Source organism: Convolutriloba macropyga, chromosome 1, assembly GCF_964194025.1.
Source record: "Convolutriloba macropyga chromosome 1, txConMacr16.3, whole genome shotgun sequence".
NCBI lineage: Eukaryota > Metazoa > Xenacoelomorpha > Acoela > Convolutidae > Convolutriloba > Convolutriloba macropyga.
The window spans coordinates 34,754,693-34,826,781 of record NC_134468.1 but is presented as its reverse complement, the minus strand read 5'-3'; the positions used below and the strand labels follow the sequence as shown (position 1 = coordinate 34,826,781).

The 72,089-nt window shown below is 35.5% G+C and overlaps 3 protein-coding genes across 5 annotated transcripts in view; all 3 read right to left on the bottom strand.

Annotated features, from left to right (window-relative positions):
• Positions 1-6,681, bottom strand: part of LOC142338194 (uncharacterized) — a 10,846-nt gene extending 4,165 nt beyond the window's left edge. Inside the window, exons 1-2 of the mRNA XM_075387838.1 lie at positions 5,851-6,681; positions 4,305-4,478 (exon numbers count right to left, since the gene is read on the bottom strand). Of these exons, the coding sequence (XP_075243953.1) occupies positions 4,305-4,478; positions 5,851-5,964 (288 nt within the window). The 5' untranslated portion in view covers positions 5,965-6,681. The remainder of the gene's footprint in view (positions 1-4,304; positions 4,479-5,850) is intronic.
• Positions 6,682-37,393: 30,712 nt separating this feature from the next.
• On the bottom strand, positions 37,394-66,587 carry LOC142338176 (inositol-tetrakisphosphate 1-kinase-like). Of its 3 annotated transcripts, none has more exons than XM_075387814.1 (2): positions 43,030-43,382; positions 37,394-38,614 (listed from the first exon to the last, which is right to left on the bottom strand). In XM_075387814.1, exons 1-2 carry the CDS (start codon positions 43,043-43,045, stop codon positions 37,584-37,586), a joined length of 1,047 nt encoding a protein of 348 aa, XP_075243929.1. In that variant the 5' UTR covers positions 43,046-43,382; the 3' UTR covers positions 37,394-37,583. The 3 variants fall into 3 exon arrangements, with proteins under 3 accessions (XP_075243929.1, XP_075243934.1, XP_075243942.1); XM_075387819.1 differs by lacking the exon at positions 43,030-43,382 and adding an exon at positions 65,794-66,587 and having other exon boundaries at positions 37,395-38,614; XM_075387827.1 differs by lacking the exon at positions 43,030-43,382 and adding an exon at positions 65,387-65,672 and having other exon boundaries at positions 37,395-38,614.
• Positions 56,225-58,307, bottom strand: LOC142339456 (uncharacterized). The gene is made up of 2 exons (XM_075389534.1): positions 56,534-58,307; positions 56,225-56,472 (listed from the first exon to the last, which is right to left on the bottom strand). The coding sequence occupies exons 1-2, from the start codon at positions 58,305-58,307 to the stop codon at positions 56,225-56,227; spliced, it is 2,022 nt and encodes a 673-aa protein (XP_075245649.1).
• Positions 66,588-72,089: the final 5,502 nt, after the last annotated feature.

Genomic DNA, 72,089 nt, shown 5'->3' with positions numbered 1-72,089 from the left:
TGTGCGTAGCGCGGAATGTTCCAACATACGTCTCAATTTTAAGAAATTTTTCTGAGAGCAAAAGCCATATTGACGATCAATTTTGCAAACCCAAAAGTACAAATTTTTTGAGGAACCATCATTACAACTTTCTTTAACATGATAACTGAAAAATCCCAACCCTCGGTTTGACATAATTTTAATCGACATTTTATTACATGCACCATCAGTTTTTTTCGATATATAAAGTAGATCCTCGGAAATTAAAATTTCAGCAAGAGCGATCAGTCGCAACAAAACTATCTTAAACACAGACAATAATTTGCAAAATAAAGGTGAAGCAATCACTTTACAAGAAAATGACCGAATAATTAATCATTTAATTTTTATCTCATTGAAAATATGCCCAAGATGAGAAATCTAAATAGTAAGGCAAGATGCAGTCTTATTTTTTGTGAAAAATGAAACCGATCAAGCAATCACCAGGAATTAGTAGTTTATGGCAAATTTTCGCTTTTTGGTAAGATCTCCCTTTAAAGTTTTCAAATTAATTTATCCTATATTCGAACGATTTCTAATTTTGTACAATTTAAATACATCAACCAGAAAAAATCCTGTTCAATATTTTTGTAGCAAAAAAAAGAATTAGTATGAATTTAAAGTTTTTAAATTTCTGGCATTGAAGATTTTTGTATGCTAGTGACCTCATGCAGGCGTATTCTGTATTTCGAGGATGCAATTAAATTTGAGAGTAAACCGGAGAAATCGACGTTTTAAACTACACCATAGGTTGAAAAAACGTTTATAGTGTTGGCAAAGAAACACTCTTCTTCGTCTTTCCTGAAATGACTACTTTTTCCTTTCCGCAATCCTACTAATTCCCCATTTAAGATAGTTTCAAATAATCATAGTTGTAGAAAACCCTTAATTAACTGGTGGACTTAGTTTTCGTCTTTATGTAGCAGCAATTTAGAAAAAATTTTCCAACTCAATGAAAAACTTTACCTGTTCATTTTGTTTGAAGTGAAAACAAATAAAGGCTTCTCAAAAGATACCATCAAATTGAAGTGCTACTTTAAAAGAAACTATTTGAGCAGCGCAATCAAAGTCAATTTAAGTCTGAAAAAAGTCTGAGGTTGAAAAAGCAAACTTTTTTTTAATTTTTCAGAAGCTTTACCTTCTGAATGCTCTTGAAAGTCCCTTAAATTACCAATTTTGTTATTCTATGCCATATTAACACATAAAATGATGGAAGTTTCCAAAACAGAAAAATTTGCAATACATACAATTAATTTGCGCAAAAATTGACAATAAAAAGATGAATACCTACTTTTCCAAAAAAATTCTCCTGCTAAGATTTTCTCAATTTTTGTTTAAAGTGACAACATAGCAATGGCCTCTTCCAGCTTTTCATAGTTTTCGTCGACTCAAACGAAAGGTCAGCTTGAAACCAACCGATTGCTAAAATTGAAAGTCAGCTGAAGCATCGGGATCAATCAACAGAAATCAGAACTGAAAATCCCTGCTTTCTCACCACGCTGGTTTCTGTTGTTGTCGCTTCAAACTCACGACTTTGGTCATAAAGCGAACTTTCATTGGAATCGCTTTTCAAATAAAATATGGGATCTGGGTTTGAGGTTTAGCGTAATTGCCCAAAATTAGGGAACTTATATATAAAAACTTTCCGATATTTCTCTCAGGAAGAAGAGAAAAAGCTCGCGAAGAGCAACAAAAATTGTTGTTTATTCATTTTTCTCTTTTGAATACTTATTTTAAGGAGAACTTCAACGTTGTTTTGTTTTCAAATAAAACTTTGGAATCGAATATAAAAATACAAAAATATGTAGTGTTACGACAAAATTACAATCAATTATTAATATAATTGAATAATATTGTCCTCAACGCGCAACCCTTCCCCACCCCAACAAGTCTTTTGTTTTACTTGTTTTTCCTTCGAACCTCCCCTTTTTCCGACCTAGATTAAAATTAGCACTTTTTACAACCAAGGGCAACAAAATGGTGTACTTCTTTTTCCTCTACGATGCAAAAACAAAAGGTGAAAATCTCACAGAAGAAAAAAAAAAGCCGCCCTCGCATATATTTTCCCCCATTTTGAAACAAAATGTTGGAACAATTATGTTCAACAATGAAGAATGAATGTTTCCTGAAATCTACTATATGGAGACTTCTTTAGTTGAAAAAATTCAAGCTAACAAATGTTTTCCTGATATCACAATTTCCTGATATCACAACCCAACACATTTGAAGTAGCAAATAACATTTCTGAAGAGCCGAACAGCTTTTGAAGACACTAAAATACCAGGAAGTAGCGTAGCTATAAAAACTTTGTTAGATCTTTAGCCTCAAAAACAGATAAAAATAAGATGAAAATTTTTAATTGTTTGAATTTTTGCTCTAGGTTCCGATGCGAGTAATTGATTTCGTCTTATGTACTATTAAGCAGCTATCAAAAAACCCATTAAAAAATTATATCATCTAATGACCTCAACTTCTTCAGTAAACATACGCCAAAATCAAATCGAGAGGGGAATATCATTTTGAGACTAAGCATATTTGAACAGAAAGCCAGTCATGTGAATGAGCAAAAAAATCACTCCAGTGTAAGTGTAAAAATGACGTCTCACGTGCAATACAGTCGAAAAAACAAATGGACAAAAACTGATTTGAAATGAGCTTGCATTCATGTGGTCGGAACAAAAACCTCGACAAAATAAAACCAAGCAGACCAATAAAAGCTTCTCTCAGCTATTAATTAAAAATAAAAATTCAAAATCTTTTAGCCAAACTATTTTATCGCAAATTTTATGCCCAATTTTTCGTCACTCAAATGTGAAAAGTTTACTAACCAAAAGTTTAAACGTATTTGACGCCTGAAAAGTTTGAGAAAAATGAGAATTTAAACCTCAATTTTTTCTCGAGGAATCAAAAATTTGAACATAACCGACTAAACGTCAGAAGAATTGCTCTCGAACGACTAGTGGAGAGCTCTAATCAATTGCAGCCGGCTTCAGTCGGGTGGGCGGGGGGAGCCCAAATGGGACTAAGAAGTTCAATAGTGGGCTTCAAATAACCACATTAGAGGTTAACATTTACAACTACTAAGATTCAAAGTGAAAATTGGCACCAGTTTCAGCGCACTTTTCATTTGACTTTCAGTATTAAATTGCCACCAATTGAGTTCAGCTGCTTGAAATTGTGATTGAGAGAGAATTTTAGATCACGCGAAACACAAAAATTCTAAGGCGTAAAAGTCACTCGAAAAGTCAAAACAGTCGAGCGAAAAAAGACAGAAAATTGCAGAAAAAAGACACACACGTTTACAATAATTGCTTCTCTACGAGAGCAATTAAAAATGTCTATACAACTAGCCAATAACTTTTTCACGACCTTTTAAATGATATCACTCCTCTAAGTCTCCGCAAAAATCTCAATCTATCAAAATGTGGTTTTAAAAAGCCTGGCTAGCTTTAAATTCGTAATTCCCAAATAAAGCAGGAGAGTTCAAATTGAGGGTGGAATGGAAAATGAGAGTTTCAAAACAACTAATCTGTTGAGGAACAAAATTTTAAACAAACTGCATCAAACATCAATCTAAAACTAAATTTTTAAAAGATATAAATATGAACAGGAAAATACTAAAAAATGCAAAGTCATTAGGGTATTATCAATTGGAGATCAAACATGCATCTGAACACGCACAATGTTTTTAAGAAAAAAAATTGATAAATATCAACTAACAATTGTCAAAGAGGCTATGAACCACAATTTACTTTAAAATGAAAACAATTTTCCACTTGAAAAAATAGACCTATAATTATACCGCACTAGGCCAAACGGCGCAGAAACCTGACTGAAGACAATGAACGTCCTGAATTATTCAAAATTTAATATGCAGCTCGATTGAAATTTTCAAAAATTGAATGTTTCAAAATTTCAAAAACGCAACTTGAACCTGAAGCCCGGTGTATTTCTTTAAATAGATAAAATTCTGTCATCTCTAACTGTCTACAGCCAGGCATTATTTTCTAGGGTTCAGCACTGGTTATCAGAGGTTAAATGTGTTAAAATTGGCTCAGAGCTGACAAGTCTGGTTGTAACTCCAGGTAGCATCCTTAATTAGATGTGAGCTTTGTGTTACGTCCAAAACTTTTTGAAGAAGGATTTGTAGGTCCATTTTCGTCAGATCAAATTTGGCGGCTAAGCTCTTAACACATCAAATCAAGCTACTTTTAAAAACATGAACTAATCGAGAAACAGGTTTTTCAGCTTGAGACAGGAACCGGTTACAGATGTAAGATCGTTACCTGGAATATAGTACAACAGGGACAGCAATATGAAGCGCAGCAGTCAAACAGGATATTGCCATCTACTCCCTTGGCCTCCCTCATCATCTTCCTCCAACACGGCAACACCACGTAGTTCAGGAGCGGGATGGAACTCAGAATAAGACATCGGTACCCATCTCCCTCTGACAACACCTAAAACAAATTTTTTATCAAATTCTGCCAACGCCTAAAACGATTAGTTTCTTTTATTGTGTTCTATGAAATGAAAACCACAGCTGAGTTTAGATTAGAGGACTCGCACCTTCTATCTCTAGGCCTGCTATCGTTGCTCCAAAGCTCAGCTGAAGTAGCATTAACTTCAAGCTAATCTAATACAGAGCCACACCTTACTTTGTATGAATGCTGCATCAAAATGAGGCGGAGAAGAATATCAACAAACTCCGCCTACACGTTTGTTTTCCGATGTGGCGTCTAACAAGAAGTTAAATGGCAGAAACCAATTCAAAGTAACATTAGGAAAATTAGCATTTTCAGGGAAGATACGTGCGGGGTAGGGGAAATAAGGGAGGGGCATAACTTGTAAGGAAGTATCCAAACCACCGAAATTTGACCGTGTGTTTAGGCTTACACAGCAGAGTGGAGTGGTGGGGGGGGGGGGGTGGGGGGGTACGGGGGTGCACAATCAGAGGTGAATCGCATATGCTTAGACACCAGTAAGGTTCTAAGAGATTCGCTTTGCAACTTAATGCCATCGGGCTTTATCTGTTTATCCCCCCTTTCTCTTTACGAAAAACCACTAAAATTAGGTAGTCCACTAAAAATTTCGGGAATCTAAGGGTCTGAAAAAAGTCTCCGAGAAAAGCACGCTAAGAAGCGCAGCATGAAGTGTTTCTTCTGCGTTTGATCACCAGCAGCTAATTAAAGCAAGATTTTCGAGCTTACAGTGACATGTTGAAAGTTACGTCAATTTCTCGATCATTGAATGCTATAATGCGTTGAAGTAAGCCCACTTGAATGCAAAATCATACAATGTCTTTTAGTATCAGAAGAAAAAGACGCTTGTCTTAAATTATTCCAAGAGGACGTAGATAGAAATAGGAGAAGTTAGCATCATTGCCGAAGGGATCATCATCTTGAAAAATAATGTGTAGCTTGTCATCAAGACGGTTACCGTGAAAAATTGTTTTGGGACAGACATCTATTTATTCAAGACGGACATTTATCCTGCAATAACCTAAACCACCGTCAAAAGTTTATATAATTTACCCCTAGTTTTACCTAGTAATGCAATGCAATGCAGCCTGTGTATTTCAAACGCGCACGACATTGTTGTTCTTTTTTAATCTGTTAAAAGTTAAATGAAAGATGAAGTCGAAATGTATTATACATTTTAAATTTCAAGTGGAGTGATCCATTTTACAGTGCAGAAGACTTGTTCTAGTCACGAGTTAGTTCGTGAAATACAACAAGAAATAGCAACGTAAATTTTGAAGATTTTTTGGATCTATTGTTTCAGAGAGGGGGCGGATTAGATTCGATTTTTCATGATGTCGTGTTAAGTAACCTTGTCGGCTGCAATTCCGAAGGGAGCGAATGGGAAGCAGTAAGAGAGTAGACACAGTTTCCAGTCGCTCACACAGTCCTTGGGGTTCAACAGTCCGTAAGAGAATCCACCCATTTTATCTAGTTGTATTCTGTTATAACACGCGAGAGTTAGTACTAAAAAGGAATAAGCTAAGTATGTTCAAGTAACTGAACACGTACAAATGTGATAAGTAGCAGTAATGCGTATCAAATTACAGTACAAAAATGTACAAAAAGGAATGAATATAAAAGGCGGAGTTTTGTTGAATTAAAATGTACAAATAAGGCTAATTGGAAATTTGAAAAGGAAGGTAAGTGTTTGCTGTGAATTAATTGGTGGATTTATTGCACTAGGCTTGATAAAAATGGAAGCTGCAAATTGCGTGTTGAATATTTTCAGGATCCTGGAAGAAATCAACTAATTGCGTTTTGACAATTGAGATTTGGTGATTTTGAGATTTAATTGGTGTGCAGTAATTGAATCGCGTCAATTTTAAATATTTTTGTGAATATGGTTGTTCCGCAGTTGAGTAATAATTGAGCTAGCGCCGTAAGGTCAATCAAATACAGGTAAATGAGTAGTCGCTGTTGTTGATATTGTTAGATTACAGAACAATAGGACTGGCAGTAGTTGCTGTGAACGGGCGGCAGTTGGTTGGTAGTTAGATAGAGAGATATATAGATTGTAGCAAATATCAGCTGATAGAGATAGATAGATAGACAGAGTATACGAATATTAGAATTGTGTGAGTGAGGTTAGCCGCTACAAAAGCAGTTAGCAAGAAACTATCTGAAAAGAAGTCAACATTTTAAACATCACCCCCCATATCACATATGAAAATATGAGAGCAAGTTAGAAAGTCAATTAAATCAATGAAGGTGCGCACGTGACCAGACCATCGACCCCGTGAAGATTGCCACTAGTCAATTTTGTTCAGCTGTTTATTTAAAATAACAGCAGAAAAGAGTCACTGAACTGTGAACAAGTATCACCAATGCAGTGATGCAAAAGGACGGGCGGAAAGCATAGTGTGAGGCTCGGGCAGAAAAACAAATTCCCAATACCACAAAAACAGCACAGGACAAAAAGATGGTCGTTATTTAATTGCATTCCAGCATTGACCTACGACCTTTTCGCCTACCTAAACATTTTGAATTATTGAATACATGTTGAAAAAATCTCCAATTATCATCAACTCAGTCAAAAGAACCACTCTATCGAGGGAACTGCGTATCACAAAAGTGCCTACCGTATTCCAGGATGTTGCCAACGAGATCGAACTTAAGGTCTGTTTGAGCGTTGGTTGCTCGTTGCAATGTCGAAAAAAATTTCACGCAAAATGTCAATTATATCCAAAAATTGAAACTGTCTCCGTCCGCTAAACATATAATCCAAAAGAATTCCTTAATTAACTAAGAATTATTTGAACAGCTAATTTTTCGTTGTTTTTTATAGTTAAATGTAAGTTTGATAGGTTTCTCTGTAGAAAATGTCTCCAACATGCTGGCGCCCGTTTCAAATTTTAAGCAACCCTTTCTATCTTGATACCTACATTTTATTTCAGCAATTATAAAAACGGCTGAAAGCTACGACATTGCTAAAATAATTCCTATTAGAACAATTGAATTTATATAATAGATATTATGGATATTGATTAATTATCGATGCCCGGAGACTTAGTACGGCAGACTCGTACTACTGACAGAAGTCGATAAGGAGTCTTTAAAATAAAGATGCTCCAGTGAGCACACAGCCGTGTAACCTATGCCCAAATTTTCCGTATCATTAGATGCACCCTGATTCAAAAACCTGTAAAATTGAATTCAACAACCACCTTTTTGCAATTTTTGTTAATTTGTTGTTTAAAATGCTCTATGACTCCACAGGGCAGCATAGCAAAAACCTTAGAAAACTTAAAAAGACAAACGTTTTTTAAGACAGCGACTGATTACAATCCGAATTATTTTTGGACTATAAAAACAATGATTAGACATTACCAGCCTTGCTAGCCGTCCATTAGGAACACGTGATTGTTCCGAATATCAAGGATGTCTATCAAAAGTCAATATACAAAATGTCAATATATCAAAAATAAATGATACATTTTGGATCACTATTGAGTTATATTAGCAAAAAAACCGGCAAAATTTTAATTCAAAAACACTCAATGGAAGCGCGGGTAAAATTAGCCTTCTTTGGAGTTAACAAAGATTGTGTCAGCAGTTTTTAGGTGTGCTAATCCGGCAAATTTAAGTGGTTATTTCGTGCCATTTTTGATTAAAAAGCTAAATTTCGAAAAAATTTAATCAAAAAATTGGATCAAATAGTTCGTCAACACTCAGAGGTAAAATCTTCAGAGGTAAAACGAACAACGAATTGTAACATATTCACCAAAAATGAGAAAAAATGCGTAAAAATACGGATATGAACAAATACAATATTTTTTATTATATATTCTACACTGGACGGGTTTTCTAATGATACCACCCACAACCCTCTACAATTAATATATCGATAAATTGACTGAACAAAAAACCCATTTGAGGATATAGTTCTTCCCCCACTAAAGTAGGTCAGAACAAAAAAAATACATGATGATCGGAACCATTGAGTCCAAAAAGTGAAAGCAATTTCTGCATTTTTATTGTTTGACAAATTGTCAAATGTTATTGTACAAAGACATTTGACATGTAAATTAAAAGCAAAGATTAGCACTGAAATGAAAGCTAGTAGTCGTTAAAATTTCAGACATTTTATCTACAGCACCTGCATTTTATGTTATCACTCTTCAAAATTAGAAGTTTTTATATTAAAAGATTACAGAACACTGCTGAAGATATTGTATTACAATCTAGAATTCTAACTCACTCCACGTTTCACTTGATAAGAAACGCAACATAAAAATGAAAGGTGAGCGGTAACTTGGCGACTGCTGGCTAGCCATATTTAAGATCAATTAAAACGTTGTAAAAGCATAGAAGTATTTTCCCGTCATTTTCAAGAACGAAAGTTGAGAGAAACATTAGAGAAAGCTTTTTGAACTAATTCAAACTTCCTTTTGCAGTATATTTCTTGTTTATCCATTTTTTTCTGTTGTAAAATGATCACTTCAAATAATGCTTCACTGATGATTTTCCCTGCATAACGACGCTATCTTACGTTAATTTACATACACAGTGTAGCTCCTACGCAGCACTTTAAAAGAGACATTTTTGCAACACAGCAACCAGCTTGTTAATATAAAACAATCTGACTCTCAAGCACTGTGTTGGTTTTCGAATAAACGTTTAAAATAATCAAATACTGAACAAAATGATCTTTTCTGATTTTGCCTACCCCCCCCCCCCACACATGTTATAGCATATTGCTTGCATTTCATACACTTACATATACAATTATGCACGAACCGAACGACACTTACAATTCACCGATGCAGCGAAGTTTTGAAATTAACACATTTAGAGTAATTCAAACTTGCTTATGATGTACGCAGACAAATAATAATGCGTATTTTTACTTTTTTTGCGCTTATCTTTCATAGGATTGGCTTTAAGGCAGTTATTTTTTGACAACCGGTAACAAAAAACCATCAAACCGTGTACCGGTGTCGCCAATTTATTATGATTAAAATAAGGGATCCCTATGGACCAAAAATTACATATTTGGAAGGTGAAAACAGACTGGTAGTATACGACTGGGGGGGGGGTTCAAAACATTTAAGATCGGAACACAATTAGGTACTTTGCGGAGTAAAGTAGACGCCCTTATCTAACAATACTAATCAGAAGATTCTCATTAGTGCTAATTTATGCGAAGAAGAGCAGATAGCAAAAACATAAACGCAAAATTTTTTTAGAAAATTTTTTTCATTTTAATCCATCTATGTAGCGCTTTATGTAAATAAAAACAAATAGGGCTAATAATTGAATTGCTGTAAAAACAAAATTCAATGAAAAAAGATTGAAAAAATAGCTCAACTGGATGGATAGCCGAACGCATCCAGAAAATGCGGGCAAGGAAACCTTGAATAACCTTAACTTCAAGCTGCTAAAACATCTAGATGAAAGATTTCGGTGAAGTTATTTTACCGTAGAAATTCAAAAATTCATTTTTTGTGTTGATAGTGACGAGCACAAAAATAAACGCATTAACATGCTTCAAGTAAAAAATTTCTGTGGCAAATAATATTTTACAGAGGGAATGATATTGTCCTTACTCGAGTGAATGATGACACTTTCCTCAAATTGAGAAGATTTTAAAAGTCTTGAAAATCAATTTGACAGTTTTTAACTCGGGATTGTCAAGAAAGAGTATTTGAACTGTGCATAAACCAATTTCCGAAATCTGTTAGCTAAAACAATCTTTTTAAGAAAAAAATATTGCCCAGGATAAGAGAAAATGATAGAAGATAACAAAAGTATATTTGGCATAAGAAAGCAAATGAGGATAACAATTTTTTTATAAAATCACAAAAATTGCATCTTCTGAAATTGTTTCCACTCGGAAATAAACAAATTGAATTCAATTTGATATTTCCTACTTTGATTTCATTACAGTTTCATGTTTTTTTTACATTTTATAATTTATTATTCATTTTATTTAGTATTAAATCTAACTATCAAATTTCAATTATGAATAAATTGCATTTTTACAGGGAAAAAATCATTTGTTCGTTATCAGCAACCCAATTTATAAAACAAACACTCCTACTGTCGGAATCAAAAACAACTGACAGTGAAGAAACTTTCAACTGTTCCTCTTCATGCTAATGTCAAAAAGATTAAAACTGACCAATGAATAATCATCAATAGTAACGTTTTAAATTATAAAATTCTTTACCTATAAAAATGTTTTAACAAATAAGTATTGCTCCCTGATTTTTGTGTTTAGGTAGTTACCGCATACTAACCTGAAAAGCTCGAATGTAACCTAAAATACTGATTCATCTTGATGTGAGTACGGTGACCATCCGCCATGCAACCCAACATAGATAAATAGTTCGGAAAAATATGCGATTTCGTCCACTGAAAACGAATAAAAAATACAGAGGAACAACAAATCTCAAATCTGTGGCTACCAAATTTTGAAATATCGGGTTTTTCAACTCTGAAATTGAATTGACTTATCTAGAGCAACTATAAAGCCTCAAGCAAATCATTTGTTTCAGAAACCTCCGTTATGGCGCATTTGTATTCCACAATAAAAAGAATAAGAAATCAAAAGATGTGAGAAAATTGAAAATTTTTGAACGTGACAAAAACATTTAGTTTTGACGTCATGCAGAATCAGTTGTTTCATAGGCCTTAGCAGCATCTTGAAAAATTCACATCATCTTGAATTTGAGTTGTTGTTTTAAAATGGCAAGATCATACACAAATTTCAGCTCTCCATTTTTCTCAATTCAATCAGTTATTCTAACTTATTTTGCGTGTCAAGCAATTTCTCTTCTACAGGTCAAGTTATAATTTTTTCTGAGGCGTTTTATTCCGATTGCGTGACGTTCTAAATGATTACAGATCCAAATTTACGCTGATCAGTTAATTAAGAAAAAAAGACATCTTTTAAATTTTTCAGCTCGAATTCAAGAAATTAACTATGAAATAATTGTCGCTTCAATAGCTTTCAATAGATACCCTCCTCAGATCTTTGTCCTGTAAATGCTCCAAGAGGTCAAAAATGACAGAAAAAGTCAGGCTAGGCTGGCTTAGAAGCTCCTTCCCTCAATACGTGAGTTCGTAATCAAAATAGAAATTAATTGAATGAAGATATCGAAAACATTTGCAAAATTCTAAACATACAACAGGGCATTTTGTTGAGAAAACTTTCCTAATATCTCCAACAGCTTAATAAATTTTTAGTTAAAAAGTTTCCAATTTTTCTGGTAGCTTAAAACAGACCAGTCTTTGTACGCGCATGCTCATGAAATCATTCAAGCAACAAAAAGGCGCCGATTATTAGACGCCCGAAGACTTGTGATTGGCAATTGTTGCTGGAAAAAAATCTAGATAGCTGACATCTTTGATGCCAATAAGTGAGTTTACAGCAGTAAATTAACCAAAAAAAACAACGAGAAAGTGGGTCCTTAAAAGCAAGATTGCTTTTAAACACTGGCACTAATTAAGCATTACTGCAAGCTTAGTCTATTTCAAACTAATCGTTAATATTAAGAACAAGGACTTTAAAAGATCACTGGAAGCTTTCAGCTTTTCAATAAGACAAAAATTACTATCAATGGACTGATCCGAGGCTCAATTACCAGAGGATTGCTAGAGCATCAATGACTTGAAAACGTTACAAAGTCAACACGGCAGACTTAGTCTGTCATTAAGTACTGAATACAGACATGCAGTGAAGTATGTTTACTCTGCGTAAAAAGATTGTCTCCGTAAGATAAGCTCTGTACCATATAATACCAGCAAAACAATATGAAGAATAGAATAAAATCAAAAATCCTTTATAAGATACACTCGGAAAAAGGGCGAATTTCAAGGGGAAAAAATACTGCCCAGGATACGAGAAAATGATAGAAGATAACAAAAGTATATTTGGCATAAGAAAGCAAATGAGGATAACAATTTTTTTATAAAATCACAAAAATTGCATCTTCTGAAATTGTTTCCACTCGGAAATAAACAAATTGAATTCAATTTGATATTTCCTACTTTGATTTCATTACAGTTTCATGTTTTTTTTACATTTTATAATTTATTATTCATTTTATTTAGTATTAAATCTAACTATCAAATTTCAATTATGAATAAATTGCATTTTTACAGGGAAAAAATCATTTGTTCGTTATCAGCAACCCAATTTATAAAACAAACACTCCTACTGTCGGAATCAAAAACAACTGACAGTGAAGAAACTTTCAACTGTTCCTCTTCATGCTAATGTCAAAAAGATTAAAACTGACCAATGAATAATCATCAATAGTAACGTTTTAAATTATAAAATTCTTTACCTATAAAAATGTTTTAACAAATAAGTATTGCTCCCTGATTTTTGTGTTTAGGTAGTTACCGCATACTAACCTGAAAAGCTCGAATGTAACCTAAAATACTGATTCATCTTGATGTGAGTACGGTGACCATCCGCCATGCAACCCAACATAGATAAATAGTTCGGAAAAATATGCGATTTCGTCCACTGAAAACGAATAAAAAATACAGAGGAACAACAAATCTCAAATCTGTGGCTACCAAATTTTGAAATATCGGGTTTTTCAACTCTGAAATTGAATTGACTTATCTAGAGCAACTATAAAGCCTCAAGCAAATCATTTGTTTCAGAAACCTCCGTTATGGCGCATTTGTATTCCACAATAAAAAGAATAAGAAATCAAAATATGTGAGAAAATTGAAATTAAAATTTTTGAACGTGACAAAAACATTTAGTTTTGACGTCATCCAGAATCAGTTGTTTCATAGGCCTTAGCATCATCTTGAAAACTTCACATCATCTTGAATTTAAGTTGTTGTTTTAAAATGGCAAGATCATACACAAATTTCAGCTCTCCATTTTTCTCAAGTCAATCAGTTATTCTAACTTATTCTGCGTGTCAAGCCATTTCTCTTCTACAGGTCAAGTTATAAATTTTTCTGAGGCGTTTTATTCCGATTGCGTGACGTTCTAAATGATTACAGATCCAAATTTACGCTGATCAGTTAATTTAGAAAAAAAGACATCTTTTAAATTTTTCAGCTCGAATTCAAGAAATTAACTATGAAATAATTGTCGCTTCAATGGCTTTCAATAGATACCCTCCTCGGATCTTTGTCCTGTATATGCTCCAAGAGGTCAAAAATGACAGAAAAAGAGTCAAAGAGTCAGGCTAGCCTGGCTTAGAAGCTCCTTCCCTCAATACGTGAGTTCGTAATCAAAATAGAAATTAATTGAATGAAGATATCGAAAACATTGGCAAAATTCTAAACATACAACAGGGCATTTTGTTGATAAAACTTTCCTAATATCTCCAACAGCTTAATAAATTTTTAGTTAAAAAGTTGCCAATTTTTCTGGTAGCTTAAAACAGACCAGTCTTTGTACGCGCATGCTCATGAAATCATTCAAATAACAAAAAGGCGCCGATTAATAGACGCCAGAATATTCGTGATTGACAATTGCTGCTGGAAACAAAACTAGATAGTTGACATCTTTTGATGCCAATACGTGAGTCTACACCAGTAAATTAGCAAACAACAACGAGAAAGTTGGTCCTTAAAAGCAAGATCGCTTTTAAATGCTTTTAAATACTGGTACCACTTAAGCATTACTGCATGCTTATTCTATTTCAAACTAATCGTTAATATTAAGAACAAGGACTTTAAAAGATCACTGGAAGCTTTCAGCTTTTCAATAAAGACAAAAATTACTATCAATGGACTGATCCGAGGCTCAATTCCCAGAGGATTGCTAGAGCATGAAAGACTTGAAAACGGTACAAAGTAAACACGGCAGACTTAGTCTGTCATTAAGTACTGAATACAGACATGCAGTGAAGTATGTTTACTCCGCGTAAGAGGATTGTCAATGTAAGATAAGCTCTGTACCATATAATACCAGCAAAACAATATGAAGAATAGAATAAAATCAAAAATCCTTTAAAAGATACACTCGGAAGAAGGGCGAATTTCAAGGCAAAAAATGTCACAGTAACAGAGCACGATTCAAGGCAGCTCAAATATGGCCAGAAAACCAACCTACGCTGAAATTATGGTAAAATGAAGCCTTTTAAAATCACATTTTAATATAAACCATTTCTTGAATGGAAAGTAAACAAATAGTTCTGTAAACAACTCATGTATATACTGTCGAACAAGAAAATCAGTTTACGCTAGCGGCATAAGATATTAATGGCGACCGTTTCTGTATCGGAATTTGTGTCCTGGAACCCCCAAGCTACACACAGAGGTGGGAGGAATCCACATAATATACAGCATACAAGCTTAATTGAATTGGATTGAGGGGACAGCAAAACAGAGAATGGATGGGGAATAGAGAACTGGTAATAATAGAGGGCCAAGGGAGCAGGGAGTAGCTTGTTGGAGTGGAAAGAGGGGTGGAAAGGAAAAAAGAGAAGAAATTGAAACTCTTCAGCCGGGGAAAACAAGGACGCGGCGGAGGCTGGCTTGCAATTGGAATACACGCGAATGAACATTAACAAACCAAATAACCAAATACTTGTAGATTCTTGTCACCACCCTTAAGCAACCATCCCACTTAGTTAAGTAGCAGTTGTCTTAAAAATCCTCCAAACGTCTTTTATTTTCACCGAAAAATTTGTACACCCTGTTAGAAAGCACAACGGAATCGGTAAGCGCATGAACAATACATACAGCATTGCTCAAAAATCATATTCGAAGATTTTCGATATTACTGTATGAATTAAAAACGGCATTAGCTCAGAGTGGATGCGCGTAACCATTAGTTAAATTCGATACAGAAGTACATCTGCATAACACTACACCTGCGCTTAACCTGGGAGATGGGTTATAGTGTAGTATAGTATAGTAATGAAAAGCAATGGAAGTAACAGCCACAGCAGAAGATATTATTCATTAATAATCAATTTTCCTTCCTCTATAGCGCAAGCAACCAACCTACTAACCAAAAAATGCCGATGATGAGAGGAGAGAGAAAAAGCAGAGAGCTTGGAAAGAAAAAATGGGAAAAAGATAGAAAATAGTAAAAATAGATAGAGCAGATTAAAATCCACCTCCACGTCTGCACACAGCTTAGCGAAATACGATGGTATGTGCAGAGAGCGTAGCAGATATACACTACACCGTGGAGAGATATAACACCGTGGCACAGTGCGGAGAGGGGAAAGGGAAAACAGACTGTAGTGACGTCAGCAGTGATTCTCTATAGATAGATAGCTAGATAGAAAGGAAGAGGGTTGATTGATACATGAGTGGTGAACTCATCTTTCGCCTTTTTATGTTGCAACAACGCATCATGCGTGCAAATATAACACCAATCAAAAGCATTTTGAATCCCAGACATTCTTTTATAAACGAGCCATTCACTAAAATGTGCTGCTTCAAAATATCTCTAGTAGGCGCTGACAATCAAAGGTCGCATTATATTATCATCACACTTCAGAAGCAAAAGCATTCGAGTAAACACAGGTCAAAAAAGTTCATATTAGGGTTAAATCAGTAGGTCAGGAAAAACCGCTCGGTGATCAAAAACTCATATCTAACGCATTCTCAATTCTCAAATCCTTCAAATCACAATTTTTTCGTGGTGATAAATGATGACAGATAATACTCAACATAGCGAATCTAATTGGTGAGATAAACTAATGTACATGATTTCAAAGTTAAAATGATTAATTAATGGCTGTTGTATAAATAAAACGATAATCAAAAATGAACGTGAAGATAAATTTTCATGACAATTTAACTATGGAGCAGCCTACCATCATAACACCAGTTGCAAAAATGCCCCATTGCAAACAAATAATATATTGAAACTAGTTCCACTTCAATTATGTCAACGCAACGTTCCATGCCCTACTGAAGGGATGTTAAAACATTCAGCACCACGGATATTCACACAGACCCTCTAGTTGTGGCTTCTGGGCCATTTTTATTGTCAACAATTTCTATACATCGTAAATGCTCCAAAAATAAAAACACTGCCGTATTATAACAAACAAGGGTTATGAATTTTGGTATCAATTATTTTGAAACCCGAACAAGTCATAAAAAAGCTCTTTCAACTTTTTTTCCAACAAATGTTCCAATACTTTCATGCAGATTACACAGACACGGCGGTGTCAGATAGAACTGATAGCTTGACAATACGGACTTCCAAAATATATATACTTGCACAGGGAATCAAGGGATTTGAGACTTTGATTTTGATCTTTTGGTTAAAAACGTTTTTGAGCAAAAACAACCTTTATACAGACAAACGATATTGCAGAAAAATTTGCCTCAGCTATAAATTTTGTCTTTCAGATTGCTTTTTTGAGAGCAATCCAAAACTTGAAAAACAATTAGCGGAAAGATGGGTTTCAGTTCGCCATGTATTAAGTGAAGTGCTCTCATTACGCTCTATTTGTAGCCATGAGAATTTTTTCCACAAATGTAGCAATACTGTACAAAGCAGCAAAATTGTTTCGCAAAATTACTCACTTCCCAAATTTATCGTTATCATTTAAATTGTTGCTAAAGAATAAAGCCAAGCAAAAATAAATTTAAAGAATGGATGAAACTAGCATGCAGAAATCAAAATAATTTCGAGTCACGTGATTAAAAAGCTGTCGAATTATGTACAACAAAAAAGTGAGAAAAATATAGCACGTCCTGAATTAATTCAGAGAATTGAGAACCTTTCATGCCTGACGACGTGGCTGATTTGCTTACAAGAGGAATTTGTCTTTTTCGTTGATGTAACCATCGAATTTTGAGATCTAGTGAAGAAGTCGAATAATGAATGAGCAGACTTAGCTGCTCCTAAACGCGCCATCCTCTTGAAAAAAAGTAACAATAGAGGGACAACGGGGTCATAAAATGAAGGCAAAAAGGCTATTTTAAATAGACTTTTGAAATTTAGTTCAGTCAACGCATTAAAAACACAACTAGCGTTTTGACATCTTTCAACAGAAGGAACTATGAAAAGCACAAAACACTATTCATGTAACTTCAGACGAGTTGGAGCAATGAAAATGAACATTCTCATTGCATTGTGAAAAAAAGCACCTATCAACATTTTCAACAAAAGATTGACCCCTGACTGGCAGTTAAATGTTTCACACTGTTTAAACAGGCAGGACAGTTGGTTGTAAATAGAAGCAACGTTGTGAAAGCATTACCTTGATAATCACAAACGAAACCCAACGAGAAATGAAACAACGGATGCAAATGTTTCTCCGTGCTCTGCATTCAGTGAAGTGTTTTCATCCTCTTTAAAGTACTGAGAATTTGTTTCAATTACGCAGTTTCAAGTGAGTAATATTACACTGATTTCTTTTGTTTATTTTAATTTTTTGATTGTGACTAAAACCTGCAGCCCGACAACGAAATTGTCCAATTGCCCGCCAATTTCTTGCTGAGCAGTCCCCATAAAAGCATAAAAAATAGAATGAACTAATGAAAAACAGCAAAAAGACATCAAACGAAGAAGATTAGTGTTGCAATGAAATTAGCGGAAAAAGGCGGAAATACAACTCAACGAATCTTTCAAAGCAATTGAAAATTAACAGTTTACAAAAAAACAACAACACTTCGTATCTTGTAGCTATGGTGGTATTAAACTCTTTGGAACAATACATAATTCATATCTGAGCAAAGTAAGCGCCCCACAAAAGTACACACTAAACGCTATTATAATAAATGCCAACATAACCACGGGGACTGGAAATGAGGGAAAAGAATAGCAAAGTGGGCTTCTGAAAAAATGGCATCAAATTTTCAGGACAAAGATAAAGGCTCGTTCAGCAGAACAAGCTAAAAAAAGTGCAGTAATAAAAGTGCAAAGACTCATTTATAAACTTCTGTGAGACAATGCCACAAATACGGAAATTGTTTCGAACAAAATTTTGCTAACGAATCTCTTGAACGAATGCGATAGAACAATGTCAAAGTCGATATAACCGTTAGGTATATTTGAGAAGATTGAATCAGATGACATACATTTAAAGTAAGCACTCGATACCTTCAAGCCAGAAGTTTAAAACTTGCTTGCTGAGAAGGGTATCGAAATAAAAAAAAACACAAGGTGACAAAATATTTTACTTTGATTTAATTCAAATTGTCATCAACGAAAAGATAAATCAGTTTCTTTTTTTAAAAAGAAGGAACAATAAAATGGAGAACAATAGAGCCGAATAAAAGTCAGAGTTCAAAAAATAATAAATACAAAATCGTCTAAGTAAAAAACTTCGGCTGTTAAATGAAACCTAAAATTATATAAAGCTTTGCCTCATTACAACGGAAGACAATGGTATATAGGGACAGAACTAAAAATCGAGTGATATTATACCAAGTACAAATGTATTAGAACAAAAACAGAATCCCATTAACTGATTACCGCAATTGCAATTAGGAATTTTTAAATATCATTCGTGATGAACTCAGCCGGTGAAAAGAGAAACAGTGATTATTAGTCATGATATTACACTTCAAAAATCTCGCGCAGAACTGTTTCGTCTCTATTCCAAAGAAGATTTTTACGTTCTAAAAGCAAATTACCATGGTAAGGCTATGAGCTGGTGAGGCCATGGTGCAAATTTGACTGTGAGCGCAGACCTTTAAAGACAACGCTGAAAAAAGATAAAAATTATCTGAATTATACAATTAGGAGCTTACTACTAGCAGACTGAGTTGACGCTGCTTGTATCAACTCATATCAGTACTTTTAACTGGTTGAACATCTAACATTTTAAATAAAATTAAAACTCAAAATTTAGTGTTCCGACACCACTTGTGGGGGGGGGGGATACTTTATTATCAAATGAGTTTTTTGTTCAGTCAATTGTGGCCGATCGATATATTCATCGTTGAGAAAGGTATCATTAAGAAGCACGTCCAGCATAGAATTCGAAACAAAAAAGATTTTTTTGCATTTCACTTTTTCGAGGACTTATCGAGGTTTTAAATTTTTTGCGAACACGGGATATTTGGCATGATTTTGTTGACTTTTAGCGTAATATTTGTTCAAATTAACACTTTCTCTATGAAAAAATTATTTCAAAATTACATTTCACGCTACAAATTGCATCAATTTGGTGTTTCTTAGAGACGAACGGAGACAAAAAAAGGCTAGTTCTGGTCTCACAGAGAAGTTTACTATCAAATATTTCGAATTCTATTTGAGAGCTCTTTTTTTAGAAAACTTTTCATATTTTTTGTTTATTTAAGTCACTTAGAGACTAGTCACCTTTCATATCGAGGTTACGTTAATTGCAAACTTTATTTACAGTCAGATGATGCCCCATAAACAAAATATTAGTTTTCAAGGAATCGCTCATAATTTTTGGCTACGACTCTTGAGTGTTCGTAATGTTTACTGAAATTTTGATTTTCTTTGAGATTTTACATAAATTTTGTAGTCGTATGGCGTTGACTCGTTTACTAAAAGTGCATCAGGCCTTCTAAGGAACATTAAGTGAACCTATCTAAAGCTTCGAGTGGACAGTTAATGGCTGTTAAGACTTTAAAAATAATTTTCCAAAAAAATTTTTTCTTGAACGTTAAACGATCTTAAACTTAATTTTGTGAATAGGACGTCAGTCTCAGTAAGGACAGGACCCCTTCCTTTCTACTGCAACAAAAATAAGTCGGATCAGCGGTTTTTATCTTCTTATTGGTTTTATGACTTGGATGCCACGAGTTTTCATATATATTTTTTTGTATTTTTGGACAATCTCTCAATTTTGGTTCCTTTTGAAATCTTATTACATTATTCCAAAAAACGAGAGTTCCCATTGGCTTAGAGATGACGTTAAATGAATCATGGATAAAGTTTTCAGAGAAAAGCTTATGGTTTAAATGGCTTCGACACTTTCTTCTCGCACTTCTCCACTAAACTTTTGGTTTTTGCCAGTATTTGTTATGTTTTAATAGTCATAAGACTCATTTCGATGTCCTATTGATGACTTATGAGCAACAAACAGCATTAACTTCCCATCGAGGCATAAGTTAGCGTATTTATTGACTTCCGTTGAAAGCCACTGAAATTAATGGCGTTGATACTACGGGTTTTCTCAAAAACTTCGTGGTTTTAATATTTTTGTTAATATTTCTTGATTTTGAAGTTTTATTGTTAAAGAAACAAGAATCCCATTGCTGTTAAAAGATTAAATGAAAAAAAAGTTTATTCAAAAATTAATTTTTTAATGGCTTCGACACTTCCTGTTTTTTTTTAATTCTTTATGTAGTCGTAAAATGCTGAGAGGTCTCATAAGCTTCTAAATGAGAAAAAAAATGAGTGATACTACTCAATTCTGCCAGATTATAGGAAATAGTCTTAAGTTTGATACAATTTTTTTTAACTTTTCAGTTTTTGTTGTTCTTTTCGTCAACTTGTAGCTTATTCTCATCATTGATAGGTCCCATCCAACTCCTTGTAATTCAAAAAAGTTTCTACTGATATTACCTGGTAACTGATGTATTGTTTGTTGGAAAATATGCGTTTTCATAAATGTGTTGTGAGTGGTCAATATTTGTTTTTTTCTTTTAGCACATTCGCGTAAAAACAGAGTCCAATTATTTTCAAATGAGGCCCACATGCTTTCAGTATAAATTTAGCTAAATCAGATAATTAAGAGTTGAAATATAAAAACAATATTCAGATATTAGCTGATGATTTTGATGGCTTCAATAATTTGTGTTTTCCCAAATTGCTTGTAATGGCTTCAATAATTTGTGTTTTACCAAATTGCTTGCCATTTACTAAAAAGTTTTCCCAACTCAAGTTTTCCCAAATTGCTTTTTAGTAATTATATCAAGAATTATTTTGTTGAAAGCTAATGATTTTTAAGATGTTTGAAATTACTTGGTTTGAAAAATGTTGATTGATTTTTGAATTTCGCCGGATTATTTCTTTCTGTCGACTTGTTACCTAGTCTCATTAAGGAAAAGTACCATCTGCTGTATAGTTAGAAAAAACTAAATTTGTGTATTTAAGGTGTTATGTGATTGCATTTGGACGTTGTTACTAGGTGCTTCTGAATTTAGATTTGAGTTTTTGCCGTTAAATTTTCGTTTTTGCTTATTTTGTGTGGTTTTTTTCTCGTAGTCTTATTAATGGCAGATCTCGTGAGCGCTGTAATGAGGTATGGCATTATGTAATTCGATTAGTCGTTTGGGTGTGTAAAAATTTATTTTAAACTCAAACATCTATTTTTGATTCTCTTCATTTGTTTGACAATTAAGTCAAAAATATGTAGATGAGCTTGGGTCGGAACATCATGTGCGAACGCACATTAACGAGACTCCTTGCTTCAGATTAGATAATCAAACTGAAAAAATTATTTTATCTGAGTTTGCAATTAACAACTGGTAATTTTTGTCGATTAGTAGCGTATTTTGCTTCTTGACTAAGCAAATGCTAAAATACAACAATTCAGCAATATTAGATTTTTAAAGCTCGATCAGAGTTATATTTCATAAATTTCTTAATTTCCCAAAAACATCGTGATTAACTGACTAATTATCACAGATCTCAAATGATTTCTTTCTGCTTGTTCCTCAAAATCTGGAAGAATTTGCAAACCAAACAGAAAATAGCTGAAAATTAAAAAAATTGTTTGATTGGACAAAAATGGGTTGAACATATGTCTCCAAAAACAAATCTTTATTTTTTCTTAACTGTAGGAAAGATAACGTAACTGTGGTTCTGCAATACAATCGAAAAAGTTGCTTGTTATCTGAAATGATCGAAGTAAGAACAATTCATTAAAATCGAGGCTAAATTGATATGAAATGGCGCCAAAATTTGCTTTCTTCCGCAAGTTATGATATATCTGAACTCTAGACACAGATAGCTTTAGGAGGGTAACGTATTGGTTGTCCTTTTATGCTATGCAAAAAGCCCTAAATTTTCTTAAATAATCTTAAAAGAACTAAGTTTAGAACAATTTGATCCAAATTTTGCACCAAATGTATGTGAAATGAACACAAAATTCTAGAATCGGAGACCTATAGTTTGATACCAAATATATTAGTCTTGGATGTCCTCTATAAAAAAGTCTGAAAATAAAAATAGTCGGGCTAGCATAAAATTCTCCCTCCCTCCCCTCCCCCCCTCCCCCCCCCCCCCCCCCCCCCACAAAAAAATATGGGAACAATAAATTGCGTGTCATTGAAACCCAATTGAATGCAAACTTATTTTAAATCTAAGTTGAAGAATTTCATCAATATAATCTTAAAAGTCAAGAGAGGTTTATCAACGGGTTCAAACTTGGAAAACTGAACACCGTCTGGGAATTGAAAGAAAGGCCATGAGCTGTTTGATCGATGGCAGCTCTTAAAAGACGAGTAACGGATCTATACATTAATTCCCAGAACTTTCAATTTGAGTTACCTTGCGGTGCATGGTCTAGACAATTCTGACATCTCTGTCTAGATTGTAGCTTGTTCAATGTACTCGTAAAAAATTTTCCCGTAAAAAATAAGTTGAACTGAAAAATAATGGAGGCACTTTTCCAGGCTGAAAAATGACATCTATTTCATCACGCAAATGAGAAATTTACATCACCAAAAATACAAATATCCTTTGCTCAATATTTTACCACAAAGTTGTCATACATTGTTAATTACAATACAGCAACAACAAGTCCCAGCAAGGTGCGTTTGCACAAACTATGCTCGCAAATTCGTCCAACTACTCTTGCTGATAAAAATTAATTCGTGATTCTATTTTAAGCCTCTGTTGCTTCCCGGAGGTTGGTCGCAGAGCAAATCAGCGCTGAATCAGTCTAAAGACATTCTGTTCTTTAGGATGGCCAGTACTCTGTTCATGTCACTATTTACACTGACCAGTCTGAATTATGAGTAAAATTTACTTCATGAAAAATCATATGTTCAGCGTAACTCCCGCCAACAAGGTTTGCTTTATATGCGATTCGAACTTCTGCGTGGGTACTTGTAACAATTAATTTGCGTAGCAAGTCGTAACCACTGAGCTAAATGGGCTTTGTTTTAATTGCCTACAAACCAGCTTAAATATAAACAATGTGTATACTATACTATAGCAATTACTAGTTACAAGCTACAAAAGTATGACGTTACTCTGCTCAGATTTAATTTTGGGGTATGAGTAATTTTCAGACAAAACAGGATAAGTTTAGCCTGGGCGAACTCTATGACCTCAATATAATCATGATGAAGAAATACTGCACATAAAGAAACCTAAAATATTCTGGAGATACAATGCTTCAGAACTGAATTAAGTTTTTTTTAAGTTTTTTACTCTTGAAATGTGCTGGTTCAGCGCTGAAAAGCTCTGCGACTCAAGTCCGGGTTACAAAGTTAAAGTAAGCTAATAAACAAAATAAAAAAAGATGAATTCTAAAAATAATTCTGAAAAAAAGATTAAGAAACAGCCACGAGCAAAGGGATAAAAAAAGCTGAAAAGTAATGATAGAAATAATTGTTAGTAAAGAAGAAGCAATTGACAATCCTAAAATTTGACATTCAAAAATATGAATTGAAATAATTTTTTGCCCAAAAATGCACATTGTTTACCTTTTATCGTTTCGATAATATATTACCAAAGATACAAACAAACAAACCGTTTTCGTTTTCTATAAAGAAGGTTCATGAGAGCTACTTATGATGAAACTATCGGCTCATCAAAACTGAAAAAAGGCAAGAATTCTTACACTTTGCCTTCAATTAAATGATCAAATAATTGTTCCTCTATTTGCTTTTTTGGCTATTATAAACCAAAATTGCTTCCGGTAATTTTGTAGTTGATTGGTTTTGAGTAAAAACTACTTTGAGTGAAGCATTCACAATACATTTTGAAATTATGACCATTTTCTAGGTTGAACCAAAGATTTGATTACAAACTAGCAGGCCCCTAAAAGCAATCTTCAAGAATTTCAAACTTATGCAAGAACATATGTGCACATACCAATGCTAATTTCGATTGCATTTATAGAAAACGGAAAGTTTGTATACGATCTTAAATTCAACGAAAATTCTCCGCAAAATAAAAAAATGAGTGCAATGGCTAGAAATATTGAGCACAAATGCCAAATCTGAATATAGATGAAAGTTCAATATGTGTTCTGTTCTGATGAGAGTGAAACAACCGGCTAACGTCTGAAGACAATTCACTCGAAACGGAAGTGGGGGCTAATGGCGTACTGCCTGGGCGGTAAGCTATAAACTTCACTAACAGCTTAAAACAAACTCGGAACCTTCTATAAATCATTAGTAAAATACAAAGACCAAAATTAGTCCAAAAATTAATTCAGTTTAAAAAAGTGTTTCGAGTGCTTAGAAACGTAAAATTAGACCAAGCAAAAATCGAGCTAAAAGTGAAACAAGTATGACGAAAATCCAGTTCCATCAAAAAAAAATTGGTGGAAACCATCTGATTTAAACCAAACAGATTCCTAAAGCCCAGCTTCTGCCTGACTACCAATCTTATTGCAGTCTGAACAATAAGGAGGCGCAGCAGAGGACGAAGAGAAAAAGAAAAAACAAAGACAGCAGGAAAGCAATAGAAAAAGAAAAGAACCAGAGGATCAAAGACTGAGAGTGGTAGAGGCAGAGAAACAACAATACCGCGAGAGAAGAGAACAGAAAATAAGACAAAATGACGAATAAGAGAAAAAAATTTAAAGAGGTAGAAAAGGGAAGAGGGAATGAGCCAGAAAAAGAATGAAGGCAAGAGACATAACAACCAAAAAGGACAAAAGAAGAGAAACAAAGTGACAGATAACGATAGAGAGGAAAAAGGACAGAGAGAGAGAGAGAGAGAGAGAGAGAGAGAGAGAGAGGAAGAGATAGAAAGAGGGAGCGGAGAGTGTGTGAGCGAGAGAGGAGAGAGTCGAAATAAAAGACGGAGACAGGTTAGACAACCGAGCAAAGAACTAAGTGCAGAAAAAAATTAGAAACATGAAGATAGTCAGAAAGACAGAGAAAGAAACGAAAGATAAAGCAAGAAGATATGAAAGGACAAGACAGCAAAGCAAGATACCACTAGAAATCAAGAAATAAAAGACAGGAGCGGAGAAGCAGAAATCAGATCTTAGACAAAACCATTCTTTAAACTGAATTCAAAATCGAGTAAGATCTTCTGTGAGAAAAGTTTTTGCATCGCGGGCGCAGTAATATCGTAGAGAAATTGTGTGTTCTCAGTATAAATTTGAAAGGAGTGCATAGACCTAATAAGAGTGCATAGAAAAAAAGCAAAACAAGAGCGAGAAAAATTACAATCACGCAAAGACGCGAAGGCAGAAAACAATGAAAAATCAAAGAAACACAAAAAAAGTATCAAGAGAAGGCCAAATTCAGCTCCGCTCAGCTATCACTATTGCAGCTACTTAAAAAAAGGAAAAAAAAAGAAAATTCGCGTTTTTTTGGGCAATGCTTTTGCATCGTTTTCTTTTTACATCAATTTCTAATTGAAATATTTTACAGCTGCGCTTTTTCGGTGACTGACTGTTATTGCAACCCTGTAGTTTAATTTCGGTGCATGAACCGTTTGACATCTGCATTTTCTGGGCATTGACTCTTTTTGCATTTCGGTCAATGACTTTCAATCTGCGCTTTTTCGGACATTGACCTTTTAGAGATCAGCTTTTTTTCTTCTTAACATTGCTGCTCGGGATTTGTCTTCTTAAGAATGCTGCTCGAGAGCGGTTAAACATCCCCTTCAGACGCCTGTTAAACATACTTTTTTGCCTTTCGTTAAATATTGTACATTATAATGTCAAAAAAATATATAGGATGGTCTCTTTCACTTTTGGAGGGAACAGGAAAACATAGAACATTTTTGATTTCTGGCGTTTCAGCTGGTAGCTCCTGATAAAAAAAATCATTATTATCATCGTAAGTGTTAATGGTAAGTGCACCTGTTCCATAAAATTGCTCGTGCTTTACATTAGTAATGTTTTCTGAAAAAGTTACCCGAGGATTTTTGATCAATTCTTTTCCCCTTACATTTGTATAACCATCGGCTAACTATTTCAGTTTTTAATCTCAGAATTCAAACAAATATCTTTCAGTTTTTAAAGATCTCTACGGTACACACAACTTAAAATAATTTCTGGACAATCTGTATAAGGTAAAACAGCATTGTATTCTCAAATAAGTCTTACATACAATCACAATGAATTTAAAATTGATTGTGCAATACACTGGAGGTCACTGACGATTGTGTAGGAATAGATACTGGGCTCCATCAATCAAATTTATCAATAAAGTAGTTCTAAATTATTTTTATTTCTTGAAGTAAGCAGAGCGTTAAAAAAGTTCGGTCTGTAAGGAGCCAAAAACCACACCAGAAAAACAAATCCCTTGCAGTCAATGAACCTCTTGATAGAGTTCTCCTCCTGAGATAAAAAGAGCAGTCTTCGCAACATGAGAAACGTATTTAGCAAACTTGAGCTTATCACCAAAGATAGGAAACTTCAAACTATCGCTCACATCGACTTAAGTTGAACTAACTTTAACTTTTTTCGGTCAATTTAGTTCGAGGATTCGATATCAATAAGTTCCGGTTTGCTTTCATTAACCTTGAGGCCAGCATTGGAGAACTAATTGAGAATATCTTACAGGAAATAGTCGAATGTTTCTGATCTATTATCTTCCAGTAAACAATTGAAATAAATTAATGAGTCATCTTGATAGACTTTGAAAAACAGTGATCCTGGCGCAGCTTCAATGAACTTGTGCAGCCGATATGCTTATTGTTTTTTATGATGAGATCATAGCTGTTGCAATACACTCAGTCATCTCAAATTTCTCTTTGGTCAAAAATTTGAGTGTTTCAGCATCGAGACTGTCTTTTTTTAAAAAAATTTTGATTGCTTTCTTAAATTATTCAGCAAAAACACACTGATAAACAAGCGCCTAAACGCCGCACTGATGCATTAATGAGCCAACATTATTTTTTTGATAACATGAAGTCAGAGAATCAGAATTTCTGAAGTAACAAACCGGCCTGGGTGCCAGCTACGCTCACATCTGTTCATAGGTTGCCATAAATTTTGTCATAATCAGAAACAAATTGAAAAACATTGAAAACAACTGGTCAAAATATGCTTCGTCCAAAGTGGGGGAAAGAAATTAAGGCAATGCTTAAAATCAATCAAGCTGACATTGAGAAACGGTTTGATAAATTACAGCTGCAATCCGAGACCGCCCAAAACGCTCTTCTCACAATTCAGCTCTAAATTTGGGCACAATTATTAGCACAGGTGCGGAATAACAAAATGATACTAATGCCAGAGGGAAAATGAAGACAAATGACCTAAATATTGCAGCCAAAATTTCTCTGTAAACAATCAAGAAAACCACCAGTGGCAGAGTATCAAAAAGATAACAAGCACTTTTTCTGAAAGAATAAAAGAAAAAAGTCAAATTAAATTTCAGATAATATTCTGTCAAGTCGTCACGTTTAATCAACGATGCTTAAACGCATGAACTTGAAAATAAAAACGGGAAGAAAAGGCGAAAATAGCTCAATAAAAATCACACAGGATAGGAGGTGTTAAATTATTGTTTTTCCTCATATTTAACCGGCTACTCTCAAATGTTTAAAGGGGGAGGATAAGTGCTCAACGCACACAATGCCATGCGGCACACTGATAAAAGGAAGCTTATTTGTTTTCACAAAGCGGCAACGAATTTAACAATTCTAACTCTTACGTGCTCATAGGAAATAAAAGCCAATACTTTAGTAACTGTTAAAGAGTGAAATAAATAGACGTGACGCTTGCACGAGGACAAAATTACGAAATAGAGAGGAAAAAATACAGTAACATTTGATATTTGCGAAATGAAAAAAAGCGGAAAATAAAGTAAGTAGTTCCACTAATGGATAAACACAAAAAGTTGCGCGCCAACTTATACTGTAAACAAAAGTAGAATAATAACTATTTACGCAAAGCTCCTTTCATTTCCGCTCCCAAATGTGAACAAATTTTTCTTCACTATTCATTGAAAAAAGGGAGCATGAATAAATAAGTATGTGAATTATCAAGCAAAGCTTCCCTTAATAAATACCATCGACGAGGGACAAACAAAGTGCGCTTTTGTGGTTCGCTCCACTATCTGGTGAAAAAAGCAACGCAACAGTGAAAAACAATTTATGAATAAATTATCTGTTATTTTCACGCACTGAGAAACAATTTGGGCCACTTCTAACAAAACATTAATCGCGAGAATCTGAAATTTGAATAGCGATTATAGATACTATCAATTTGTGTTTTAAAAAATACAGCAATTTACAAAGCATATGGAGCAGTAGATCTCCAAAAAGTTGCAACAGACTGACACTGATATTGAATCAAAAGTGAAAAATTAATGAAGCATATACTTAGAACGATACCTTAAAATCGCTACAATTAAAGAGTATAGTTTCTGATAGATGTTATATTAAACGAAAAACCTGAAAAAAATAAAACCGAAACCATGAAGCACAATTTGCTCACATGAAGCAACATTTGATGCTTAATTTTTGAATCTGATCAAAAAACCAAATCACGCCACTATAAAAACAATTAAGTTAAGCTTGTTCTGAAATACAAAAAGAAGCAAAATTTGACATAGCCGGCCAGAAAAAAGTTTTCTACCTGAATTCTCAAAATACCAACAACATACACCTATAGAACAAAGACAACAAACTCCAATATCTCAGCTAGATTTGGAAATATATCTTGTTTTTGGAAGCTGCCCTCATAACCTTCAATTAGATTGATGACCTTACCTCAATTAAAGTAATTTGAGTCATTTTGAACGTGAGGAAAGTGATTTTAAGAGTGAGTCAAGTCATGGGTGAGCAAAAAATTATTCACGCACATGGAAAGTCGCACAACAATAATAGCGACAAAAGAGGTCACGCAAAAAGCTCAGTCGAAACATTTCATGAAATATCATGAAGAAGCTGCTTGAAGTGAGCGTGACGTTACAGGTCGAAAAAACTCTGAAATAAAAAAAGAGGGCCAATAATAGCGCCACTAAGCTATCGCTAAAGTAGCTATTAATTAAAAAAAAAACTAAAGCCGAAGATTAAGTACGTGAACAATAGAACAAAAGTGCTCTAGGCATAGCATCTCCCTAACTTCCTCTTGATTCTGAGTTAGAATTTGAAAAAAGATTTGGTTGCTGATCTCATATTACCACATGACTCTGATGTTTTAAAATCATATGACCGAGCCAGTTAGATCATTCAACGTTCTCTCTATTTAAACAATTTCTGTCTGAATCAAAAAACGAAATGCCCAAAACATTCCATTTAGCAAAAAATAATTGTAGTTTGAAAGGTAACCGGATAAATTGATACATACAATCCGCAAGTTCAGCAATTTTGATCAACAACCACAGGTCACAGCAATAAGGGTACATTACACATTACTCAGACAGACTTTCTATAACAGCTCATAGAAAGGGAGAAAATCAATACACTGCAAAACTCTTTAAAAAGTCCCATCTAGTTGCGATTTCACCACAACGATCCTGAAAAATATGTACAAATTTCGGGAGCAAATTTTATGTGCTCTCATTTTATTGAAAACTTCTTGATAATCCCAGTTGCAGACAACTGGTTTACTTAGCGCACAAAGTCTAAAAAGCAAATTCGGCGAACTAAAGCAAACTTTCGAGTAAGAGTTACTCACTTCGCGTTCTTTAACTTAACACCGAGTAACTTTCTCTGTAAAAGAACAATAGAAAAAATGAGTGTCAGGACAGTTTACCGAAATCAATTTTACCCAATGCCATTATACCCAATGCCATTTTAATCAATGTCAACTTACCCAATTTAACCTATTGCTAAATTAAACAGAACGATTATTTAGCCGACTATAAAACAAAATTGCCCGTGGGACTTGATATGAAACCGTCACAACCGAACATGGGATTAGCCGACTATATAATTAAATGGCCTGTGAGACTTCATATGAAACTATCACAACCGAACATGGGATTATATTGTCCACAAACATTTTAAAACATCCTTGTAATAGCAACTGCTGATTTACAATTGGATAATTGAACGAAAAGATCAAAGAGGATTGGGTAAGATGGCATTGGGTAAAACGGCAGGTTGCAAAAAACGGCGTAGGGTAAAATGGAATTGCGTGCATTGTCATGTAACCGGAAAAAAAAGGCAATTCAAATTGCATCAAAACTATGTCGAAAAAAGAGAACTTCAGTCACCATGGATATCGGTATGCTGTTAAACAAGATAGCTTCAAAAAGAATTTAACTCGGCTTCAAGAGTCTCAAATATCCGAAATAATGGTTGAACAAAACGTAAAATTCGGGTCAAAATTTTTTTCAAAATTAACTTCTTTAAGAAAAATTTCAAACATATCATTATCAAAACAATTAAATTGGCAACACCCGTCGGTTTTAAGCAGCAAAATTAGCTACAAAGCTTTATCGAAAAACCATATGCCACACTTTGATACTACCAAAAAACAATCTTGGCTGTTACAATCCCCGAGGTAATCGGGGTTAATAATATTATACCAGTCCAAAATTTCTGTTTAAACATCTTTTGGCCGACTGATATCTTTTGCGGAGATATAACTATTGCACTGGAAAGGGCGAATGGATCGAATGTTCGCGAGATATTTTAATCCTTTCATTTCTCGAGAAAAAAAACGCTTTTACTTTTCTTGCCAATTCAGCAACCTAGATTTAATCCAATTCCATTAGGAAAAGATTGCTCCGCCAGTCTATTATACTCTGTCCCATAAGCATTCTGGGATTCTGCTAATCAAAATATATTAATATGAACAGGTAATTAATAATATACAATTATCTATTAAAAAATACAATGAAAAATAATAAATAACAATTAATCGGATATGAAAACAATACGCAGAAACACAATACCGATTCACCTTATTTCAATTTAGAGCTTAAACAGAACAATTTTCCGCTTCACTGTGACTTTTATAGCATTCAAAGTCATCATTATCAGGCACATTTTCTTACAATTCTGCTGGCTACAAATACAAGGAGGTTCGGTAACGTGCGTTCGCAAAAAGTTCCGACCACACTCATCTACATTTTGCACTTAATTGTCTACCAAATGAGGAAGAGATTAAAAAAATAACATGTTCAACAAACAGCTAAATGAATAAACAATCTAGCTTAGAGGGCCAATGAGACCGAACATGGGATTAAATTTTCAACAAACAATTTAAAACATCCCTGTAATAGCGACTGCTACTTTATAATCAGAAAATTGAACGAAAAGATCAAAGAGCATAGATAAACTTGGTGTTGGGTGACTTCGGGCAAAATAGCAGGTTGGGTAAAATGGCGCAAATGAGGAAGAGGTGAAAAAAAATAATATGTTCAACAAACTACTAAATGAATAAAACAATCTACCTTAGAAGGCCGAGTAGAACTCTCATTACTATGACTACCAGAAAAGACAGCGATAAAATCAAACAATTAAAAAATGAACTACGACCGAAACTCGTCGACCAGTTAAAACGTTGCAATTTTTAAAAAATGTCAAACTGATCAGAAACATTATGCATCAACTGAAATCATAGATAAATTCATTTATTCCTCTATAGAGAGTGAATGAGACCTCTCATCCCGCATATGGCAAACGACTACAAAACACAACACGCAGAAGAAAAAATTCAAAATTCGAACAAAAACAGTGTCCCAGCCAATTAATCACTAGCCGACTATATAACTTAATGCTCCATGCGACTTGATATGAAACTATCACAACAGAACTTGGGATTACATTGTCCACAAACATTTTAAAACATCCTTGTAATAGCGACTGCTGATTTACAATCGGATAATTGAACGAAAAGATAGAAGAGATTTGGGTAAGTTGGCATTGGGTAAAATGGCAGGTTGGGAAAAACGGCGTAGGTTAAAATGGAATTGCGTGAATTGTCATGTAACCGGAAAAAAAGGCAATTCAAATTGCATCAAAACTATGTCGGAAAAAGAGAACTTCAGTCCCCATGAATGTCGGTATGCTGTTAAACAAGATAGCCTCAAAAAGAAATTAACTTGGCTTCAAGAGTCTCAAATATCCGAAATAATGGTTGAACAAAACGTAAAATTCAGGTCAGAATTTTTTTCAAAATTAACTTCTTTAACAAAAATTTCAAACATATCATTATCAAAACAATTAAATTGGCAACACCCGTCGGTTTTAAGCAGCAAAATTAGCTTCAAAGCTTTATCGAAAAACCATATGCCTCATTTCGATACTACCAAAAAACAATCTTGACTGTTACAATCCCCGAGGTAATCGGAGTTAATAACTTTATACCAGTCCAAAATTTCTGTTTATACATCTTTTGGCAGACTGATATCCTTTGCGGAGACATAACTATTGCACTGGAAAAAGCCAATGGATCGATTGTTCGCGAGACATTTTAATCCTTTCATTTCTCGAGAAAAAAACGTTTTTACTTTTCTTGCCAATTCAGGAACCTAGATTTGATCCAATTCCATTAGGAATAGTTTGCTCCGCCAGTCTATTATACTCTGTCCCATAAACTGGGATTCTGCAAATCAAAATATATTAATATAAACAGGTAAAATAATAAATAACAATTAATCGGATATGAAAACAATACGCAGAAACACAATACTGATTCACCTTATTTCAATTTAGAGCTTAAACAGAACAATTTTCCGCTTTCCTGTGACTTTCATAGCATTCAAAGTCAGCATTATCAGGCATATTTTCTTACAATTCTGCTGGCTACAAATACAAGGAGGTTCGGTAACGTGCGTTTGCAAAAAGTTCCGACCACACTCATTTACATTTTGCACTTAATTGTCTACCAAATGAGGAAGAGATAAAAAAACAACATGTTCAACAAACTACTAAATGAATAAAATCAAATATTAAATACGACCGAATCTCGTTGTCCAGTTTTTGAAAACTATTGAAAACGCAATCAAAATTGCATCAGAAAAAACGCATACTAAAGATTAACTTGTACTTTATTAAGAAAAAAATGGACTTTTCCTCAATGCAACTTGGTAACAAGTCGACAAGAAATGAGCGAAAGAGCAAAGTTTAATAAAACGTTGCAATTTTGAAAAAATAATGTCAAACTGATCAGAAACATTATGCATCAACTGATATCATAGATAAATTCATTTATTCCTCAAAAGAGAGTGAATGAGACCTCTCATTATCCCGCATATGTCAAACGACTACAAAAAAACGACAAAACACGCAAAAAAGAATTCAAAATTCGAACAAAAACGGTGTCTCAGCCAATTATTCATTAGCCGACTATACAATTAAATGCCCCATGTGACTTGATATGAAACCATCACAACCGAACATGCCATTAGATTGACAACAAACCTTTTAAAACATCCTTGTAATAGCGACTGCTATTTTGCAATCGGATAATTGAACGAAAAGATCAAAGAGCATTGGTAAAGTTGGTATTGGGTAAAATGGCTTCGGGCAAAATAGCAGGTTGGGTAAAATGGCGCAAATGAGGAAGAGGTTAAAAAAAATATGTCGTTCAACAAACTATTAAATGAATAAAAATAGTCTAACTTAGAGGGCCGAGTAGACCTGTCATTACTATGACTACCAGAAAAGACGGCGATAAAATCAATCAATTAAAAAATGAAATACAAAAACTCGTTGTCCAGTTTTTAAAAACTATTTAAACCAAATCAAAATGGCATAAAAAACGTATACTAAAGATTAACCTGTACTTCATTAGAAAAATAATATGGACTTTTCCTCAATGCAACTTGTTAGCAAGTCGACAAGAAATGAGCAAAGTTTAATAAAACGTTGCATTTTTGAAAAAAATAATGTCCATTTGATTAGAAACAATATGCATCAAATGAAATCATTGATAGATTCATTTATTCCTCAATAGAAAGTGAAGGAGACCTCTCATTATCCCGCATATGTCAAACCACTACAAAACGACAAAAAATTCAAAATTCGCACAAAAACGGTGTCACAGCCAACTAATCGTTAAGCTGTTCACTAAGGACATTTTTAGTTACGTTTCTTGCAAATATCCGGCCATTATTGTGATACAGCGAAAAGAAAACAAACCTATAAAATTGGCCGAATATGCAAAAATGACTCATATTTTTGAAGTTTCGTCGTACCGAGCACAATTTAAGAAAAACATGCTTTCGAATAAAAGAGTAGACAGTTTGTTTTGATTTGAAACTTCTGCCAAACCTAATTTCGCCTGTTATAAGTGAGACTACTAAATCAAAAGACTATAAAACAACATTCAATACAGACAGAACTAAAAAAAATCATTTTTTAACGAAACCAGTGTGGAAGCGATAGTGTTGAAAACAAAATCTTCACTTGCGTCTCCTTTGAACATCAAAGTGCTTTTGTAAAACGACTATCTGAAAACAAAAACAAAAAGAACCACAAGAATTGAAAAGTATCGAAAACTCAAAACTCTTCTGAAACAAATTGTCTAATCCCTAAGGACATCACTCGGAAAGTTTAACAAAAAGAGAAAATATTGTTTGGTTCAACAAAACAATTAACCAGATCTCTAAATAATGACGTTAATTTACAAAAAGATTATAAAATTGTTATAGACGAAAATCGGACTAAAAAGAGAAGTTGAAGAAAACAGTTTAAGAAAAATTGAAAGTCAATAAGACCATTAGCTAAAGACTGAGATCAGATATTAGGTTATTTATAAATCTATAGTTGACCATTGAGACACTTTATTACCCGATCTTTGGCATACAATAACAAAAATTAACAACAAATACAGGGCAGAATAAAACTTTAGCAAATTCTGCAAGGAACGGTGTCGCAGCCCTTAAAACCATAAGCTATGAGAACAATATATTCAATTAATAATTTTGCAACGCTTATTTTAGGTAGATTGCTAAGTAATATGATGATTAACAAAAACATAAAAAAAAACAGTGAACAGTCAAAAATGGTCAATTATGCACAAAAATCACAAATTTTTGTATAAAAACTTGTAGTTCAAAAACCAAGAAGCCATTATTTTTTTTAAAAAAATCCGCCAGAGATTAGTTTGTACCTGATATGAAAGAATCTTTGAACTGTATTTTCTGAGAACAAGCTAAAAATTGCCAGATATCAGATAAAAATTGAAGTTCAAAAAATCACTCAAAACTTTCTTAAAACAAATATATTCGATATCATAAGAGACATTAGATAACACAACCGAAAGGATTGTAGAGGTTCACCTACACATTTTGAAGAAGCCATTTCAATCTTTAATTCGTTCAAAGACTGCAAAGTATTCAGACTGCAAGAGTATTCAGACTTCTGTTTTAGTATTCAGACTGCAAAGAGAATAACAATTGAAAAGAAAACAAGAATTCAGTTAAAGTTTTCTAAAACTCTTCTTCAAAGCCATAAAAACCATTAGGTTCTCTGAAAGCATTCTATACCTATAATTGGTATCATTTTTACGTACATGGGAGCTGTCATTAATGGAGCCGAGAATTGAAAAATTTGTCAGTAATCATCATTATCAAACAATAAAAGCAAAATAGTTTTGAAAAAGGCAGCACCAAAAATAAAAATTTAAAGTTTCCCATGGTAAGAATCCATGATGATATCAAACCTCTCTTTGATTTCGGCGCGCGTCTAACAAACCAAATAAGTGTTTCAAATCAAATGTTTGCGAATTAGACTAGCTTTTAAGTGAAATATTTCAAAAAAAATGATGAAATTTGTATAATTATCGAGTTGAATTTGCAAAAAAACGGCAAAATTTCAATTCCAGAAGACTTTTAAGGCACAGGATCCATTTGAGAAAAAATCGTCGAATATTCACAAAATTTAAACCTCGATAACTCTTGGTAAAAAACGAAATTCGATAAAATCTTGCTAATTCCATATTCTAGGATGTACGCGCTTTTTAATGATACCACTCACAAATCTCTACGATGAATATATCGATCGGCCAAAACTGACTGAACAAAAAAACCCATTTGAGTATATAGTTCCTCCTTCCCCATTAAAGTGGGGGTCGGAACAATAAAATGGTTCTACGACATACACTGAGCACTGAAGAAGAATGAAATAAATTCAGTTCCGTGATCTCCTTTAAAAACCCTTTTTTACACGGAGGCAGCTAATGCTCTCTCAATTTATGAAGCTCGTGAGTTATCAGGATCTCATTTCCAGAGCCAGGTCAACTTGCGGACTTTTTCGCACAAACTTGAATGTTCTACAGTCCACTCTGTAGGGAAAATTATGCGGTCATCAGCTGTTATTAATTTAGTGAAAAGCAAATAGACACAAAACATTGCAAATTTACAAATACCATTGGACATTTGCTCCATTCATAGAAAGTCTTCGGAACATCAACTTCACCTTTCATACAATACTTCGGGTTTTTTATAGAAACATCTTTGCAGGAGAAACAAATAAACAAAAACAAAGTATATTAATAAACAAAATATACTAGCAGTGTCTTTGTTCCCCAGCAGCGTTTTTCTGATCTGATCTAAAAACTGATAAAACTTCTGTTCTTCTACTTTCAAGGTAGTATTCTCATGCGATCTCTGTAACAGCCGCAAGCACAATTTTTCACAGTAATTTCATTTCTCTGGTACTACAAACAATCTCGTTATACATTAAAAAAAATTGTTCATAAAAATAAAAATAGTGCTGTATATTTTTTGAAAGAAAAATTTTCACGTTTAAACTTAGACAGAACATGCTTTAATTTTTCTTGTTTCCTTTAACTTTTTATAGTGCTCACAAGTCAGCACTATCAGCCATATTTTCTTAAATTCGTGCTGGTTAAAAACATAGGTTTCTTCCTCATTCACTGATGACTTTGCCAGTCGTCATTTAATCACAACTTGTCAAAAGTTTTCATCTCCTGGGGGCTCTAACTCTATAATATTAATACTACGTCGAATATTAATAATACTGACAATTACGAGGTCGGAACAAAAGTGAAAAAAGAATACTACCAAGATATCTAACCTTAATATTGCTTAAGAAGGGTTAAAAGGCGTTTGTATTTATGTTAAAATTTACTGTGAAGATTACAAATTAAAATAATACATTTACTCAATTCTATGAAGGCTAAAGGCATCAAATTGAAAGGTCAGTTCACGTCGACGGAATCTATTGAAAAGAGTGAGATACTTTTCATGGACAAATTTCAGGGAATATGCGCTATATAGATCTTCATAACCTGGGAACTGGTTCACGTCAATTATATAATAAGCACCAGATTCAGACGAGACAATTACGTCAATTCCAAAAAGCATTAAACCACTAATTTCGATAAATTTACTAACAAACTCAATAACCAAGTTATCATCAATGACAGCGTCTTCACGAACACCAATTAGATCGCTCTTGCTTTTAACTTTCGACACATCGGCAGTAGAGAAATTGATATAATTTTTAGGATAAAAATTGGGGTAGAAATTTTTGACGGATGGTCGTCGAACTACAAAAACGTGTTCACCAATGACATATATTTTAATCAAACAAGAACCGTGATTGATAAAAGACTGAAGAGAGAAATAACCAACAGGAGCTTCCCGTAATACCTGATCAAACTGCTGTTTGTTGAAGACCAGCTTCATTCCGTGATCGCCCACTGCATCGACAGGTTTACAAATAATTGGGAAAGTTAAATTATTACAAGTTAAAAACTGATCTGAGTTCTCGGCTGTGACATTTGAATCAATTAATACAGTCTTCATCCAACGTAGTTTATTGTTCACTAGTTTACACACTTCCATGCAAAGATCTTCTGTTTTGATTCGATTCAACAATTTCAACACACTCCCTAAATTGTTCAAAAGTTGCAATTTGGGATGTTCGCGACTTAGCTTCATCACGCCGTTTATAGCATTTTCTCTCTGCTGTGAATTAAACTTCGGATCAATTAACTTGTATATTAGCAAGTCTAGCGACTCAGGTTTTGCATCCTCCAATAATACATAATCTTCACTGCAGACTAATGTCATTTGAATGTTGTGAGGTTTCAGAAAATCATTAAGAATTGGTACCCTAAATTTTGTCATCTTCGATTTTGACATCCAGAGTCCGATACGAAATATTTCCTCCGATTCCATATCAGCTGAAACCATAATTTTACCATTCACAATTTAACTACGACAACAGTAACCAATAGACCAAGATTATCTATTATTATCTAAAATTATGCGAGCTATAAAAACAAGGCAATATGGGACCTTGACTGGAAAAATTAGGTCGCATCCAAATGCATAAACTTACTTTGAGAGAAAGTATTAACGTGAAAGTTCAACCCTCTACCCGTTATTTAGCTCGGCGGGTTCAATTCCTGTGAAACATAAATTTGAGAATAGGTGAAAACCGGAAAGATGCTTCAAGGTGGAAAATCGCGAGAAATTTCCCACAAAGGCAAACATGAGAGAGACAAAATCAATAGTAGAATAAAGCCCTTTGTACCTGAGAATCATGTCATTTGTTTTCTAACATCTATTTATTTTCCAAAAACGAAGCCATTTTATATTCTAACGGAGCGCCAATTCAAAACCAAAGTCATCCATTTGGAGACTAACAATGAAGACAAAAATAACTTTATTATCCAGCATCGAATTCTTGGAAAAAGATAAACACCCAAAAATTCCTTTTCGCTTTCTCATATTTAGCAACAAATAAAATGTGCAAAAGAGCAACAACACAAAAACATTCTGTGCTTTTTTGGGTATCCATAAATATGAAAAGGCGAGCCAAAAATGCCATAAAAGACAACCAATTGCTGTCCGCTCAATTACACTTAGAACCAGAGAGAAAAATCTACCCCTTGTAAGGGGCTTTAAAAGTAAAGAAAAGAATTCAGATATGTCTCCGCATTTTTTATTTCAATTCAGTAATGACACTACATTTGGTCCCATTACACAAAAATTTTAATGATAATAACTTAGACAAACATTATTTATACAATTGTAAGATTTCACACGAGAACAATCTTAACACGCTGGATGAGCACAAAACAAGCCGCTGAAATTTTGATAAAGAATAGTTGCGAGACACGAATTATAGTTAATTCAAGTTCAATAAAATTTTTCAAATATTGAAAGAACAGATGAGAAAAAAATTTTATATCTGTCTGAACACGAAGAATTGCAAAAGAAAAAAACTTAGGCGATAGTTCAATAATCACAAGTCAGCTAAACGTTCTTCAGACAAAATTCGGAAATAAAAAATATTCTTAAAATTTATTTAGGAAGTGATTACTCTATTAACTGAACTGAGGATATGACCGGAGGCTCGGTATGGCGAGTTCACACAATATTCCAAGCCCGCCCATCGGCTGGCTTGTCTTCTTCCAAAACGAACTATTCGAATAGGAGAGGCAGTAGTACAAATTATTCAAATAGTAAAATTAAACAACATAGCTGGCAGATTGCCAGAGAACAGCTGCGATAGCGTTGTTGATCTCCAGCGTTAAAATTAAAAAGATAATAAAAAATAGACTAAAAAAATTCTCCAATTAGCTGCTCTCAAATAACTTAAAATTAGAGTTACAAAAAAACTGAGTTGATATTATCCCTTAAAAAGTCATTCTGAAAGAGGGAAAAAATTTGAGTAAAGTAAGTCACGTAAGACCAAAAACTAAATCACGCGAATGATCAGAAACTCGCTCCACTAAGAGCAAAAAATGATGTCATTCACGCAATTCAGTTGGAATTGAGTGAATGACAATGCCCAACGGGCAGATTTGAAGTGATGGTGGCGTCACTTGGACGTAACAAAACCCCTGCCGACGAAAAAAAATAGCTCGAAGAATCGTGAGAGTGACTTACTTTCCCAAACAACATAACCGTCATGACCTCACAAAAAATTTTTTCTCTCGTTACAATTAATTCTCTACAATAAAGAAATTCTACTTACTTCCAGTTAAAATTATTAAAATTATTTTAAAAGTTCTGCAATAAATATATTTAATGAAAAGTTAACATTGGTGATGAATATTTTTTAGCAATAATATCTTTGAAAACACAAAACACAGAAATACGGAACCAATCAGAATTCATACAAAATAAACCGATATTAATTAACTTTCAGATAAGATTTTATTACCCAAGAAATTATTTTAAAAAATCACTGAAATCTTGAGACTGCAAAATTTTCTATTAATGGAAACATATTTCGAAAAACAGCCAAAAGAAAGAAAACTGAGGAATTCAAAATAAAACTTTACCTAAATCTTCAGTCTCCAAATTTCAAAATTCGCCAACCAAAAGAAAGAATCGGAAAGCACAAGGCAGACAAAATCTTAATCTGAATTGAACATTTTTTTAAAAAATATTGAAAATAAGCACCAGCTATCAAAACTAACATTTCTGGTGTTGGGATTCGAAAGACTTGATATACAGCTCTCTGAGATATCTTCGATCAAATATGCAGTCCATTGTAAAACCGCAATTTTTCAGAGAGATAAAGGAAAAAGATCCGTTCAATCATGAGTATCAGTGACAAAAATGTTAATAATAATTCCAAACAAAATCTCGAAACGTAATTATATTAAATGAAAAAACATAAAATTAAAAAAAAGAAAAAAGCAAAGGAGAAGGGAAAAACTTAAAATCGTAACAAAATCATTAAGGCAGAGCAAATATTATTAAGATTAACGCAACAACTCATGGATATTGGGAAAAAGCGCGACGTTCTAAAGTGGAGGGTAGACACAATGTAAACAAAATTAGGAAAATTGCATCTCAACATTTTTCAGAAATCATAAATCATTGCTTAGTCTTGAACTTCCGTACAATTAATTAGCGACGTTTCTTTTGAAATGAAACATCGAAAACAAAGATTCAAAAAATTGATTTGTTTTGTAAATGTCAAAAAATGTTACAATCCTCATTATGAAACAAATTTTTATTGAATTACAAACACCTACAGGCCAAAACCATGAAATATCAAAAACAATAGTGAAACAACTAATGGTGCTCAAAAAAGCTTAGTTTATTGCATCAAACTAAAATCAGAAAAATTCTACAAAACGATTCAAATTGGTTTTGTGATATGTAAAAACTTGAAAAAGAGAAAGACTCTTGAAGGCCTGGAGACTCGAGGCCTGGTTTAAGTAGAGGTCAAAACCATACACACTGATTACCAAACAGTCGGTTTAAATATGCGAAAAATGGGAAATACTGAAAAAGTTAAAACTAACCAAAAACTGCTCCAATATTGCATTGATAAGGCTGTCAAACGACACAGTATTATCAATACAAGGTTTCAAAATAATGCAGCCTCGGCCAAAAATAAACCATTTAATGACAAAACTAAGCAAGCAAAAGAACCTAAGGAGTAAAAACCATTCTGTCACAAAAAAACAATTCTGTCAAAATAAAAAGTCCTCAAATCAGCGCAGTGCAAGAACCGACAACTTCTCTCCATCACAAAACAGTTTGGGCAGCAATTAGTATCCCTTCGTTCTTAGGTCTAAATGCCGCATGATAAAATAGTAATTCCGAGTATAGAAAAAGCGTAGCGGGAGGGACTTCGGGAACTGCTCAAAGTTTCGGCACTACCTTAAAATTAACATCAAATAAAAAACATCTGTCAAAAAAAAATGTCCAGTCAAAACGAGAAAAGATTAAAGCCACAATTAAGAATGATGAATTACAGTAAAGAGTTGAATACAACATAAGTTAAAGGACTAAAAATTGTTTAAAATTTTTCAATCCTTAACATTGACCAAAACACAGATGGATATACAATAAGATATACATCTAACTGCGCTACTAAACGCTCTCTTAATAATTGGAATCTGAAAAAAATTCGTACAATAGAAATTATTTGAAAATCAAGCAGCATTAAATAACTCAAAAGATCAGTTTCAGATAAAAAACATATTCCGACCACAAACAAGCTTACAAAAAATATACGACTTGATAACACACAATTTCCTTTTGGCATATTTTCACCAGGACAATTATTCACGAGGAGAATACAAAACCTAAGAAAATTTCTATTGATCTTACCGAACTGAAAAATTCAAACAGAGAATTAAAGGTTAATTGACCTCCAAAACTAAGCTCACAAAACGTTTTGAGATTTTTCACTTATGCCAAGAGTGATTAATGATAAAAGCTCATACCATTCATCACATTAAAGTAACAAAATCAAAGAAAAAGTTAGGAAACGCTACGGAAACCTTGAAAAAAAAGATATGTGCCTCATTCATACAACATCAGTTTTTCTGGAAGATTTCATGGGACACCCATGCAAACACAAGTGCAAAAAAATAAAAACAACCAGGTAAGCAAAAATTTCACGGCTAAAGTTGGTTAAATCCATACTTTAAAAAGCGCTTTACAAGATCTGCTTTGCTTTGAGGAGGTAGAGTTGGTGGATTGGTAGTTTTAAACCTAACAGTTTAACACTAAAGCTTGGTAATGCCACTTCAAGTCTGTTTGTTACAGGGGACTGATTTAGTTGACTCTTGTCTATTGGCAGTGGAACTGGTTGTCCCGGTTGTGTTTGAGTAGCCTTTACCTTTCGATTGCGACATGCTGTTTGCTTCCTAATACCGGTTAGTCGTTCTATTTCGTTGTAATTTTCTTTGGATGCCTGACAATTTTATGAGCGAGTATGGGCTCAGGGTCTGACTGTTTTTGTTGGCTACTAGTCCATGGTCTTTTCCGTGGTACGAGATCTACCTGTTCAATTGAACATTGGCTTTTATCCCCTCCATTTGCGAGCGTCTAATTTCTTAAAGTGTTGGGCATTCTTTCTGGTTGTTTTATGGTAGTTGTAGTGTGCAAAGTTTCCATAATTTTTGTTCCATATAGGAGACAGTTCCTACTAGATTCTTTTTTCGGTTCTTTTTGAGTTCTTTCACATGATGATAGCTCGGTCCATTGCTGTGTCCGGATTATTTAATTGGGCTTAGTGTGTTGGTTAAAAAACTACGAATAGTCATTTTAATTCATTGTTTCTGTGACTTCTGGTGCGGCTCTTGACTTCTGTACCACTCTCAACTTTTCTGTCTTCCCTCTGTTCCATCGTAAGCATGTGTTCCTACTGCATCAGTTCCAAATAATCTAAATAGAGATTCTTTTTTTGACCAACTTGAAAAGTTTTGGTTTGGACTGGTTGATGTTTCCTAGGGGACTGCTTGAATTTCGTCCGAGAGGGATTTCGATAGGTCTGAAGTGGTCCGTTGAGTTGTTAGTCTCATGTGATATCCGTTGGAATCTTATGTTCGTTAGATACTGAAATTATGGCCATCTAATAAATTTTCGCATCCGAGTTTTTCTTTTGCCGATCTAATTGCTCTTTTCCGATTACCCTACGATCGTCTATCGGTTGCGTATATTTTTATATTCCCTTTTGAACAAAACTTTTTTGAATGCGTAACCTGTGAATAAACTGCACTGCTCCACTCTATGTTAAGTGGAGTTGAGTGTAGATAGCAGTATATTGTTTGAAATATTACTAGGTTTTTATTAATAGCGTTGTTATATACTTGACTGGTGATATACATTGAATATCTGTGGATAAACACTAGAATCTTTTCTTCGTTTTTGGTGTTTAGTTCGGTTTTGCAAAATCTAGTTAAAACTCTTGATTAGGTTTAACTAACTTATCTAACTTTTTGTACTGGCATTATGGGGTTGCATATTTTGTTCTCAGCAATTTCGGTGCATGGTTTGCACCCCTCTGCTCTTCCGAGGAGTTGTCGATTTTTCTTAGACAATCATGATTTTGTGACATATCAATCATACTGAGTTATCCAGGATGAACGTTGTGAAATACTTCAACGAGTGCTGGTCTGAGCACTGTAGGTATAACTATTTTTGTCTAGACAAACGCAGCCATTAGTGATGTGCAGGACCATCCACCGATTGTTGTGATATCTATATCGGCTGAATTTCCATAATCGTTGTCTATCTTGTTTGTAAATGCAATTGCTAATTTATCTGAAGAAAATATCTTTTGTTGTCAGCGACGCTGTGTTTGTTGAAAAGACTGATGTCGAACTCCTATTTCTGATATCTCTTCTGGTTGATCAAGGTGGAGGTGTCAGATCGGTTGCATTCGGGTTCTGTCACTCTCTGTCTCTTCTTCAGTTTGAGGCGTATTCTGTACGTCAATTCCTGTTTCTCTCGGGGGGTAAGCTTGTATATTGTGTTGTTTGTAGTGTCTTCTTCCATAGTAACATTGATTGCTGGTCATGGCTCATCTGTTTTGTTTGACATCACGAATTGTAAGGTTTTACTGTTGTTGTTGGATGGACTTGATCGATTGTTCCCAATTGAATTTAATAAGTGTGTTAACAGAATTAATGGTTAATTGACCTCCAAAACTAAGCTCACAAAACGTTTTGAGATTTTTCACTTATGCCAAGAGTGATTAATGATAAAAGCTCATACCATTCATCACATTAAAGTAACAAAATCAAAGAAAAAGTTAGGAAACGCTACGGAAACCTTGAAAAAAAAGATATGTGCCTCATTCATACAACATCAGTTTTTCTGGAAGATTTCATGGGACACCCATGCAAACACAAGTGCAAAAAAATAAAAACAACCAGGTAAGCAAAAATTTCACGGCTAAAGTTGGTTAAATCCATACTTTAAAAAGCGCTTTACAAGATCTGCTTTGCTTTGAGGAGGTAGAGTTGGTGGATTGGTAGTTTTAAACCTAACAGTTTAACACTAAAGCTTGGTAATGCCACTTCAAGTCTGTTTGTTACAGGGGACTGATTTAGTTGACTCTTGTCTATTGGCAGTGGAACTGGTTGTCCCGGTTGTGTTTGAGTAGCCTTTACCTTTCGATTGCGACATGCTGTTTGCTTCCTAATACCGGTTAGTCGTTCTATTTCGTTGTAATTTTCTTTGGATGCCTGACAATTTTATGAGCGAGTATGGGCTCAGGGTCTGACTGTTTTTGTTGGCTACTAGTCCATGGTCTTTTCCGTGGTACGAGATCTACCTGTTCAATTGAACATTGGCTTTTATCCCCTCCATTTGCGAGCGTCTAATTTCTTAAAGTGTTGGGCATTCTTTCTGGTTGTTTTATGGTAGTTGTAGTGTGCAAAGTTTCCATAATTTTTGTTCCATATAGGAGACAGTTCCTACTAGATTCTTTTTTCGGTTCTTTTTGAGTTCTTTCGCATGATGATAGCTCGGTCCATTGCTGTGTCCGGATTATTTAATTGGGCTTAGTGTGTTGGTTAAAAAACTACGAATAGTCATTTTAATTCATTGTTTCTGTGACTTCTGGTGCGGCTCTTGACTTCTGTACCACTCTCAACTTTTCTGTCTTCCCTCTGTTCCATCGTAAGCATGTGTTCCTACTGCATCAGTTCCAAATAATCTAAATAGAGATTCTTTTTTTGACCAACTTGAAAAGTTTTGGTTTGGACTGGTTGATGTTTCCTAGGGGACTGCTTGAATTTCGTCCGAGAGGGATTTCGATAGGTCTGAAGTGGTCCGTTGAGTTGTTAGTCTCATGTGATATCCGTTGGAATCTTATGTTCGTTAGATACTGAAATTATGGCCATCTAATAAATTTTCGCATCCGAGTTTTTCTTTTGCCGATCTAATTGCTCTTTTCCGATTACCCTACGATCGTCTATCGGTTGCGTATATTTTTATATTCCCTTTTGAACAAAACTTTTTTGAATGCGTAACCTGTGAATAAACTGCACTGCTCCACTCTATGTTAAGTGGAGTTGAGTGTAGATAGCAGTATATTGTTTGAAATATTACTAGGTTTTTATTAATAGCGTTGTTATATACTTGACTGGTGATATACATCGAATATCTGTGGATAAATACTAGAATCTTTTCTTCGTTTTTGGTGTTCTAGTTCGGTTTTGCAAAATCTAGTTAAAACTCTTGATTAGGTTTAACTAACTTATCTAACTTTTTGTACTGACATTATGGGGTTGCATATTTTGTTCTTAGCAATTTCGGTGCATGGTTTGCACCCCTCTGCTCTTCCGAGGAGTTGTCGATTTTTCTTACACAATCATGATTTAGTGACATATCAATCATACTGAGTTATCCAGGATGAACGTTGTGAAATACTTCAACGAGTGCTGGTCTGAGCACTGTAGGTATAACTATTTTTGTCTAGACAAACGCAGCCGTTAGTGATGTGCAGGACCATCCACCGATTGTTGTGATATCTATATCGGCTGAATTTCCATAATCGTTGTCTATCTTGTTTGTAAATGCAATTGCTAATTTATCTCAAGAAAATATCTTTTGTTGTCAGCGACGCTGTGTTTGCTGAAAAGACTGATGTCGAACTCCTATTTCTGATACCTCTTTTGGTTTATCAAGGTGGAGGTGTCAGATCGGTTGCATTCGGGTTCTGTCACTCTCTGAATCTTCTTCAGTTTGTATTCTGTACGTCAATTCCTGTTTCTCTCGGGGGGTAAGCTTGTATATTGTGTTGTTTGTAGTGTCTTCTTCCATAGTAACATTGATTGCTGGTCATGGCTCATCTGTTTCGTTTGACATCACGAATTGTAAGGTTTTACTGTTGTTGTTGGATGGACTTGATCGATTGTTCCCAATTGAATTTAATAAGTGCGTTTTGTCTTTATAATTGAGATATAGTGGAGAGCAACTGATTTTTTTTAGCAAATGGGACCGAGTTTGAATGAGTTTTGTTCACATTAATGTATTTGACTTTGAATATGACTTCATTTCGTTCCTTGTTTCGTGTCTATTCCTCATTTGTATAGCTATTGTTCTTTGTCCTATGAATTAGCTGTGGAGCAGTGCTGTGGGTACATATAAAATTGCGAGTAGTTGTTCTTTTTCTCGTTGTTCTTTATTGTTTTAATGTGTTGTTTCTTCGCATTTTTTTCTTTTGTACACGTTACTCAATTTGTATAGTACCTGTAAAAAAGAGCATAAGTTGTCTAATGTAGCGACTATGAGTAGTGAGAAATGGGGTGGTCTACCGCACAGATATAGGATCCCTCCCAACCCAGTCTCGAACCTACGCCAAAATCACTCTATCTAACACCTAGAAAGCTACCTACTCCCTTGAGCTACAAAACCCAAATACTGCTCACTTTGTATCACTATTTACGGTTATTGGATTTTGTAACACAATTCTTTAATTCAAAATACCGCAAATTCTAAGGCAACTTGGCCCAGATGGTACGTCATTATGACCAACTGGGCTAAGTTGCCTTCTTGTAACCAAAATTACTTTTTATCATGATTGAACAAACAATGCTATCACAATTTTGGAATTTTATCTGAGTTCGAATAAATAAGCCACCCTATAAATACTAAGCTCCAAAACTTACAATCACTCAATTTCAGCAGTTACCATGAAAAGCTGTCCAGAAAATTCAGATAATTTTCGATTCATAGTCTACAGTGCTCAAGTCCTCATTCCCTCTCAATTTCCATTCGATTCAAACAGCAAGAGACGCAAGACCGACCAACGAGAGGCCAGTCAGACAACCCAAGTTCAGCCAAAAGGCCTTGCACACTGGATTGATCAGTTCACAGAATGGCAATTTGCTGTTGTTAACCATGAGCCAGAAAAGACTCAACAGCATTTCAGATGGTGCGACGACATCTCATTTGAGCACCAACACATTCTGGTCTATACAAACGATAATCCAAAACATATGGAGAAGATTATCAAATCCTATATTCGCCATGAAAGCAAAATCCTCTTTGAGATCAAGGCAAGAATTTTTGCACAATCAAGCGCGTTTCAGACGTTCAATCGGCAATTCTTGCGTCTCAACATATCAGACATTACAAGACGGGTAGACATCTACGAGCAATTCACAAGAAACGCTGATACCGTAAGGGACATTTCACCCAAAAGATGTAGCGCAATGGAGGCAGTGTGGGAAATTGAACGATCTTGCCCAAATCGGCGATTAGAGCCAGCAGGCATGACGGATTATCAGAGAATTCTGACGAAAATTGAAAGCCTTGAGAGTACCGATTCTCCGTTCAAGAACACTTTAGAAGACTACATTGATATATTGGCGACTGGCTGGGGATCAATTTACAGATCGGATCACTCGGTCTACTTGGAAGTTCAATGTGGAATGAATAATGCGCACTGTAGTTGCTGGGAATGTTGGGACGCTCCTTTAGAGGAGGACTGGGAGAACAAGGCGCGCAAAGAAGAGGTGGAAAATTCCGAATCATCTAAACAAACAAAGAAAAACTGATAAAAAAAAACTGTAACTATAAACACCATTTTTTTTATATACACTCTGTAAATCAGTTGATTGGGGCATTTGAATGATAAACATTCCTCATATTAATAAAGTATTGAACAACTTTGAAATTGTTTCCAAGCATTTTCCTATGAACGAAACAACAAAGAATGCCTTTTTGGCAGTTTGTATGTTCATTGAACCAAATTCTGATCTCCAGGTCATCAAGAAACTGGCCCCACATGGTGGATTGATAGGACCTGGTGATAGCAGACTTCATAAATATCTCAAGCATTTGAAAATTTTGAGAACGCATGCTGCATTTCATGATGCCTTTGGGTTCATGAAAGAACAATACGCAACAGCGCCCGGCTATGTATACATTGTTTCAAACATTCCTAGCCATTTTCTTTTCGGGCACGTTACCGGTGTTCTTTTTTGGACAATATTCAAACCAGTTTTTCGGTCCTATTTTGATGCGTTGCCATTTTAGATGACTAGCAATAACTTAGATAACTTTACACTGCATATTTCAAAGCTCGCAGCTTTGCAATTTTTAAACAAAAATCAGAATGAAGAAATTATTTTGCGGAAACTGTGTTGGAAAAAGGTGGGTCAGAGATGTGTCCCCGTTCAAACCGAAATTGATCTTACTCGAGATGAAATTGAACTGCTAATTGAGGCAGCTAAACTGTTGGAATACTTTGTCGCTATATCACAGCAATCGAATAAGACGCCAACACCTGAGCCACCGCCTAGGAGTACACTATAGTCATGGCCGACTCACCGGATTGTCAGTTGGATTTTGCCAGTAAGATTATTTTTGATGATAACAATGAGGAGCGCCCACCGTGGAAACTGTGTGGAAACATTGAAAGATCTTTGGTATTTTACAGTATTCACATCTTTCTTTTGATTGGAGCGATTGCAACGAGCCTTTGCTTTCTGTTCATCAATAAGTTCTCAACCGAAAGACCAGAAATTTGGTCGCTTTTAGCATTAAGTATTGGCTGTTTTATTCCCACACCCAAATGAATAAAGTTATTGTAACGGAACCTCATTTGATGATGGTGGTCGTCGGACCCAGTGGATCAGGAAAAACACGCCTGGTTGCAGATATCCTCATCAAACAAGAACCTTTATTTTCTCCCAGCTTTGACAAAGTGACATATGTATATCAGCATTGGCAAAAAGTTTATACAGAGCTTGCCAATATTCTTGACACAAAAATAAGTTTCATTCATGGACTTGATTGGAGCAAAATCAACTCTACTCATGAGAAAAATCGTCAACTAGTGGTTTTCGACGATGTGTACAATGAAGCCAGCGAACAAGAAGAATTTTTAAACCTAGTTATTTCTGGTCGCCATCAAAACAGACACGCAATTTTATTGAAGCATAATTTGTATCAAAAAAGTAAAAACTCAAAAACAATCGATCTTAATGTTACGCATATGCTTTTGCTGAAAAACCCCAGAGATATTATACAAATTGACGTTCTTGGCCGCCAATTGGGCAGCCGTAATCTTTTATTGTCAGCGTATAAAACTGCAACCAAGGAACCATTTGGACATTTGTTGATTGACCTGGAACCTCGATGCTGTGAGCAGCTACGGTTATGTTCAAACTTGACGGACAATTTTACAATATTTTACAGTTCACAAACCTAAGATAATAAAATTCAACTCGATGAATCATTCACATCATCTGACTACTTTCAAACTGCTTATGGGCTTCAAACCTGTATTGAAGCGTTTCGCAATTCTCCATCTTCATAATGAGTTTATAAAGTTTCTACTGGACTGTATTTATAACATTGTTCATGGGAATGTCTCATTAGCTCAAACTACTTTAAATGAGAGCAAATTAAAAAAATTTAAAAACATTTTAACATTTGTTTGTAATAAGAAGTTCAGTCAGAAACAAAAACTTCTCGCAAGCAATCAGGGATTGCAGCTAATTAAAATAATTTATGAGCCCGTTCAAAATCATTTTAAAGATGAGCAAGCAAACTAAAGTAGAAGCAAAAAAGTTTTTACTTATTTCATTACAAACCTATAACGAGCTGTTGAACGGAAACAAAACAGTACAAGATAGCCAGACCTCAACCTCCACCACTAAAGAATACTTACTTTCTCACAGCAACAAAAACAACGAAACAGACGTTGCAGCTCAATTGAGTGTTTCAGCCACCCTCAATCAAGTACCTAAGCCTGGTGGGTCAAACCAAGAAACAGATGAAATGGTAGCTAGGGAACATCAGCAAAATAATTTGAGTTCGGACGAAGCAAACGAAATAGTAGAACAACTATCAACTGGACTGTCAAGTGGGAAAATTGAAAAATCAAAAGCAATAATCAAATTGTTGCAGAAATCAGAAACAATAGCAATTGACAAGCAAACAGGAAAATTACAAAACAAATCCGGAGGACCTCCATCAGACAGAAATTTATTTCAACTTTTGATGAACATTCAGCATCCCACAAAAACTTGAGAGATTTGTTGAGATGTTCAGTATCTGGGAGAAAACATGGAAAGCCATGTGGTGTTCGAATCTCTCGTAAGTTTAGGGCTGACTGCCTTGGCGTTTGTATTTGCAATTAAGTGTTGAGCAATTTTCACCTGCAGACCTTGAATTGATTAGAGCATTGAAAATTGCTCAACACTTAATTGCAAATACAAACGCCAAGGCAGTCAGCCCTAAACTTACGAGAGATTCGAACACCACATGGCTTTCCATGTTTTCTCCCAGATACTGAACATCTCAACACTACACCTTCTTATTGAATTGCTCCTAATACTTGCCGGAGTGGAGAGAAACCCGGGACCAGCCAGGAAACTCAAATGTGGAAGCTGCAAGAAACTTTTGGGGAAAAGTACAAAAAACGACCGCTTTTCTACTGCACAATATGCGGTTGAGTGCATTACCAGTGCTCTGGCTTACAAAATGTAAATGACTACAACAGCAGAACTTTTACTTGCACAAAATGCAGAAATGAAAGGGTAATCTCATCAGCAATCACCCATAGCCGTGGCCTACAAACTGCACAAAAATTCTATACCAACTCAAACCACCCCTCAGCTTACGGCAGTGTCAATAGATTGATAAAAGAAACCGGACTAAAGCGGAAAACTGTAGAGACCTATCTGAAAACAAACTCAACATACACCAAGATCAAACAAACTAGGCACCGTTTTCGCCGTCTGAAGGTGCAGTCATACCGCTTGAATGAAATTTGGTCCCTTGATCTCGCAGATATGCAATCACTATCTGTCGACAACCGAAACACCAGATATTTACTAGTCGCTGTGGACACATTAAGTCGTTTCCTGCGTGTTCAACCAATGAAAAAAAAAATACGCCACCACAACTAGGAGAGCTTTTGCAACAATGACAATAAAAATCAGACCAGAGAAAGGACTGACGATGGGAAGGAATTTTTAGGCTCTTTCAAACAGTTTTGCGAACAGAAAAAAATAATTCTCTACCAAACAAGAAACGAAAAGAAAAGCGCTTTTGCAGAACGAAACATCCGATCAATCAAGTGTCTGATTTACAAGTACTTGATTGAAAACCATACAAGCAGCTACATAGATAACCTACAAAACGTTGTCAATGTAATCAACTCGCGTGTAAACAGAGTGACTGGTCTCGCTCCGAAAAAAGTGACCAAGCAACATACAAGCTTCTTGGTATCCCTCACATTGAACGAGAAGATCCAAAAACCAAAATTTTCAGTTGGTGAAACGGTTCGGATAGAGAGAAATATTAAAACCTTTCATCGTGGTTATCAGATACAATTCAGTCACGAGATATTTCGAATAGATAAGGTCCTCACACTCAACCCTCCAACATACCGTGTAGTTTCCCATGAAACAAGTGAAGCGATAGACGGCAGATTTTACGAAGCTGAACTAACAAAATATTCCGAAATTTAATATGACATCATTAGACAGCCTTAGAAGTTTCACAATAAATTTAATTTCAAACTTGTCCACAAACACTTACCCCGGCAACACAACTTGTTGCCAAAAACAATTGATCAACAAAAAATTTGGCCGCTGGCAAGTGGCATTGCTCGAAATTTCATGGCCCGCTAAATTTCAAAACGTTACACAAGGATTACTAGAAACTAATCATGGGGAATCAGAGTCCTCTGAAGATGATAACGATGATAATGACGATGATGGCGATAAGGTAATAGAGCCAACAAGTGCTGACGAGCTCTACGTTGACATAGGCCGTCGTCGGCGTCGACCTACAGGTGCGACGGACAGTCCTGCAAAAATTTCCAACTCGAGATGCACAATTGACACCGGCTACTACCCATCGATTGATCATTTGATGAGCAAAATTTTTGCTAAGAGTTTTCGATCAAGACACGCAACTGATTGGCCTTACAATTGGTGTATATCAAGTCACAGTCAAAAGCTAAAAATATTGCCACGAGGTCACCAAAAAGATGATTTCCAGTCTACAGAAAACGAGGAGGACGGTTTTCTGACAGCCGCCAGCTCAAGTGAAGATGAAGGCCAACAGACATGGAACGGAACAAAACCCTTTGAAACACCATCCAGTATAGAACTCATTTCCAGTGACCTTCAAAATATTCTTGGTACAGACATTCTTAAAGTTGGCGTCAACCCAAAATTTCCAGTTGACATTTCAGGTGGGCGCCATACAATGTTTGTCTATTGTGACCTCATACAGGATGAAATACTGGGCAACACTTTCACATCACTTCTTAGACCAATTGCGATCAACAGTACATCAAATAGGAAACTAGACGAGGTAGCAACTATTTGTCACCAATCCTTCTCAAACCTGCAGTGGAAAGATGTAGTCAAGTCATCATTTCAATCAATAACCATAACTATTCGCGATGAAACAGGCCAACTTATGCCTTTTCTATCAATAGGTCGCAGCTGGCTGACTCTGAAATTCCAACTTTTGCCCCAATAAAAATCATTTATCCCATTACGAACACAAAAAGCAGTCGCTCATGGACGCACATTACGACGCTCAAATTTCAAGAAATCAAGACAATTTTGTTACCCATGTAGGCCCTGCCAGACAATTTGGTTCAGGCGCCGCTGGTCTTGGTGCTCTAGCTGTGCGTATTGGCCGTTGCACATTACCTCTTTTGAAAAAATACGCATTGCCGATTGCCAAGAAGGTTGGACGGAATCTTGTCAGTGCAGCAATTCCAGAAATTGGTCAGATGATAGCCGGAAAAAAGAAGCTAAAAGCTGTTGCGAAAGATTCGATCAAAAAATCAGTTTGAAAAACAATCTCGGACTCCGTGAAGCCGTCCCGCTCGCGTGCGGCGCCGAAAGGACCGCGCTCCACGCACGCATCGGGCGCCCGGGCCCGCGTCGCCGCGCCGTCCGTACGCCCGGTGGCGGGCGGGAGCCCCCCCCCAGGGAATCCTTATCAGCAAATACACGAGATAAGAAAGACAACCTCTCGCAAGCGGACTGCAAAAACGATCAACGGCAGCACTTTTAAAAATTCAAAAGCCAAACGCAGTCGAACTGATATTTTGTCAAACATAAAGTACATAAAGTACTACGACCTTAGCAGCAGATATTGCCAACCCTGTAACACATACAGCGCTAGATTTTTTCGAAAAACCCAATGTTCTTGTTAATTATGAAAGCGGATTCGACCAGGAAATCTACCCACAAGTTGGTTCTCGAGGTCCAACCTTGGATTTTCTGATTTGTGGAGATCAACGCAATTGCATCGACCTCAATTTTTTACAATTAGGACTTCAAGTGGCTATTTACACGCCCGATGGAAAAGATCGTATCAAGGCAAGCGACGCAAGCAAGGTTGTTTTTGCAAATAACGCGCTACACAGTCTGTTTTTACAAGTTGAAGTATACAGTAATGGAATTCTGATTTCAGACAGCAACAACACGTACCATCATCGCGCTTTTTTGGAGACCGAGTTGACAACAAACAGTGATAGTAAGGAGACTTGGGCAGCTTGTCAGGGATACACTTACGATCCAGAACCCTCATCAGATGCCAATAAATCAGAATGGCTGCAATACCGCTTAAAGGACACATTGACCGGCGACTACACGTTCAATTTCTATGGCTCTCTCTATGTGGATTTTTTCAGTTGCGAAAAACTAATGCTCCCGGAAGTTGACATTCCAATAAAACTCTACCGCGCCAGTAATGAGTTCAGTCTGATTAGCTTAGGTGACGACTCAGACAAAATGTTTACAGCAGTTATTGAAAAAGCCTCGCTGTTCGTTCGCAAAATTACTGTGACCGAGTCCGTTCGGCTTTCAATTGAAAGGGCACTGCTAAAAGCTCCTGCAAGGTATCCTTATATAGAATCCTTGTGCAAAAGCTTCATCAAGCAATCTGGACAAAACTCTTTTGTTAAAGAGTCCATATTTGGAACTGAGCCAATCAGACGCTTAACGTTGTGCATGGTCGCGAACGACAAGTTTAGAGGTTCGAAGGACACAAACCCGTTCTTGTATCACAAGCACGACATGAAACGAATCGAAATAATACGCGGTAACGGCTTACCAATAGCAGGCACTCCCGTCGACACAGAGAACAATGTCCGCATATATCACAACAGTTTAACGGCTCTGGGATTTAAAAACGGTGGAAACAAAATTTCTCTGAAGGACTTTGCAAACAAATTCATTGTAACCTTTGATCTGACATCATCACAGGAGGCGTCTAAAAACCTCACATTATTCCCCGAATTGACAGGAGCACCAATAACCCTCAAATTATTTTTCTCTCAAGCTCTCCCAGAGGCAGTTGAACTTTTTTTGATTGGAGAAAGGTTCAGTCAGGTCTTTATTGACGCAAAAAGAAACATCTCCAAAACCAAACTATTTTCAATGAATAACATGTCTATTAAGAAAGTAGCTAAAAAGTTTTGTCTCCTAAAGTTTACTTTTGGAGGCGTATGGTCGGCCAACAAAAATAGCACAACACAGCGCTCGTTTCCAAATAATAAACACTTCCCCTTCTTATATGAGAGGAACACATTGGATACTGATTGTTGCTATTCATTCAACCTTTTCTGGAACTACTACAAACTCAAATAAGAGGCGGCGTGGTAGAGAGAGTCATGTTAAGCCAGCAAAGAAGTCAATAACTAATATAGTAATTTGGAATAGCTTGCCAATTCCACTAACTTTCAATGTCGATTTCTACGAAAGGGTGCATATTATTTATTCAAATTGTGACAAATATACTATTCATGAAATTGCCTCATCACCTCATCCACAATCCCAATCTTCCAATTTGTGTGGCATGTACTGTCTTTACACCGCATTGAAAATTTTTGAAAAAATTGGACATGCCTACTACAATGACTCAAAAGACTGCATAAGTGCGATGAAGCAATTTCGACACCTTGTTGAGAGCGCAGTTAAAAATATTGATTTGATTAATGAAGTAAATTTGATACGATTTTTTAATAGCCGACTGCAGTCAAAACACGTTCAAAATTATGTAATAAAAATTTGTATTTGACATTTCTAATTTCTCTAGTCTGAGTCAGAGTAAGGAACAATCAGCCTCGATCGCTTTGCAGGCAATACTTCAATTGAACAATTTTCATCATCGCTCTCGCCAATCAATTCGTCTTCTATCGCCTCATCATAAATGAAAGGGTTCCCAGCCCCACACTCTTTCTCGCTATCATCCTTTTGCTCATTGTCACTCAGATCACTCCAATTCAAAGTAGGTTCATTTTGATCGAACTCTCGCGGAGAGAACCCGGGATCAGGTGGAGCTAAAACATAGTCACTATAAAATTTGTTCTAATTGCATTATTTAAAAAAACATTTAACAACCGAAAGATGAAGTTGATGCCGTGGAGACAGAATCTGCGTCATGTGGAGTGAGCTCTTTGAACTCAATTAAGTTCTTCTCTTCGACAGCTGACAGTGAAGCTCGATCGTCGTCGTCGGTATCGCTTGAAAAGTCAGTACTGGTTGTGCAAGTTTTTGGTGGCTCCTGGCCAAGACTATAATGACCGTACGGTAAGTTGTCAATGCCATTATCAAGAATAAACCGCTTGTCGTCGAAACAGCTCAGAGCTGTTTTATTTGTAGTGGTAACTTGTATCTGGTGATTAGCGGAATGTATTCTGGTCATTGGCGCCCTGCTGCTAACACCTGTTTGAAGACACTGGAGGTATTTGTCGTGATGAAGCGTTTTCTTAAGTACCTTCTGAACGCCCTTTGCACTCTGTTTCACACCGCTGACAAATTTGATACTATACATTTTCGATCGCAAGATTACACTTTCCTCCAAAACTGATCCATTTAATTCATCTGTCATTGTCAAAGGAACTTTTTTGTTTGTCGGGTCGAAAAGTGGATGAGATGTTGGATAGTCGCTCAAATCTAGCAAATGTTTGAACTCCTCCATGTCCTTATACAGATCATCAGTCTCTATGCGATACAAAAGTGAGTCCGTGTCCTTATACGTGACGCAAATTCGCGAACCGTATCTTGGTCTCATCTCGTTGTAATGAAAATTGTATAGTGCGAGTTTAGAAAGATCAAGGATGGCCGCTCCCACAGGCGTTGGTTTATCCCATTTAACAGTTGGCACGGAAAAGTAAAGGGAACATAAGTTGTCACTGATAATTTGTAACGATTTGAAATTCGGTTTTGATGTTAGTTTCGAAGCTTTAACCTGATCCGAAACAAACTGAATGTTTTTTCTGTTTCGTTTATTCTCCATGGTTTTCCCGAAACAGGCGTTGGACATAAGTTTGTAGAAATTTTTTTCGAAGGTAGTTGATGCCATTTTTCGCATAGAAGTGTTCTTTTCAATATAAGGACGCAACCAGTCTGACTGATTAAACTGGAGCACGCGATGAAGAGCAACCACTTTCAGTCCCTGTTCCAGATAAAACAACAAATTTTCAATATGACAGATATAATTCTTCTTATCAAACAAAGTTTCCACAAGCTTCGGAACAGATGCCCGGTTTTGAGCTAACTGCTTACTATAGGGTGACAACCAGTCGTCGCTAATAAAAAGTTTCTCAGGAGCCAGTGGAAAATCAGAATGATCGTTGTGAATCGAGGCGGGATAATTGAGATCAACTTCGACAAAGTAACCGACACTATCTTTGTTTTTATAAGTCTCAATGAGAGAATCAATATCAGCAAACTCAGCCCACTGGTATCCCTCTTTTGGCAGTTTTTTCATCATTATACCACCATAAAGCGAGGTAACGTCTAAAAACGCCCCATAAACTGACTTTTGATCCTTGTTGTAACCATTCAGATCCTTGTTGTTTGCTCGAAAGTGGCGAAGGGCTCCTACTCCGTTGAGACCACCTCTGATTGCTTTTTCGCAAAAGAGGAGCATATCAACATCCGAAAGCAATCCAAGTTCAACGTCCGTTGTTATCAACATTGCGTCCCAGCAGAGATTCGGTGCACTGTAGAAGTATGCTGGATCTAGACGGTAAACATTAATGCACACTGAACGGAACAGTTCAAATACATCGGCCAGCAAAAAGACATCAGTTTCCAAATAAGCATCTTGGTAATCTCCAAAGTGGTCACATTTGAACAACTGATACATTTCAACAGCTTTCTGTTGCATTTACTCTGTGATATCTATCTTTCCTGTTAATGTGTTTTTCCACTCTTCACCGTAAACGGGAAGACCATGCTTAAACTTTTCAAAACAGTCCAGATAGGAGTAGGGAAAAATTCCTTTGCTTCTAATTCTTTTGAAATCAGCATCTGAGTATTGAGCAAAATGGCTACGAAGCAACTTAAGATCACCATCTTGTAACCTCTGAGCCAAAGAATCAAGACCTGAAGCCATAAAATTGAAACTATCGAGAAAGCGTATTTCGTTTCGAACAATTTTCTCAACACCACATTTATTGATGTAGGTCTTAACAGGAACTTGAACCGAGAAAGAAATAAACGTCTCTTCAGTTCTTGATATTGCAGAGAGAATTTCGTTTTCCTCCAACACAAGGTACTTCACTATGTGATGAGCATCGTATCCCGACAAATTATGAAAGAGAACCGGTAAAAACGATCCAACTGTAACAGCTAAATTGCAAGCTGAGTGCGCCACTCCAAGCACAGTTCCAGTTAAATGACAGTGATGGACTACTTTCTCCTCAGTGATTAGAAAATTTTTTTCACAAATGCAACACGGCGCTGTCTTGTTTCGCAGAATTTGACATTTTTAGAAAGCGATAACGTTGTCGCTCGGAGTCCGCCCATTTAACCCAACTTCGCAGAGTACTCATCAGAACTGAAATGCAGTCTTCTCCTCTATAAAACTTCTTTAGTTGCACGTTGGAATTCCTGCTGTCAACTAATACAGCACCGAAACTACAAGGGTACTGTTTTTCAACGACAAAACTCGAAGCAGAGATTTCATTTAAGCCATTTCTGACAAGTTCCTTTACTGATTCAAAAGCCTCAGTTCGAACGTCGAGAGCCTCTAGATCCGCATAAACCACGAAAGGGCATTTGAAAGTTTTTTGCCAATTTTTGAATTTCACCGTTGACCCTTCTTCAGGCATCTGAATAACTTGAGGTTGATGATGCTCGCAGAGAGATTTATGCAGCTTAATCTTTTCTCGCGCAATGCTCTGTAGACAACGCTCGCAAAATTTTCGTATATTGTTCTTTGAGTTGGCGGTGGCAGGTGAACGCAGCAAAACTTTCATAACACGATCCAAATTTTTTATCAGGCAATAATGCCAATTGTTTTCTTCTGATAAAAGTAACAAATTTATTCTTTTGGTTTTGCCTCTGTACTTGCTCAAATAAACAGGATAAAATTTTGTCTTCATAAGCGAAGACGTTGATTTTAAGGTCATTATTTTTCTCAAAAGCCGGTATGTCAGTCAGAGCAACTGGCATTTTTTCAGATTGTAGTGAAGTGCGCTAAAATTTTGACGGTAACTTTGAGGTCTTTCTTGATTTTGCTTTATAGGGAAAAGCGCAGCCAACACAGAGTAGAGAAAACAAAAATTATCCTTTAGATTCTTGATGTTCAGAACCGATTTTCGTTGATTTTCGAGTTCCGGCGGTGTAGCTATATATGATCCGGCTCGGAGAGGCGCAAACTTTGTAACCTTCAGCTCAACTAAATGCAATTTTTCAATAACCCATCCACTTCCAGCTGTGCGGAAAACGTTGATTTTAGTCAACAGTTTATCGACGTGTGAAAAATATTCGTCGGCTGTTAAAGTCGTCGAGAGGCTTTCCATTGGACTGTGAAAAAAGCAAACAGTGCTATCATCGGTCAACGGCTTCACAAATTTCACTTCAATACACATTCCAAATTTGATCAATATCAGATCTTCCAGTTTGCTGTTGACGAAGTCAATGAAATCACTTTCCTTATTAACAAGAAACTCAAAAGGGTCAAAACTGGAGTCTCCTGATAATTTCAGCCGAAAGGACTGGAAGTGCTCCCGAATAGCTTTTCTTTCACGCTCTAATAAAAAATTATCGTTTTGACAAAATGAGCAGGATTTGTTCTGGCAGCAGGAGCAGTCACTGAATGCTCATCCGTGCAGTGTTTCTGCCATGCGTCCTGTTGACCGAAAAAGGTCTGACATGTGTTGCATCTTACTGAACGATCAAACTTGTGCACGTTCTTTAGGTGACGGACTAAGTTTTTGGCAAGCGTAAGAACAGTTTGGCAATGGCCACATCGAAAACTCTGATCAGGCAGCTCGGAATGTTTTTGATGCCTATGCAATAGAAAATCTTGTCGTTTCGCAAAGTCTTGATTACACAAATTGCATTTCACCATAACGCCTAAACAAACTAATTAAATCAATTATTATTTATTCCTTGTAGGAAGTGGCTACAAGGAAGTCCCTGGAGTTGTTCAATTGAACAAGCCAGAAAAGATGCAAGTATCCAGTTTATTCAAAACCGGGAGTCCAAGCATCTTTTTTTGTTTAATTCCTGTAATGGAGGATAGTCGGAAAACAGACTTCGAAAAACATAAGTTTTTCGAAATCTATTTCCCAACTATCCCCCAACCGACTTCTGCTTGGTCCCTTCCACGAGAGGTAGCCAAGACTGACGGAAGCCAGAAGGAGAATTCAGTATCCTTAGTGATGTACAAGAAAACTACAAGAAACAAAAGAACAGAGTCAAAAATTTTGAACATCACTCTGACGCTCAAAACATCAACTCTGTTCTCTTTGTAACTTGCAGCTTTCTCACATCAAAAAGCATACTGATTTCAGTAATCTTAGCGAGGTATAAGAAAGCTGCATATGAGAAAAAAACAAAGTCGAAAATTTTGAACATCACTCTGAAGCTCAAAACCTCAACTCTGTTTCCTTTGTTACTTGCAGCTCCCTCACATCACAAAAATTACGGATTCCTAATTTTTGCTTTTTCTGTTGTAATTTTTGAATGCTTTTAGCAGTACTATCAAGACCACGAACTATTAATTTTGAGAGCACATCTCAAAATAGCATGCCGATCTGTTTTTGATTAGCAATTAAAATCAAACGGGACTCAAAGTTTCAGACTTTTGGTCAATATGCATAAAATTTTCAGTAACTTGACGGATATCGGTAATTAAACTCAAATCTTTTTTGAGAAAAAAAGCAGGAAGAGCACAACTTTTCGTATTTAACTAGCTTAGCATAAAGTCCATTTTGTCAGCCAGTCCGATAGATTAACCAAAAGTAAATTTTCAATTCAAGGTATGAATCGAAAAGGAGTTAAAATTTCACTGAAAAAAAAAGCACCAAAAATTGTTGATGCGTGTGGTCTGACAAACCAATGCGAAATTTTTTCTGAAAAAAATGAACAACCCAGTGAAGTTCATATTCAGCGATCGGAAACTTTAAACTCAAAAATAAGAGCTCAGCTCTTTCGGTAAAAAAAAAGAGCTTCGCTCTTCAAGAGCACCCAGCATAAAGTTCCTAAAACCCTCTTTCTTTCCCTCATACCCGCATATCCCATTTCATCAGTTCATTATATTGACCAACCCATACCCCATTTTCTTGATATTAGTTCTAACAATAACGTGAACGATTCTCACCTCACAACTTTGGATTATTAGTGCTACCGATTTTGGAAAATATCATAAATTCGATTCTGATTGTATTTCAGAATTATTTCAAATTCGACAGAAAGTTAGAGAACGGAGTAAATTTTTCTTGACTGCTCAGCAGAGGCACAAGTTTAGGAATTAGGACCGAATGAAAGAAGTCTCCGTTATTTGGCTCATATATTTGATATTGGTATCACCTGCTGATAAATTGATACTATGTTTGTTCATGAAGAAGATGGTTGTTGGTATTGAATGTATCTAGTGAAAACTTGTTCACGCCGAAAAGATAAATTCGACTTATGCAGGCTTAAGTCGCACCAATTTAGGTGGTAACACAGGTTTTCCATATGCACGGACCTGGACAAAAAGCTATAAAAACACCAAGATATTTCTGATTTACGCGACCATTACCGTTATCAATAAAAGATTAGTAGTATAAAAAGGGCTCACGCAGGTACCGATTCATCTCAACAAACTCAAATTTTAATCAAACCGAATTTCAAAAAAATCAAACCGAACTTCAGTCCCAGTCGATGATGGAAAGTGTCTCTGGTGGATACTTCTTTGATTATAAAACATCAACCCGCCTTCTTCGAGTTGCGAGAGATGAATCGGAGAACGGGAGCAATATTGAGATAACGCTGTTTAAGTTCGCAAACGACGAACGATATCTGAACCAGTCAGTAGTGATACCTGAACAGCACTTCTCAGAAATAATGGACTCTTGTACTCTCGAGTCTGATATACTGAGACTAATCTCCGAGGGTAAATTCAACACAGAAGGCCGAATCGTGATTAATTTCAATGTCTGCGAACGCATGAGGATGGACAGCAAAAACTGCGAAGTGATACGAGACATAAAGGGTAATATTTTATATATGTTCCAACTAATTAGGGTTTATTGTAGAATAGCAATCTGCTTATTAAAACTGTGCGGATTGGTAGAGGTGTTCTGATTTGAATCTCTAGATAATTTTGTTTCTATTTAGGGTAATATTTCATATATGTTCCAACTAATTAGGGTTTATTCTAGAATATCAACGTGCGTATTAAAACTGTATGCGGATGGGTAGAGGGGTTCTGATACATAAATGTCTAGACAATTTTGTTTCTATTTAGATACAGACAACACGTACTACAGATTTGCGGTCAAATACTTCGACCCGCAGGACATCATACTGAGTGTGTTCTTCTACCTTAAGAAGTTCAGCCTCAAAGGTGATATGTGGGCATTGCAATACACAGCCATTCATCTACGTGAATTTACAGCCCTGATGCTTCACCATAGAAACTATATGAGGGCTAAGCGAGAGAAAATCAATAAGCGTTTGATCCCGATTGCCGAAGTCAAACCAATCAAAAGAATGCGGGAGACTGAAAGCAAAAATAACCCCCCCCCCGAGGTTGTTGATTTAGCCTCAGAGGATGATATGCCTCTGATAAACTTTAGAGACTCAAGAGAATAATTTTGAAATTATCATTCGCAAAACAATAACATTAAATTTGATTATTAAAAGCATTGTTGTATTGTTCCTTGTATTTAATAATCATAGCTGTCTTCTTGCTACAAATTGTTCTTAATTAGAAATCTTGTTTGAAAGCTGTACTATTGTATGCGCGAAAGAGAACGGTTAAGATTTTCGTATTTAAATTGTAGCATTTCTTAGTCTTTGAGTCTACACTAGATAAAAGGCGGCAAAGATAGAGATACCAAAACGTGCAGCAATAAATGAGTTTTAGCTTTTATCTAAAAGAACAGTTTTTGATTCAAAATCAAATTTACCCAGAAGCGGTTTGGTAAATTGAGCACTCAAGACAAGCAAAAAGGACCAAAAGCAAATTAGTCAATTTGCGATATGTCAAACACAAAGATAAAGCAGTAAATAATGGGCCATAAAACGAACTTTGTATGAACTAACCTTGATGAAGTTCGGTATATGATTGCCAAAAACGTTTCAAAATGATGCTCCTGTAGTACGGTGGTTTAGGCTAAAAAACTATGAGAAACATATGAAAGCACTAAAAGATTGGGTTCGAGACTAATAAGTGGAGGGATCCTTTTTCTGTGCGGTAGACCACCCCATTTCTCACTACTACTATGAATTGTTCACCAAATTTGCCTACTTTGCTCGCAATTGAACAAGGGGCTCTGGATATGTAGTAAACGAATCCCATGTTCAATTTCAAAGTCGTATGGGATCGATCAATCTGTCAAACCATCGAGTTAATCAACTTTGATATGTTTTGTTGGCTGTGTGGTTTTGTAAAACAGCAATGCTTTATCATCTATGAGAACTTTGCAATTCATACCATAGATGTACTGTTTGACACGTTCGATTAACCATAAGAGTCCGAGTAATTATAGTTCGTTAATGCTATATTGCTCAGCAAAATTATTGAGGAATCGAGATGTGAATGCTATGGTGTTCCACGCCTCTTCAAATAATTCCTCCAATGCTGTACCCAACCTTTCACGTGATGCGTTGCATTTAATCTTCGTTGTCAACTTATTGTCGAAATAAGTATTTTCTGCAATAATTTTAGTTTGTTGTTTCAATCTGTTTGTTCTTTCAATTTCAGTTTGTTTGAATTGAAATTTTTCTGACCAGGCATATTTTGTCCATTTTTAACACTTCTCTGAAGTCTGGTCGAAATTTATTAAATGATAAGTTGCACGAAAAAATGATTTGAGTTGCTTTGCGCTTGTTGGGGCTTTTAAATCTCCAATTGCTTCTGTTTTAGATTCTCAGGGAATTACTCCTGTTTTCGAGATGTTATGTCCCGATCATTAAATTTCTTCTCAAGCGAATTTACAATTCTTAAGCTAATTGCAAAAAGTTCCTTTGTTCCAACCTTGTACAAGATTAAGAGGCTTTTCATTTGAACTAATTGAATTGCTCAAGTTATCATCTAAGAAACAATAAGTGTTAGTAAGACCTGAAACTGTCATGACAATTGCTTTTTGAAATTCTGCGGACATGTTTGTTACTCCGTAGAATCCGGTTATGAATGTCTAAGAGCCAGTTGGCTTAACTCAGACTTTGTGGAAGTAACAATGTTTGCTTGTATCAATTTGTAACGGAAATTCCAGTTCTGTTTTGTCAGGTTTAATGTCTTGTACGTTATTATCCAGTAAATATGATATATTTGGAATATTATATTTTTGCGGATGTTGTTGATAATCTTTGAATCCAATGCTACGTTAATGGACTTATCCAATTCTCCTAAATTAATAAAGCAAATAGTTCTCACACAATTTCTACTGAGTCGTTTGTGTAAGAATTTAATCTATATACTCTATATTGCCTTTTAAGTATATAATACTTCGTGAGTATGGTATTAAAATTTCTGAGTCCAAAAGAAATTTTGTCTGTGTTGTTAATTTCGTTTTTGTAGATAGCAATATCTGTGCTATCATCGTCAATCCGAAATTTTCTTCTTCGTCTAGAAGTTTACGTATAATGGCAGCGACTAATTGGTCCAAAAATTCATTTCTGTTTGTGTCGCTTAATTCAATACCTTGTGTAGTAGCCTCAACATTTCAGACCGCGTGCGTTTTATAGTGGACCCTGTTCTGTACCTAGGTCGTAGACAACCGTGCAAAATGATTTAGCAAACCACACTTGTTGAATTTATGTCCTTGTGAGCTAGTTGGTTCTTCAATCGCTGCTTCAGGTTTTCCCCCAAACGCTACAGGGTTTGGGTGCTCTTTTCGGTCTGAGAGTTGTTCTGAACAGTGTAGGTTGTTTCCAATATAACAAACTTCTCCTAAGCTTTTTGATGACAAAGGTGTATCAAAAACAAAAAAAACCATGCTTCTGGCTTAGTTCCATTATAATTGCTAAGTCTAGGGCTAGGGCGTCAATCGGATCAGATTTTTTCCAACATCACTTTGTATCTAACATTTTTGCGCTAAATACGTCGCGTAAAACTCTAGCTTGTCTCAAAACCTTTCTAGCTTGTCTCAAAACCTTTAGTTGTGTTAATAGGATATCCAAATGGTCGTATAATATTGCGAATAATCTCCTACCTTATGTGCTAAGGCGTAAGTATGTATTGAGTTTGTTTTAAAGACAGCTTCGACCTAGAGAAGATTGTTACATAATATGCCTCTATCCGTAAATTTTTGGCATTCGCGAATCATTTTTGTGTTTTCCGCTGGATGTCTGATCTCTCGTTCCCTTTTTTGTATGTTTCCCCGTATAACGCACTTGCTTCTGCAGGTTGAGTGGGTAAGGAAACTGTTCTTGGCTTGGCACCGATGATTTCGTTGATTTCAATTCCTTACTTAGAGGATAAGGCTCAGATAAAGATACACATTCACTTTTCCCATGCGACGGGTAGATATTGGCTGGCGTTTTAAATGTTATATCAAAGTGTATCAATTTATTCTTCCCAATACTGGCGGTAAGGTAATATAATTTAATCTTCGTAGCTATCGGAAAAGACCACGACAAACAAATTGAATTCATGAAAGACCTGGCGATAGATGAATAATGTTTGAACGTGCATAGTGAGAGTTTAGGTCATTGATGGCCATTTGTCTGTCGATGTATGAATGTAATACAGTAAGACGTGAGTGGAAAAATCGCCTAGGTCCAATAACTGTAAGATGTATCTATCACATCAATAGTGTTAGTATGTGTATGATAACATTATCATATACCACACTATATGCACTACAACGTCAGAAAATCGGCTCGAAGTCAAATGACGAAGTTAATGACGAATTCCGGCACAAGTACGAACAATTTTTCTGGCTCAGCAAAAAATTATTTGCATCAGCGTTTTAAACTTTCGTATTTAGGTCGAAAATCAGCCCGAACAAAAAAATGCTTCCTCTAATAAACAACAATCAGACCGATAGAAAACCAATGCGCCTCTTGGAGTCGTAAAAAAACCAATAGAAAACCAATTATAGCTATTAAAATGTAAATGAGACATCTTCAACACTTGAAAAAAATGCGCAAATATTTGAAATTAATACAAAAACATCCCTAATATCTTCTACTGACAAAACAGAGCCCACGCGATATTTTTCAAGTCAGGTAAGTAAAACACCTGATTCGAGAAACAAAAATTACATTTTGTGGTAGTTGTCGCTTCTGAGCAAAAACAGAAACTTTTGGCACATGAAGAACTTCCATCCTAAAAAATAAAATCAGAATCAGCGTTAGAAAAATTGTTAAAAACGTTGCATTCAAGTATTTCGATGAACCTATTTCAGATCCCAGCGTACTTTGATTCACGTATTTTGATCAAATACTGCTTGATCTCGACATCATGCAGTTACTAAGGCATAAGTCGAAGACGGCAGACTCTTCACAAAAAATTCTACAAAGCGAGTGAATTGAGTTACTAGCTACCTAAGGTATTTGGGTGAATAAAAGATGTTTCACCAGTTCAGGTGGAAATGGAAATTGACGTCACGCCGGCAATTCAGTCGAAGGATTGTATAAATGAATGATCAAAAGTTGATTTGAAGTGAGTTTGAAGTCAAACGTCGTTACAAAATAAAGAGACAAAGAAAAGGCCAGTAATGGCTTCCTCTGCTCCTATCTGCTCCCTAATTCAGCTACTGAACAAAACACTCCAAGGATTTTGCTTTTCTTGAGTTATACTTTGTCATATTCTGTTTAATTATGCTCAAACAAAAGTACGTTTTTTCAATTTCTGATGAATTAAACAGCACATTCATTGAACTTCATTGTTTTGTGTCCATTTTTTGTCAAGGGTTTCTAAACTGATGCTAGAGAAACCAGGGCAATTACGAGCAAAGAGTAAAAAACCAGGAAGTGCACAGCGCATCCTCATAGGCAACATTGTACTTCGTAACAAAGATGAGCAGTTTTGGCGAATTGTTATATTTGTGAAATCTTGGGAAACTCCTAGTAGAAAATTGCTCTGGTTTCTCTAGCATCAGTTTAGAAACCCTTGACAAAAATGGACACAAAACAATAAAGTTCAATGAATGTGCTGTTTAATTCAGAAATTGAAAAAACGTACTTTTGTTTGAGCATATTTAAACAGAATATGACAAAGTATAACTCAAGAAAAGCAAAATCCTTGGAGTGTTTTGTTCGGTAGCTGAAATAAGGAGCAGATAGGAGCGGAGGGAGCCATCACTGGCCTTTTTTTGGTCTCTTTATTTTGTAACGCCGTTTGACTTCAAACTCACTTTTGATCTACTTTTGATCATTCATTTATTCATTCATTCAATCCTTCGACTGAATTGCGTGCGTGACGTCAATTTCCATTTCCACACGAACTGGTGCAACATCTTTCTTTCACCCAAATACCTTAGGTAGCTAGTAACTCACTTGACTCACATAATCACTCGCTTCATTTAATTAGAGTTACGATCAATAAGATATCTCAAACTACGGAATATTATTGAGGAACGGCTTTCCAACCATAGTTTTGCCGCAAAATAGCCGCGATTAACGCTTATGGCCTTCCATGGAATTGCAACAACTAAAGAAATAAGATAGACAGATTGCCCACCAGTCCTTTAATAGACCACAAACTTTTTGGGTTAGATTCGGACTGTCATTATTATGAGACGCATACGCTCGATAAGGAGAAAGCTCTAATAGACATAAACGCTTGGCATTACTCAAGTGCGCACTATTGAACTTTAACTACTAAATGTTCAGAAAATTCAAAAGAGTTCAGAAATTATTTTTAGTGAGGTCAGTCACGCAATTGCCCTAAAAGCAGAACAAATGACTTCACGCGCAATTTTAACTGATAAGCAGTAGAAGTCACTGAAATTGGAAAAAGTCAATACTCGCAAGAATCATCGATGGAGACGACGAAGTAAAAAAAACATAGCAGGACAAGTCCTGACGTACAAAAAAACTTTCAACTTTAATTGACTAAACGAAATCTAGACCAAAAACGGACAATGAGTGAATTGAGGAAAATATTTCCGAAAAAATCAGATCAAAAAAATTTCAAAAAACTGAAAATCAATGTCAAAACGCCGCATGTAAACAAAAAACCATTAGCGAGAAAGCGAATTATTGTTCAAACACCGTTTTCTAACTCTGCTTTAAAATTAGAGTTAAAAATTCTCACGCAGCAAAACCAATCGCTTTTTCACTCCACTTCCTGCTTCGGCTTGGCTAAAATCACTACTCCAATTTGACTTCAAAAATCATGAAAATGTGTGAACAGATCTTTAAAAAAAAAGACAGCGCCCCAATACAATTCAAATTCTTTGATTTGTAAAAAAAAACACGATGTCCCCAATAATAGCCGCTATCGCTTCACGGCTATTAATAAACGAACCTCAATCAATTAACAACATCGCAACAGTAAGTACAGTCAACAATTTTTCACTAATAATTTGCGGTTCTGCCTAATTGTTGTGATAAACTTTTTAAACAGAATTATTTGATAAGTTTATCATTTGTGGATTTCAGAGATACGCCAGCGAGGCATGTACATTTCTTAGATGGTGCTGATCATTGGAGCAAGTTGTGTTCATAAAGCTATTCGCCAGACGCCTCACAAATTGAAGAGAGAGTACAACATCCTGAGACAAATGTACGCAAGCAGTGGCTTAAGTTTCAACCCGAACTGTAAGAAAGCAAGCCAAAATATGCAAACATTGAAAAGCCGCCGCTGAAAAATAAAGAGCTTATTATGTGGCATGATATTCTGAGTAATAGTATCCCTCCACATTCCAGCAATAACAACATTCCCCAAACAACCAATCAGCTCCTGTATATCTTGCGGAAAAACAAAGGCCAAATTAAAGCAATTGTTTACAATAGTCGTCTTGCTACCCCTGATTTGTTTCACACCGGACTAAATGCTGACATTGCTTTAAAAATTAGTGTAAAGCGCCATCCGATTTCGAAACGGAAAGCCCGGTCCAATTATTATCAAGAACTTTCAAAAGTCCACGTCGAAGTGTCAATAGAAACTAATGTGCTAAAAACTGTACTGCGTCATCATAATCGATTGGACTAATTAGTTTTTAAGTATCGCTCGAAATCTAGAAAAAGCAAAAACAAGAGTAGGAAAAGTAACAAAACGGATTCTGCATAAACCTGTTTGCTTAATCAAAATTTGGTGCTTCTCAGTATTCTTGTTTATATTGTACTTACGCTAATTAGTCATTGCGTTTTTTCGTGTAGTCTTTGCTTCGGTGGCCTCGTGGGCAGTTTTTGAGGGTTACCTGCCTTGCTTGGAGCTGCCTTCGAAGTCATTGAGGATTATAAAAAAGAAGCTTCATTTAGAAGTTATTATTGTGCTTGAGGTTCTATGTGTGCTTATTTGTAATTTCTCTGCTTCTGACATTAGTTATGCAATTTTCAATTTGAATAAATTTTTTTAGCTTCCTTGTTCGCCTGGAGTTTAGTTTTGAGAGTTACTTGCCTTGGAACAGCTAAAAGAGACATAGGAGATCAATTGTAACTGAGTTTACTGTTTGTTATTCTCTTTTTAGTGCTCTGTTTACTAGTTACCACATGTAAATTTGTTCTCACCAATTGCCTTTCAAAAATCATCAACCGGTTAGCCCAGCAGAACAAGTGACCAGGATTTTTACTAAACTTGCAAACTAAAATTTTGCACTCACTGCTGCTTGCTGAATAATTTCTAAGAATTACTTAATGAAGATGAGCGTAAATGAGAGCATGAATGAAAATGAGCTGTGTATTTCAAAAGTGGAACGTCCGCATTTTATGCCTGGGTATCTTTGTCACCATTTTCCGATTTATCTTTGTCCTCAGTAGTATTAAATAATTCTTCTACTTCAAATCTAAGTGAGGACAACAAGAAATCGGAAAATGGTGACAAAGATACCCAGGCTTAAAAAGTACGGTCCATTAACTGAAATCAGTGAAGAATCGGAAATGCATAAAACCGTTGAAGATAGCATTGAGAAGTCGATAAAAAAGTTCCTTCCATCAATACTAGACACACTGAGAAAAGAGCTGAGATCAACCATCAACAAAATTGTTGAAAAAAAAATTAAGAATCAGGAAATTAAATCGAGTGGAAAACTACTCTTTGAATCAGAAAAGGCTAATTTGAAAACTCTTCTCGAGTCCTACAACAGACCAGAAAATGTGAAAATTTTAGGCCTGAAAACTAACAACTTGAAGTCATATGAGGAAAATTTGTCAATAGTAATAAACCTTGCAGTCTGTAGGAGTTGAAATTGATGAAAAAGATATCTCAACAGCTTATAGAATACCCTCAAGCAATTTAAACAGAACCAGTCCTTGCGCGATTTACTCGAGGAACTAAGAAGATTGAATATCCGAAAAGGAAGAAAAGTGAATTGAAGAACTCGGAATGCTATCAAAATGTCAAAGTCTTTGAAGATACAAGCAAAGCAAGACTGAACTTCTTTCATTTCATGGTCGTAATTCTGATGTATGGCTCAGAGAAGGAACGCTTTTCAACAAATGGTTAAATTTTTCAAGAGTGAACAGAGTTAATGGCCTCTTTGAAGGTGGAATCGATCTTTGATACAATCTACAAACAGTGTTGATTTGCTTTCAGAATCAGAGATCGGAAGTTTTAGGCATGAAAAAGGACACCTTTCGGAAACTTCCATTTGGTACTGGCAATGGAGCACGGTTCAGCTATTGGATTTATACAAATTCAACCAAAGAGCAATCATCAAATTAGTAATTTCAGCAACCTTGTCTCAAATGAACAAACTTGAAACAATACTTTTCGTGACTAATGATTCATACTCAAATGTTTTCTCTCCTAAATGTAAATGTTAGATCAATTAAAAACAAAATTTGGAAGCATTGGTATTAAGTTTAGAAATGCAAGCCAGATATTCTTTGTCTAACTGAAACGTGGCTCAGAAAAAGTGATTAACCTAAAAGTTTTCTTGTAACTGGATATACTGAATTTACGGTAAAAAATCGTGAAAGCTTAGGCGGAGGTGTTATGATACAATTTAAAAATTCGTACTTTAATGAAAAACAACGAAAATCGATGAAGCTATTTGTATAGAAATCTCCAAATTCGGAACAGTTTTTAGGTTAATGGTCGTATATAATAAACCTAGAACAAACAAAATGGAATTTGGGCTCGCTGAGTTTTTTGGGGAGAAGTTACCTCAGTATCAAAACCAGCAATAATATGTGGGGACATCAACATCGACCTTTCTTCTGACAACTAGTAAGTAAGGAGTTAAAAAAAGTGCACTACTTAATAACGATTGAGTGTTGCTTAGATAGGCCAACTAGAGTAACGAGGAGTACTGCATAATTCATTTTATTTATCGAAACCTAAAACCAATTATAGGAGTTTTGGAGAATCAGAACTTTACTGATCACTACTTGGTCA

Coding starts and splice junctions, on each gene's coding strand:
- LOC142339456 (XM_075389534.1), bottom strand. CDS start 58,307: ATGCAACAGAAAGCTGTTGAAATGTATCAGTTGTTCAAATGTGACCAC. Junction 56,473..56,533: donor GGCATCAACTTCATCTTTCG/GTTGTTAAATGT, acceptor ACTATGTTTTAG/CTCCACCTGATCCCGGGTTC.